This window comes from Danio aesculapii, chromosome 9 (assembly GCF_903798145.1).
Source record: "Danio aesculapii chromosome 9, fDanAes4.1, whole genome shotgun sequence".
Classification (NCBI taxonomy): Eukaryota; Metazoa; Chordata; class Actinopteri; order Cypriniformes; family Danionidae; genus Danio; species Danio aesculapii.
The window spans coordinates 799,606-871,694 of NC_079443.1; the positions used below are offsets into that span (position 1 = coordinate 799,606).

Consider the following 72,089-nt stretch of genomic DNA (forward strand, 5'->3'; position numbering starts at 1 on the left):
TTTTATATTACACTGTAATAAAATGTTGGGTTATTAAATAGCACGGACAAACCCAAATGCTAGGTCTCATAAATAGAATATTAAAAATTAACCCAGCAGTTGGTTTGTCCGTATTTTACTCGAAATTGGGTCGAAATAACCCAACATTTTCAGAGTGTAGTGAAAAAATGTTTCAACTGAAAACCAACTACAATGATAAAGAACTCACGCTCCTATCGGGGAATTAAACATGCAAATGTGCGTGTGCGTGTGTGTTATTGAACTGCATTTTGCATGCAAATCTTATGATGAGCTGCTTGCTAATATACAGATTTTATGTCACTTTTGCCAATGTAAACGAAACATCTATGAATGAAACGGAAAACATTGGCCGCTGTTTCGGTTAATCTGTGCGTGTTTGTCAAATCTCTCTCTCTCTCTCTCGGTGTGTGTGTGTGTGTGTGTGTTGGGGTGAAAGGGTGTGTAATGTTCTCTTTACAGGTTGAACGGTATGTATCTAAAAATGAAGAAAGCTGTGAGTCAGACTCATTGTGCAGGCTACACATCCCTCAGTCGTCTGAACAAAATAATAGGTAATTAGGAGTTTCAATCCTACAAGTCTTATTAAAGTTATTAATATAACCTAAATTTGCATACACTCCCCCGCCGAGAGTTAAACTTGTACTTGGACACTGCATTTTTTTCTTCTTCACCATATGCACTTTAACTATTCGGTAGTTTTACAAACACATTTTAATATAACACGTGGTGTGGGTGTGTGTGTGTGTGTGTGTGCGTGCGTGTGTGTGTGTGTGTGTGTTGTAATGTTAAAAGTTTTCTAGATATGCAGATTTTTAGATATTATAAAGTCTTTCTAAACCTTCAATGCTTCAAAATGTTATAATTTTACTGTCTAAATTTTACATGTCATATAAGGCAGTAAAACATTAAAACAAATAGCATTTTGGGACTGCCGAGAATCCTAATTTAAGTGTGTGTGTGGGTATATATATATATATATATATATATATATATATATATATATATATATATATATATATATATATATATATATATATATATATATATATATACACATTACATTTTATAAGTGTATATTATTTCAAAAACTGTTTACGTAAAATTACGCTATATAAAATAAAGGACTTTAATTGGTTGTTTGAATCAAATATTGTGAAAGCGTTTTTCCTATAATAAGTTCATTCTGTTTTATTAATAGCAACTGATATGTGCTATACTTTCGTCCATATTTACTCAAAAACGTTGGCTTGTTTTAACTCAAAGTTCGCTTAAATATGAACAAACCTATAGCTGGTTTAAAAATGCAGATTAAGTACAATTGGGGGAAAATATCCAACTTTCTTCCTATTTGGCCCATAATTGGGTTTAAACAACCCAGTGATTTTTTTTTGAGTATTTTCTGTTCGAATACACTGAAAAAAGTGTTGCATGCAAAACTGTTGCAAACTATTTATTTGTGTTGAATTTAAACAAACAAATTAAATTTAATAATGTTCAACTTAATTTGTTTGTTTAAATTCAGCCCAAATAAATTGTTTACAACCACTCAACGTAAAAAAATTGAGTAAATCCAAGGAATCATCTTTGAATAATTTTTTTCAGTGTACTATATTTTTGCCCTCATTAACTCCATATTTTCATTTTGTGTTAGACTGTTATTATCATATATCAGAGATTCAAGTTTCGATGGAAAAACATGTTAATTAAGCCTAATTTAGCCAAATCGAAAAGTTCGGTGGTTTCCTCAAATAAATTAGGCTAGTAATAGAGCAACCGCCTCATAAAACATATGTGAGAGTAATTAATTGACGGTTCATTCCGCTGTGGCGACCACTTAAAAATCAGGGACTAAGCCGAAGGGCCGTGAGTGAAAGAATAAACATGCCAGGCAATCCTACTCAAAAATATCCGTAAATTAGCAGTTTTCCGTGTTTTGTGATTATTTTTTTATGTTTTACCTGTTTATTTCTGCTTTTGAATTGTATAATAGGATCTTGATCTTTCCTCCAATAACTTGAACCTTTAAAGTTCAAATAAGTGACATTTATGAACACGTGTATTAGTGTGCAGTGCTGTATTGTGTGTGTTGGTGTTGTATACGCTACAAACACCTTGTAATAAACTGCAGCACATCTTCTGTTATTTTACACACTTATTTCTCTAGATATTATTTCTTATGCTATTTCAAACCACTAAAATGTCAATAAAAGCTGTCAATGTTAAACTGGACTTCTTTCTCCATTATTTCTTAAACATTATATTATTTTAAACTACTAAAATGTCAATAAAAGTCACTTATGTTAGACTGTAGAGTTGAATTTTCAACATCAAAGTGGACAGAGCAGAGATCAACATGAATAGATCTGTTTTCAGCTGGTAGCTATAGACGGGAACATACTATTATACTTTTATAATCACAATTTGAAGGCTCCACTTATGTGGTTTTAAGAACTTGACAAAAACAGGCCAAGATCTCAATCAAGTGTAACTCGCTTCTGAACTTGACAGTCGCTAATTCCAGCAGTCAGTCAGCCGAGCCTGCCCGGACACATTCACACACACACACACCATACCGAGATAACAGTAAAGGTGTGAGAAAACCACGGATATATGCAGCCACACACTCCTGCTGGATGTCCAATGCAGATCTGCTAAATGTTGCCCCGGGCAGAGAGCTTCAGAAAACAAACAGTGCCTGCCATCGGGATAATGTGTCTGCGATTATCTGTCTTCTTTGGTTTGATTAATCGCTTACAAAAAGCCATGACATGCTTACAACAGCCGACACATTCACTATACAGTTCCCAAACTATCAATGGCATGCTAATATGATGTGGTTTAAAATGAAAGCCGCATTTTCCCAACTAATAACACATTATTGTACATTATTATTGCTATTATAAAAAGTCTAGCCGATGACAAAAGAAATTTCCAGGCTTCAGCATTTCTACACTGTATAAAAAAAATTCTGGTTACTTTAAAATGTTAAGCTGAATTAAATTAACATTGTGAGTCCATTGAACTTATAGTATGTTAAACTGACTTAAAACAACTTGCGTAGCTTATAAAATTAAGTCAGAACTCGATTAACTTAGTTTAATAAGTTGCAATGAAGTAAAAACATATGTTGTCATCATGACTAATTGATCATATATTTTTTACAGTGCACAACACGGCATGCAATTTTTAAGGCGAATTATTCACAAACATTACGTTTGATGTAGTTTTAAACTGCTTAACATGAGCTGAAACAACACAATTATTGAGTTTTTGGGGGGGCAGAGCAGTTTTATGTTTAACCCAATTAAATTTGTAAAAACTACTAAGTTAACATATAAACAAATCGCTTGTTTTGAACCAAGCATGTTTACAGTTTATCACAAGTCGCATTTTGATATGGGCTGAAAAGTGAAATTATCACACGGAGATGTTGCATTTTCCGTTTTTATCTGCGTTATAAATGCCAAAATAAAGTCGCGGATAACCCGAATTATGTTAAAGTCACAACACTTTAATGAATTTAATGGTGAAACATGTATTATTATTGTATTATTTTTTCACATTGTGGTTGTTTCACTTATTTCTGCTTCAAGAAAAACAAATATAAGACACAATTAAAACTCGTTGTGTACAAAATGGGTTTATTTGAATACAGTATTAAATATATTATGAAGAATACTATCTGAAATCAGATCTATAGTTCCCATTATCCCAAGTATACCACCAGCAAAGGGGGGAAAATATTATGAATATACAGTTTTAAACATAGCATTAGCTGCTAACTTTATACATTTAATCTAATATCGTCATTGGCATACTGCAGTTTACAGTTTATATAAAATGTCATAGTTTAAGTAAATTATAACTAAATAACAAACCATTTAAACTTTAATCGCGTCTTTAAAATAAAGAGGCTGTCAGTTTAATTCCAGTTTTGTATACACTAAAAACACCTGTACAGTTCCTGTATTTTGTGAGCCATGTTTTCCGTTTATTTGCGGTTGTGAATTGCATTATGGGGTGTTGATCTCAGCTCTGTCGACTTGAAGTTGAAAATTCAACTTTACAGTTTAACAAGGTGATTTTATTTACATTTTAGTTGTGTAAAATAATATAATGTACAAGGAATAGTAAACAGAAAAAATAAAATCTGTAAAATAAGACAAAACGTAGCCCACTGGCTGTGTATTACAAGTTTTTATAGCGTGATATACAACACCAACCCAGACAATATAGCACCGTAAACTATTAAAAATGCTACTAAAAGCCAGCTTTTCAAACTTTTCAATAATTAAAAGTTGTTCGAAGAAAGCTCAAGCTCCCATAATGCAATTCAAAAGCAGAAATAAAGGGGAAGAATAAAAACTGAATCACGAAATACAGACAGCTGCTAATTTACGGATATTGTTTACACTGTAGTAGCTACAACAATTCTCCCGCTCATCCAGACAGGTTGTCAAGTAAACATGTAGGCTATAATATCCGTTTTATAGTCTTGTGAAGTGATTAATTTCACTCCAGGATTTGCCTCTGCTAGTTGTCCTCCTCTTCTTGGATGGTGGTGGTGGAATGGTTGTACAATCCCTGCGCCATTAGCTGCATTGCGAGCGCGTTTTTGTACCCGCTGGACTTCTTGATTTTGGCGCGCTTATTCTGGAACCATATTTTGATCTGCGACTCGTTGAGGCCGAGTTCCCGCGCTAAAGCCTGCCGCCTCTGCTCCGTGATGTAGCGGCTAGCCTGAAACTCTGCCTTCAGTCTCTGGAGCTGCTCGGCTGTGAACGCCGTTCTGGGTCGCTTGTCGTCGCTCTCGGTATTGTTATTCTTCTTTTTCAATTTCCGGGTCCTTGGGCCTTGTGTGGAGACAACAATGAAACGAATCCATGAATATCAACCATCTCATGAAGTGTCCATACCATTTTAGAATATACAAAATGGCGCTATAGTGTATTGATCATGTTCGTCACTGTCACTATAAATAAACAAACAACTTTCAACATTAATCAGTTTACAAATTAACGATAATTTCAGCATGATGTGCAAAACTAATGGTTGCTTTATAATACATTACTAGTATTGATATTCATTTCGTTGAATTATTAGTTGTTATGTTGTTAGTATTGCAAATAAAAAAGAGGCATAGTCAAGTTACTTGTTGTTTAAATAATTGTGTTTAGGGATAACTGAATAGTTTTTTATGAAGCACATAAATGCTGGTGCTAATGATAAATTATTAGGCTATATCCGAATTTACGGCCGCTCTTGAACTTGCGACAAAAGGCAAAAATCTTCATCCATTTTATTTCACCAAGTTTTTTATAGGCTATAGCGTTTAGATTATTAAAGTAATATTCTTTACATTTAATAACTGATCAATGTGCGTTTTTAGGGACGTTTATTGTTCTTTTTTGGCATTGTCTGATTACGACCTTTATAAACTGTATTTCGCCTTTTCATTATAATAATTTCCATTATCGTTAAATATAGGCCTAATTAAGAACTAAAGATGGAAAACATAAAAACTGTATTCTAAAAAAATCAATAAGCAGACGATCAAACTATTAACTAAAAATGCATTTTTATAAATCAAATGCAAAACAATATAAGCAAGAATTGGACCTGATTCAGACGTATTTAAAACATTATTATATTCCCAGATTTATTCAACAGTTATATAATTTAGTTTTGTAAATTATAATCGAAGTTTACTTGACGTTCATTATAAACTATAGCCTACGTTTAACTTGTATTAGGCTACTGTTTTCAGGATTACTATTATTATTGTTATTTGTTAGCCTACTACTACTACTACTACTACTACTACTATTATTATTATTATTATTATTATTATAGTTATTGTTGTTAATGTTTCCTAAGCTGTAGCCTATAGAAATGATTAAATCAAAATCACCACAGAAATGTACAGGCTACATAATTAATGCGTAATGACGAAAATGTAATTCGTGCACATTAGGTCTAAATAATGCATGTATTAGAGAAGTGAATATACGAAAAACACTATTATTGTAGTTTTTCAGTGTTGGACAAATTGGTAAGATTTTAGTAAGAGAAGTAAGGTATTATAATAACTTTTGCGTACTTGTGTTCTCCTCGGTTCGGGGCTGAGATAATTTCTCAAAATTAATGTAAATTTGCATCGATAGAAGTGTACCGAGATCTAAAGAAATGTAAAACAAACACTATAATTGTGTGTGTTTTTTGTTTTGTTTTGGCAAATTGGTAAAATAATCTTCTAAATGAGACCTTGTGGTTTTTTTCATGCATGTGCTCCCCTCAACTCACACTGAAATAGTTTCTTCAGACTAATGTAAAATTGCATTGATAGACTGAAGTGTAATCTAATCTCAATTTGAACTAAACTTAAATTTAAAGTGATCATTTAAAACAGTAATCAGAAAACAAGAAATAAACTATTCTCCTTTTTAACATTAAACGAGCGCATGGGCTGCACAGAATGTTATTGCCGCACTGTGAAAATATCCGTAAATTAGCAGATTTCCGGATTTTGTGATCATGTTTTTGTTTCCCCCCGTTTATTTGAGTTTTTGAGTTGCATCATGGGAACTTTAATCTTTCTACAAACAACTTTTAATCTTGAAAAGCTCGCAAAAGTGTGTTTTCTGCACATGTGTAATAGTGTGCAGTGCTGTATTGTCTGTGTTGGTGTTGTATATTACACTACAGAAACCTTGTAATAAACTGCAGCACATTTTCTGTTATTCTACACACTTATTTCTCTACATATTATTTCTGATGTTATTTCAAACCAATAAAATGTCAATAAAAGCTGTCAAACTGTTTATTTTCCAACATCAAAAGTCGACAGACCAGAGATCAACCTCCCATAATGCAAATCACATCCGTAAATAAACTGAAAACACTTGTGAATCACAAAGTGTTCATTAACAGATTTTTTTTACAGTGTTTATTTATTTCTGCACAGAAATAAATAAACAAGTACAATATTCGAAGTGTTGGTTAGCAGCTTCCTTACCAGATGAAGGCCGATCAGAGTATCTCGTGCAATACACCCAAGCGGGCCACAAAATCTGCTTCTGGCTGTCTTTACTGGGTGAAGAGGATTCACTGGATCCCTGCTCCACTTTATTAGACGGCCTGCTGGAAACTGGAGACGAAACGGTGGACGAGGCCGAAGAAGAAACGCCGTCGCTCCGGGAGTCCGGGAGAGCAGTCGGTCGGACACCCGAATCCCGCGTGACCCTCTCTCGCTCCCGTTTACAACCAAAGTCCGGTCTGAGGATGTTATCAATGAAGAAATCAGTGTTTCTGTGCGCAGGGAGCAGAGGTGGAGAGGGCAGAGATCCGCTGTCATCCTCCTCCTCACCCTGACCCCGCCGCTGATCCTCCATAACTCCCCTCTTGGATTTATCCTGTTGTTTTGTTCCAAATATAACTATAAAGATTGAATAATGTTATCTAGGTGTCCATGACAACACGCTAATTACTCGCGAGCACATTATTTTGGTAAGTCAACTTGTTGGCATGTTGTGGAGATTCTGTTATGCTAATACAGCTACGCGCGCGTCTTTGGAGAGCGCTATACAGAGCTCTCGTGCGTAAAGCTTGACACCTCTTTTTTCCCCCCTTTCTTTCTAGAAGTCTACTCGTGCACAACCACTCTTAGTGGCCTCCAGCCGGAAACACATCAGATCACTCAGATGAGTCGGGAGCCTATCCATGACAAAGAAGCTCCGTGCCACGTGTGTTCGCGTCCAATTCCGTTCCGCGCCCGCAGCGCGCACTGACAGGCTATACATCAACCTGCACAGAGATCAGTCCGGCCCTGTCTAGAGCTGAGAGTTAATAAAATCACACCGCAAACAGACCTGCAGATATCTACAGCGACGCTCATGTGGAAAAACAAAACAAAACGAGCATTCTCAGCATCAGCACAACATTCTGTAGAGGATAACAACAGCAGAAGTATGTTGGTAAATAGAAAACTACTGGAGGTACTAAAGGCGTCTTTATAAGGGAAGAAGATGTTCTGAACTGCAGCAGAAAACTGTTTAGTTTCGACAACAGTTGTTGGCTGTCGCTCCTGTGTGTCTTTAGTTAATCGGTCTTGGCCAATGCTAACAAATATTTTTGATAAGTCCATCATCCAGCAGAGCAAGAAAACACACAATCTGAAGTTAGAGCAATCTTCTTACGCTATTGTATTGTTTTGAAATAGAGAAAACATTTTACAACTATTTTACTATCCCTGCTGAAAAATCCAGCTTAAACCAGCCTAGGCTGCTGGTTTTAGCTGGTTGACCAGCCTGGTTTTAGAGGGGTTTTGGCCATTTCCAGGCTGGTTTCCAGTCATTTCCATTCTGGTCTTAGCTTGTCAGGCTGGAAAATGACCAGCAAAAACCAGCTTGACCAGCGTAGCCAGGCTGGGAGCCCAGCCAAAACCAGCTATGTCCAGCTTAAACCAGGCTGGTCAAGCTGGTTTTAGCTGGATTTAGCTGGTCATTTTCCAACCTGACCAGCTAAGACCAGGCTACAAACCAGCCTGGAAATGGCCAAAACCCCTCTAAAACCAGGCTGGTCAATCAGCTAAAACCAGCCAACCAGCCTAGGCTGGTTGAAGCTGGATTTTTTAGCAGGGATGTCTTAAACCTTATTGTTGAAGCAGAAATGACCAAAAACATGTGCTGCAATAAAAGCCACTCATATTAAAATGGATTTGAATACTATTTTGACTAAAATAGTCAATAAGCGTGGTGATGATGACCATCCGACAAGCTTATAAGCTTAATATATTCAGAATACTGCTTAAAATGTCACTAAAATGCAGTACTTAAATGTATAATTAAATAGAAAATGAGGCTTACAATTGCAAAAAGGTCCACTTTTTTAGAAAAAAAAAAGAACCAGCCCTTCCCCCAGGAAAATAGTTAAAGTACTAGGAAAGTGATCTGAATCTTCACGGGTTTGTAAAGTGTGTTTTTTTTTCTCGTAATATAACACTGTGTATTGCGGCTGGAAGGGCATCCGCTGAGTAAAACGTATGCCGGAGTAGTTGGCGGTTCTTTCCGCTGTGGCGACCCCTGAAAAATCAGCCACTAAGCTGAAGGAAAATGAACGAACGAATTAATGAATGACATGTATTATTCCTATCAGTTATGATAATATTTTATATAGATAGAGTTGGTTGAGATATTTGGCAATAAATTAAAGAGGATGCACGCTTAAAAACGTCGGGTCGTTTTTACCGCAACTTTGGGTCAAATATGGACACCCAACAAAACCTTTAAACTGACTTAAAAAAAGCTGTGTACGTTGGATTTGTCCATATTTGACCCAATGCTGGGTCAAAACAAAACAACCCAGCGTTTCTTAGAACAAAGAACTCAAAACCTGACACAAATAACAATTTTACCATTAGATATTGTTTTATAGTAGCATATTTATTAAATTGGCGGCGCGGTGGCGCAGTAGGTAGTGCTGTCACCTTACAGCAAGAAGGTCGCTGGTTCAGACCTCGGCTGGGTCAGTTGGCATTTCTGTGTGGAGTTTGCATGTTCTCCCCTTGTCCGCGTGTGGGTTTCCTCCGGGTGCTCCGGTTTCCCCCACAGTCCAAACACATGCGCTATAGGAGAATTGATGAACTAAATTGCGCTATAGGTGGATTGGGTGAGCTGAACTGTCCGTAGTGTATGAGTGCTAATGAGAGTGTATGGGTGTTTCCCAGTACTGGTTGCAGCTGGAAGGGCATCCGCTGGGTAAAACATTTGCTGGATAAGTTGGCGGTTCATTCCGTTTTGGTAACCCCTTGAATAAACGGACTAAGCTGAAAAGAGAATGAATGAATATTCAATAGATTTCCTGTGGTAAATAATGTTTATAAACCTTACTATAGTAAATATTCTGTAGTAAATTGTAATTATGTTGTAAGTTGTTGTGGTAACTGTACCACTTATGTTATAGTAAAATCAATACATGTATTAATTACTATATTATATTAATATATTATTCATGGTCATTTTAGACTTCATAAGCTTTAAAGCCATATTTGATATTTTAGTTCAAAGACAATCGGAGTGTTTGCTTAGACTGATCAATAAGAAATCATTTGACTACATTGGATATGGGAATTCACATTATAAACTGTTTTATTTTTCTAATAAGAAACAGAACTTCAGTCTAGTTAACTGTAGTATCTTGTAAAGTAGTATTTATCAATTCAAAATACTTTGCTGCAGTAAGATAGTAAATGCTAAAATATAGTACTGCTATATTCTTTCTTGTGGGATAAAATGGATCTTCATGACTGGCTCCAAGTGAAAGTGTTATTTTGGTTAAAAACATATACACGAAATATTATAAAAAGTGCGCAGGTTTTGAGAAGAAAATTAATGATTTTAACGATGGTAATTGGAATATAAGTATATGGGATGGATTCCTTGAAGAAAATGCCCTCTAAAATGCCAACATCGAGTCAAGTTTGAACGAACTCAACCGCTGCGTTAAAAAGTCTGAATTACATTGAATTAAAAATATATTGTCCATCTCTGACCCAGCAAGTTCATCCAACCTTGAGTTGCAGCATTTTAGAGAGTTCAAAACAGTTTATATTAAAATTCTGGGTCATTTAACCTCAAATTGGTTAAATATGAAAAAACCGGTTAAATTTAGTCCTATTAAATTTATGAAAATAACCCAGCTATCGGTTTAGTCAGCATTACACCGATAATTGTGTTGAAATAACCCAGCATATTTAGTGTGCTATGTTTGCTGTTAATTAATAAACGTACAAAAATATATATTAATATTATAACTAGCCTATTTCTAAAACAATACTGCATCTACGTCACATATAAAATAATGCATTTCATTTAATTTAGATCTCATTCAGGACAACTGCAAATCACAATATCGGGTGTCTGAAATCCTTATCTGTTTTCACTTAATTAATTTTTAATTACAGCAGGCTCATTAATTATAAAGAAGCGTCGCTTAAGCGCTTAATGTCTGAATAGTCCGCTATCTCTCTCGCATATAAAGCATAATTAATAGGTTTTAATTATCGTGCGTTCAGCGCGTTCATCGTTAACAAAACCTGCCACAACACACGCGAAAAGCATTCAATCAAACTGCGTGAATAAACTGAAGAGGCTGTGTATAAACGACTGAAGGCCTGTGATTAATCTACCGCTCACAGTGTTTGTGAAAATATGATAAATGTATTATTATTATTTTGTTATGAAACGAAACGTAACTCTCGAGTTTAGTCACCTGATTAGACACGCGCTCGGGGATTGATGTCAGGTTAATTATTTTAATATAGTCAATATTTTAACATGGTCATTATCGCAATGTAGCCTAATATAATTGTAATATTTCTATTTATATATTATATTATATAGGTATTTTAATATTGTCAATATTTTGGACGTTGAGCACAGTACAAACGTCGAGATATTCCAAAGCCCACACTGAAATATAACTAAACATAAATGCCATATATATATATATATATATATATATATATATATATATATATATATATATATATATATATATATATATATATATATAAACGCATTTTATATCTGTCTTTGCGTTCTGCTCAGCTCTGTTACATCAGTTATAAAGTCAGATCAGTCTGTAAAGCACTGATAGTAAAAAGACTTTCTCCAAGTGATGTCACTTCCTGTGGCGGGAAACTCTGGAATGCATTGAGACGTGTCATTATTCATTTCTTTTTAATTTGTGCTAAAATGATTCTCCAATGATGTGTCGACTCGGTTACTGTCTTATTTAAGCCAATTTCTCATTCGCTTATTAAAATAATATGATGATAGTGTATTAAACATGTGTAGTCTGGTTTGAGGTTAGCATCAGGAGCTAAAGCACAAAATGGTGGACAATGTCGACTCTGTTACTCTGTTATTGGTTTAAAATTAGTTATTGACGTAATTAAACATTCCACAGTTAAGCATTTTGCATGATTTTACATTTAATAATGTATTCAGTTTACTGTATATGATACATTTGTTGTATATCATCCCAGTCCATATGCTTGATCTGCATATAAAGAGTGATACCATCTGAAATCTTCTGAAATGAGCAGTTTTCTCAGGCTTCAGTAATTCACATTTATAGCAAATAATATGTTCTTTTTATTGCTTTATATGTGAAATAACTGAACCTAAACGAATACGGCGGAGATAAATTTAATTTAGGGCACAATTCACAGTATTAACAAACCAATAACTCACACTCCTAATAAATGACTAATTAGCTGTTTATTAATAGTTAGTAAGGTAGAAGTTGAGTTTAGGTTTTGGGTAGGATTAGCCATGCAGAATAACATACTTCATTACTAGGCCCACTGATATATAGTTAATATCTTAATAATAGGCAGACAGCATGAAATGTGACCCAAACTATAGTGTTACTGATTTCAGATGAAAATCCCGGACTTTTCCTCCTGACCTGTTAAATAATTGTTCAGTATGCTATATTTTGGTAAAGTAGCTAATAAATATCTATCTATCTATCTATCTATCTATCTATCTATCTATCTATCTATCTATCTATCTATCTATCTATCTATCTATCTATCTATCTATCTATCTATCTATCTATCTATCTATCTATCTATCTATATCTATATATATATATATATATATATACACACACTACCGGTCAAAAGTTTGGGGTCAGTCTTTTTTATTATTATTATTAATTTTATTTAATAATTTAAATAAATTTATTCTGTTCATCAAGGCGGCTTTTATTAAATGTAAAAAGAAAATGTTAAATTGTTAAATACTTATGTATTAAATATTTATTTATTACTTGTATGTAGTTTCAGATGAAATTATTACTCCAGTCATTATTGCTTTATTACTATTACTTTAATAATAATATTAATATTTTTAATAATTAATTATATTAATAATGATAATAACAATAATAATAAATAATATTAGAGTGATTTCTGAAGGAATGAATAAATTATAAAATACTTTTGAACAGTTATTTTATAGTGTAATAACATTTCCCAATTTTACAATGTGTGTTTTTGATGAAATAAATGCAGCCCTGGTGAGCAGGAGAATTTAAATATCCTACTGATATATTTAAGCACACACTCACATATGTTACTCTGAATTGCACTATGAAAGTAAAAATGCGCAGACCCAGATAAACAAGCCTGTATCTTGAAGCGCAGACCTGTTGTAACCTGAAAATGTGATGAGGCAGTGACGAGGCACGACACTCATTCGTCTTGATCAATCTTTGCCACATGAGAGTTTGCCTTCTTCAAAGAGTTTTGCCAAGCACATTTGGCTGGAGCATGTAAAGGTGTGTAAATGTAGACAGCGAGTAACAGCTCTGAGGCCCCAGTGGATCTACAGGAGCACGGAGTTTAGTTTAGTCATGCAGGAAAAATGATACCATGTGGACCAGACAGAGCTGCCCCAGACAACAGGGAACATCTCAGAACAATCTCAAACGTTCCTTAAAAGTTGTGTAAATGTTAGTACAGAACATTATCAAAGTAATGCTTGTGGGCATTAGACAAAGTACTAATAGCGGACATTTTTATAGTGTGGGGGGGGGGGGGGGGGGGGGCAGCTGTATGAGATCCAAAAGTTTACCTTCATATTATTATTAATCACCTGTTTCTAAGTGGTCTGTCTCTAAAAGTGAGGGTGACGGATCCCCCCGGTTGCTACGTCCCTCTATATAATGTTGTCTAATTTTGGAACATCTTCAGGACATAATTTGTGCTTGATAAACGTTCTTATATGTTAATGTTGATAGAAAACGTTCTTAGAACTCTGATCTGTTGTGGTAATTCTACAGTTTCTATGGTAACACAACTATAGTAATTAATCTGTTGTGGTGATTCTACAGTTTCTATGGTAACACAACAACTTTAGTAATACATCTGTTGTGGTGATTCTACAGTTGCTATGGTAACACAACAACTATAGTTATCAATCTATTGTGGTGATTCTACAGTTGCTATGGTAACAAAACAAGTATAGTTATTATTCTGTTGTGGTGATTCTACAGTTGCTATGGTATCTCAGTAACTAGTAATTAATCTGTTTTGGTGATTCTAAAGTTTCTATGGTAACAACAACAACTATAGTTAATAATCTGTTGTGGTGATTCTACAGTTGCCATGGTAGGACAACAACTATGGTTATATAAACAAATGACCCAATACTGTACTTTGGGTATATTATACTACAACACACCCCTATAATTTGCTATAATAAAAGTTTACTATAATAAAAACTAAAGTATACTACAGTATTATTACATTTTATCAGTTCACTGTAGAATGCGAAAGCATTCATAAACATAGTGTTGTAAATACTTTACAGTAAAATGCACTTTACTATAGACTACACTTTAAAAAAAAAAATCTGTTATTTTACATTTTTTTCCAGCAGCTGGGGTGCCGAAAAAAAGTAAAGTAACGGTCGTTATGACAAAAATTGCCTGTAAAATAACAGAGATTAAATAATTTTTTTTTTTTAATTTAAGAAAATTTCTGCTATTTACTGTCTGTTATTGAACTTTTTTTTCCGGCACCCCAGCTGCTTGGAAAAATGCGTAAAATTACAGATTTTGTTTTACAGTGTAGCATTCAAAAACACTATAGTTTTTCATTTAATTTTCTTTTTAGCTTAGTCCCTTTATTAATCAGTGGTTGCCACAGCTGAATGAACCGCCAACTTATCCAGTATATGTTTTACACAGTGGATGCTGCAACCCAACACTGGGAGGAAAAACACTATAGTATTTACTATAAATGTATTACTCTCTCTGCTCATGTGTTGTGCTTTTCACTTTTAATGATGTCAAAACATTTTAGATGGCCACATTAAATCAAATTGCTAATTCTCTTGAAACTCTGAGCATTAAATGCCAAAGGCAAAGATTTTAAAACATTTGGCATTATAACAATTTAAAAAACTTTAATTGAAAAATAAGTATTAGAGTATTGTGACTTGAGACTTCCATTAGCTTAAGAAATACTGCACTCATCTAGAAATCTGATCTATGTAAATATATGCTTATGACATATATTACATACAATTTCATATTCGCATTTCACATCATCACTTCTAAACATGTCATATACCTGTATGCGAAAATGTCAGTTCAAATATATTATTAAATGTATCTATGTCATACATGTCATTTGCATATATTTACATAGACGCAGTTTGTGGATATAATCATACTGTGGCTTAAGTATGTGGAGAAACTTTACCAGCATAAACATTATTTTAACAGAATGTAGCTCACAAAATAATACTAGTTAACAATACACACAAAAACAGTTGTTTTGTATTTGCCTCTAATGTGTTTAGCTGAATGAAATGCTTTCATATCATGTGTCTGAGCTGGACGAATGGGTTACATGAAGTACATTCAGAGCGTTATATTGCAGCGCCCTCTCGTGGCCGATCACAACAGTACACTCGGTTTCTTTGTAAGTTTAGACAAGGCGAAGCAAGTTTATTATAGTACAATTCAGACACAATGTTAATTCAAAGAAGAATCAAGAAGAATAAAAGAATCATAGAATATAATAGGTATAAAAAAACAACAACAATGACTAAAACAGATAATAAATGTGTAAAATAAAGACCGAAAGGGTGCGATCTGTCTGACATGGCACAGAGCTCAATTGATAAACAGAATTTAAAGAGACAGTTCATTCAAAAATAAAAATACTATCATTTACTGGTCTAGCATTTCACTGAAGGAAAAAAAAAGATTTAAAGATGATTCGTTTGATTTAAGTTATGTTTTTAATATATTTATTTGGGCTGAATTTGAACAAACAGATTAAATTGAACACGACTACATTTAATTTGTTTAAATTCAACACATAAATCGTTTGCAACAATTTTACAGACATCACTTTGTTTAGTGTTGTTCCAAGCCTGTTTGAGTTTCTGTCTTCTGTTGAACACAAATATACTGCATGGGGAAAATTCATAGTTTGGTTTTACTATAGATGCCAGTGGTTGTTTTAATCCAACACTGTTCTGAATATCTTGTTTTATGTCCAACATAGGAAAGTAACTCCACTTTACAGCCAAATTTACAACCACTTGCACTGTAAAAACTGATTAAAGGAAGTAAACAAGTTGCCTTAAAAGCAACAAGTCTTACAAAAATAGTGTAAGAAAACCTATTGGAACTGTCAAGTTGGCAGAACTCTTATAATCATGCTACTAGTACTCAATAATAATAAAAACAATCACTTTTTTCCCCAATACACCTTTATTATATTTATTTCCCCCAGCTTTTCTGTATCTCGAAAAATGTCAGTAACTAAAATAAATCTGCTCTTCCAGACTCCAGTGTGTCTTCTAAACTCAATACAGGCTATCATTGTAGATTGTATAGACTCAATCAAGCACCAAATATGTAATATTGTCATAATTACAGTAATTATTTGAAAACAGACATGCTAAAATAGTCTGTCACTGTAAAAAGGGATTAGTTAACTTTAAAAAAGTGCATACATATAGCATAATTATAAAAATTAAGTCGACTTAACAGTTGACTTAACAATGAGTTTGCTCACATTATTTTTGTAATCAGCTTGTTGCTTTTAAGGTAATTGGTTTACTTGTTTTAAGTCAGTTTTTACAGTGTGAATAAATGGTGAGGAACTGCTCATTTTTGGATGACTGTTCCTTTAATTCACCTGATGATCGCCTATAAAGCTGAAGCACCAGCAGAGGGCGGTGAAAGCTCTGATTATATTCATCTGTCCCTTATTCAGCCAGACAGTATGATGCCAACTAAACACACACACACACACACACACACACACAACAGTAAAACACACATTACTGCATAACTAAGCAGATGTGTACATGTGAGTGTTTAGTGTTTGTTGACTCGTGTTTAAAGGGATAGTTCACACTAAAATGAAAATGCACTGTCTATTTACTCCCTAAACATTCATGAGTTGAACACTAAAGAAGATCATTTGAAGAAAGCTCAAACCGGTAACCATTGACTAACATTTGTGGGAAAAACAAATACTATGGAAGTCAATGGGTTACAACATTCTTCAAAATATCTTCTTTAAAGTTCTACAGTAGAAAGAATTTTCAGCTTTGGCTGAGCATTCCCTTTAACACTGATAATAACATTTACAGATGCATCTGCTAAGCTCTTAATCCAAGACACACATTTGATCAGTTCTTGATTTCTTTGGGAATCAAACCCATAATGCTGGCATTGATTTGCACCATACAACAGAGAAAGTGTTGCAAGCAGAAAAGCCATGAAACATTTCAGCAGAGTCGGACTGGTAAGGTCGAAAAAAACCTGAATAATTAAAGCAATATAGTTTAACCCTTTATTTAAACCCTTCATTAACATTGATTACAAAATTCATTCATTCATTTTCCTTCAGATTAGTCTCTGATTTATCAGAGGTCTCCAGTAATGAACCGTGGCTCAGTGGTCTCGCACTCAGTGGTCACTGATTTGAGTCCTGTGCTGAGTTCTGTGTGGAGTTTGCATGTTCTCCCCGTGTTGGTGTGGGTTTTCTCCGGGTGCTCCGGTTTCCCCCACAGTCCAAACACATGCGCTATAGGGGAATTGATCAACTAAACTGGCCGTAGTGTATGAGTGTGTGTGTGAATGAGTGTGTATGGGTGTTTCTCAGTACTGGGTTGCAGCTGGAAGAGCATCCGCTGTGTAAAACATATGCTGGAATAGTTGGCGGTTCATTCCACTGTGGCGACCCCTGATGAACAAAGGAATAAGCTGAAGGAGAATGAATGAATGATCACTATGATGTCACACAGATTCAGGCGCTGATTATTGTTTAATGTATTGATTTGATTATTGATTGATTATGGTCAGGGCTGAAACTAATCCATCAGCGAGTGAATGATTCAGATTTTTGATGATTTATCAGTTCTGCTGTGTCAGATGAGAACAGAAACACACGTTAGCTTCGTGAGCACAGAGGCAAAATCACTATCATTTTCACTTTCAGAATAAAGCTGCGTTAGCACAAATCAGTGCTCTGCTCGTAAGATCCTCTATTCGCTTTCATAAGACTGAAAATCCCACAGATGACTCTAAACAAGAGCATTTAGGAGAAAAGCTCATCCAGAGCAGTGTAAAGTGTGTGTGTGTGTGTGAGTATGTGAGCTTTCACAAGACATGCACGTTTTGACAGAAATTCCCTTAAATGACTCCAGCGTTGCTAAATAAGAGAGCATTCAGCACCTTTACACTTTTAAAATACTTCATTCTGTGTCATTTATGAGCTGATTTTTCTTAGCGAGCATTAAATGTCTGCACTAGGTTAGAATGACTGGTATTGCTGTACTTGTGGGGACATTTGGTTCCCATAATGTAATACAAGGTAGACACAGACATAAACACACATCTAACTCCCCTTTTGGCTTTGAAGGCAAGTGTTAAAGGGCCCATAGTTGACCTCTTTTTTCTGATTTAATATTAATATTCTGGTTCTTCTGAGTGTGCCAGTTTAGCTTCAGTTTAAAACACAATTCAGATTTGTTTATTATAATGTGTTAAAAAGTGTCATGTTGGGGGCGTGTCCACAGCTCGCTGATTTAGGGGTGTGTTGCTTCACATGTAAATTAGTTTCGGCTTTCCGCCAACGTAACAAGGGGGCGGGGCCATGAGCTCACCCGCTCTCAGACTGGCAGACTGAGAGGAGCAGGAGAGGATCCGCATTCGTCGTACATGTACGACTCGGACACAGTCGTGGACCAACTGTGTGCTAGTTTCAAGCACCGAGCTTGTACACAGAAACTAATAACCACGCACACTGAATTAACTTTGACTGAGGCACCGGATGCGCCGCTCGAAGCCGCGACACGGCACACCAGACACTCTCTGTGGCGCGGCAGAAGCATGAAGTGTCCCGAATCGTCGCGCCACGCATTTTTGAATTCTAAACAGGTTTCTGCAGCGGTCCACGGCGCCCAGCCGTCGACTTGAGTGTACCCTGATAGAAACCGATGTTTAGAATTGTAAAACGCATGCTAGTTAAGATCACAGGGAGCTTCTGGGATCGCGAGAAATGCAAACGGCTGAAGTATAAGGTAGACTCAATGAGAAGTACACATGTTTGCAAACCTACCTAAAGATACAACCAATAATTCCGATTAGAGCGATAATGTGGAGAATATTGATCTTGCGTTGAGCCCAATGAGCCTTGCATCTAAAAATAGAGCTAGCGTGTTCCTTTAGTGACATCGCTTCGACTCACGCTGAAAATGGCGGACGTGAATCAACAAACTGAGGATATGATGACGCGCCTGTCAATCAATATTGGTGGGCGGGGGGACCGCTCTCCTACGTAAGGTTGCGGTCGATTTGAAAACCGCTCCAATTGGTCCACCGTTTTTATGTTGTTAAATTGAAAAAAAAGCACTGGGTGTGTTTATATCACCCCAATATGACGCTCTATACACCATACATGCACATATGTCTGTCCAAACAGCTTGAAAAGTAGATTTTTTACCATAGGTGCCCTTTAAAGCACAGGTGTCAAACTCAGTTCCTGGAGGACCGCAGCTCTGCAGGGTTTAGTTCCTTCCAACCCTAATTAAACACACCTGATCAAACTGAATTGAATAAATGATGACATGATTTACATTTTTGCGTGAACTACCCCTTTAAAACCGGAAGAGTTGAAAACAAAATGAATTTCAGCATGTGAAACTCTGTGTTTTGAAACTCTGGACACACGGGTCAGCGTATTCTCCGTTTCCCTATAAAACACACATGCGTATCAAATCCCACACATATAAACACACATCTGCAACTTTTACAGAGACCTCAGCACTTGTTCTTCCTCATTTACTCAGCAGAAAGCACACTATTAATAATGAACAAAACGCTTTCTGTTTCCTTTTGCACAAGTCTGAAAGTTCAGTGAATGATGGTTTATAGAGTGTTTTATTAACGCTCTATAAACCTTCATTCATTCAATGAATTTTGAAGCACACTAGATTATAGATATCCCTAAAACCACTGATCTTAACACTTTCACAGGATCTTTAATCAGACATGAGATTTGTCTTTAAAGAGCACAAAGCAAGAGACGCCCAGTTAAACTAATAAGAGCCTGTTTCCCAGTGGACTGGATCCTGCTTATAAATGCTGCGGTATCTCTTCCTCTCTCATTATTATTAGCGCCACTAACTGCATCATTTATTTATCATGTGGCCTCTTACCCCTCCAGAAGACCTGAGTCCCAAACCCGTCCTGCTTTAACCCAGTGTCCCGCAGCTAATGAGGGCCAGACAGACACACGGCAGATCCCTGGAGAGGAGACAAAACCAGCGACAGCCTCTGAATGATGATGGCGGATCAGAGTCTGGCACATCCAACATTCAAGACTGCGCTAAAGAGGCTTAAAGTTCCCGTGAAATTAAAATAAAGTTGTTTAGGTGTTCGTATCAGTAGTTTTAAGGACGTAATAATCTAGTGTGCTCCAAAAACAGTGACACAACTCACATTTAGAAGATGTAAACCTGATAGAAACATCTAAATGGATGAAGTATCTTTTGACGTTATGCATTAGCTAATCTCATCAAATCTTCCGACCAATCAAATGCTCTTTAGTGTCTGACATGCCCCGCCCCTTCTTCTCATTGGCTTTTCCTTTGACGTGCTTGAGCTCAACCACTCTCACAGGCAGAGCTGTGAGAAAAACAACCCGCTATTGGCTGTTGTTCACTAAATGCCCCACCTGCTCTTCACAGGACCTCTAAGACTTCTTAATGCCGAGTTCCGACTGCAGGATTTTCAAAGCAGTCGTGTCACAGATGTTTTCCCACTGCATGACTATCTTCATGACCCAAGATGGATCGGTGACAGGGGATTTCACCCTGCATGACTTTACAATAGGAAGAATCACTAACAATTATGTCTCTGTCTGCAAACTACCTCTCACAACCAAACACACGCGAGAAGTGACATGTAAACAGCGCGAGGTCATGTAGTATATCTTGTGTTATTAACTACATAATGACAAAGAGCCTTTAGTGCAGGGGTTTTCAACCTTTTTATCACCGCAGACCGGTCAGGGCTTGACAACTTTACCGGGTGGTGGTGGGATATGGTGTTTCGAAGGATGTAGGTTGCTAGATGACCGTTTTCTCAGAGGATGACAAGCTGACGAAACATTGCTGTAACTCTGATACAAGTTTTATTCATGGAGAAAATGACAAAGCACTGCAGTGTTTAGGTGTTCGGGGTTTGTCTGGGGTAATTAGTCTTACCGACATGTGTATATTCCATACAAGCTGAAGCTGATCGGTCAGTTGTTGTCATGTGACTCGCGGTGCGCTCGCTGGAGTCATTCAACTGTGTGTGTCTGGAAGGTGCGAGCGCGTTGCGTGCACCTCCATTGGAAACAACGAACTTGTGCAAACTCTAGAAAGGACGCGATATGCAAGTGACCCCTAAAAGGCCGCTATCATTTGCGATATCCATCACTTGATCTTCTTGCACAGACATGCTGGATTCAACTGATTTGTTGACAGATGGGTTGCAGATCCATTCTTTGGCAGATCGCAGGTCCTTCACTCACACAAGAAACTTTCCAAAGACGTCTGTTTCTCACTCATTTTGCTGCTTGTGGGTTAAGTTTGGGTGCTCAAGTGACCGAGATGGAAGTGAGAGAATACGGTCACTTTTCAAAATAAAAGATCCTTCAGACTAATTAATGATTTCTTGTGCGACCCGGTACCAATTGATCCACGTACCGGTATTACTCTGCAGCCCGGTGGTTGAGGACCGCTGCTTTAGTGGGGTACAATATATGCTTATTTTGCTCACTTGGCTTTTGAAGGGAATTAGCAATTTCTCTCAAACGTTTTTACTTTTCGGTTGTGGTGTTGCTCAGATGACACGTCAAACAGACACGGGTGCTCCTGCCGAATTTGCACTAGTTTTTCCTCCATTTCTTGGGTCCAAATAGCCAGAAAAGAAGCCCTTACCGTCTCCCCCAACCTTCTGCTGGCCTGCAGATACCCACACTAGTGGATGCTGCTCTCTCATTGGCTGCAGGTGATCGCTGATGTTATTGTCAATCAGAACACATTTCACACGGGATGATTTTGAATCGCAGAAAGCTCCAGATATTCAGCATGCCAAATATCTCATGAGTGTCAGCGACTCATCGGCGATTCTCTCAGATCATCTCTTTGATAGTTGTGATTGTTACTCACAGGAACGAGCACCGATTTGCCTGTGATTTCAGGCATTTGTCAGCGATTTCAAAATCAGGGCTAAAATCATGCAGTCTGAACTCAGCATAAGGTTAATAGTAGCGCTGAGGATCCTGATTCTGATTTCTAGTTCTGGAAACAATGGACTTGATTTTGAGACTCAAATCTGCCCTGTAGTTGTGATTCTTTTTTGTCTTCACCAGTAGTAAATAAGCTAAAATGAAGCTCAGTCAAGCAGATAACTTTTGATGCATGCATTTAGTGGCATATTCCAGATTCTCTATGCAGAGACAGTGTATGAGGCCCTTATTCATAATCCATGTTAGTAACAGCATCACTTCTTGTTTTGGTTGCATCCAGCTCAACACACTGAAAACGAAAAGTGGTTGCAAACAGTTTAAATGCGCTGAATTTAAACAAAAACATCAATTCAGCATTACTAAATTGAATTCATCTGTTTAAATTCAGCCCATATACTGTTAATAGTTTGCAACCACTTACCTGAAAAATGTAGTAAATCCAATGAGTCTTTTTTTTCAGTGCACTTGACTCTAACTCCTCTCCGCTGACACTCCAATTATCTTTTAGCATCATTCCTAAACAACCAATACAATCATCCAAATTTGCATTTACACTGTTCTGTGTCTACAAGAAGGCATCAATACAGACACATGGGTGTGTCGATTACTGCAAGTTAAATTTAGGCCTACAAATATAAATATAATAGCCCTGTATTGCCTTATTTACAAGATCTAAAATGCGTCTCTGCTGTCTCTAGTGTGTGAGGTGAAGTTTCAGCTCAAAACAGCACACAGATGATGTCCTCCAGCTCTCTGAAACTGATCCTTTCAAGCTTTGATCCTAACTGTGGTGTTTTGGTGACTGTCGCTTTAAATGTAAATGAGGTTGTGATCTTTTCAGAAGAGGGCGGAGCTACAGACGCCTGTGCGTCAGCATAGTGACAGCTGTAAAACAGCAGTGTGTGTGTTGTCAGTGCTGGTCAGGTGTGTGTGTGTGCTTGATGCTTCTGTCAGTCTATGTCGCTCCTGTCTCTGTTCATCTAAAACTCCACATCTATAATCCTCTTAGTCTATGCTGACATTATCTTCAGCAGCTCAAACACTCTAATGGCTAATGGACAGACGGCTGCTTCTCACTCAGGGCTGCTGTTTATGCTAATGAGGGAGAGATGGGCACTAGTGGGCGGGGCTTTCCCCCTCTGATGACATCATACAAAGGGAGAATGTCAATCAAAGTGTTTCTGCAGACTGTTTCTATCAAGTTTGATTAGAACAAACACAATTAACTCATGTTCACCATTAGAGGCTGGAGATATTCACACACAACTGGGGTTAAGCCTCTTATAGAAGTGATTTTTACACAATAGATCCCCTTTAATCAACGCTTAAATCTTTTAATTATCCATCAACTGCACTCCCTATTTAGTTGGCTTGACTGTATTTGTATGTATTTATGTGTGTGGATGTATAAAAACTGCTAGTCTTAAGACTTGTCATACATTTTTCTGCTTTCTGATGATCTGAAGTTTTTCTTTTATCCTCACTTGTAAGTCACTTTGTATGTGAATGTAAATGTGATTAATACTTGATAATTTCATATATGTGGCCCTTTTAAAGAAGAACTGAGAGAGAAATGTGGCAGAAATCTGAGTGTTAGCCCTTTATTTTGCTGTGTGTATATTCATGTGTTAGTTAAAACAGTTTTATAGTTCAATATTAAACTTATTAGGTGTGCTGTTCATACATTCATAATGTCCACAGGCCAAAAAAACAAACGTTCACTCATGTAAAAATGTGTAATTTTCACATTTCAAGCAGAGCATCTGACAAAAGCTGCTCCAACACATCTGAACACTGCAGAAATATAGCCATCTGATGAACTGCATCTGTGCATGGAGAACTGAGCGAAACATTGGTTGACTGAAATCCATGAATAGTTCATTAGTTTCATGCACAGCTAACTCCCACGTCCTCGCCGTGGCCACAGTTGTTGATTCCCATTCCTGCATGCGGACAATTAAAAATGCTGCTCTCTGTTCCAGTGCATCTCAGCTCATCCAGCCAGATGCGTCCAGATCCTGCAGGAAACACACAGCAGATCATCTTTAACGGGACAGTTTACCCCAAAATGTTAGATTTGTCACCATTTACTTATACTTAAAGGCACACTCTGTTTGAAAAAGGCTCATTTTACAGCTCTCCTACCGTTAAACAGGAGAGTTTTACTGTTTCTGAATCCATTCAGTGGATCGTTTAGCTTAGCTTAGCATAGATCAGTGAATCGGATTAGACCGTTAGCATATAGCTCAAAAATGACCAATAGGATCATTTTCCTATTTAACGCTTGACTCTTCTGTAGTTGCATCGTGTACTAAGATTGATGGAAAATTAAAAGGCTAGGAATTATACTCCCCAAAAAACTCCCCAGCTAGCTAACAGCGCTGTGTGATATATTTGTATTTTAAGCGAGATGCTAATGATCTAATCTGGTTCAATGATTTATGCTAAGCCACATTGTAAAAAAAAATCGACGGTAAAGAATGCCAGAGTTTAACCAAGATTCCACACAACTTAACATTGTTATGCAGATTAAAACAACCATGTGGTGATGAGAAAGACAAATAATACACCAAAGCTTATAACAAACGTTTCCCACGAGTGTAGAAACACACTAATATATAGAAGATGCTCACACGACTATTAAACACCAACATGATACACACATAATACTAAAGCAATGCAATAAACATTATTGATCAACATTAGATGCTATATAAAACACGAATGCGCATCACTGATGACCAAAAACACTCTCAAGAGTTCACACATAAGCAAGTTTGGCATGCTGTCCCGGGAGAGAGCCCTGAGCTCAAAAGGTCCTTGAGTCCTGGGCTCCCTCCCGTTACTTTTACAGTTTGTACCGTATTTTTAACGGTAAAATACTGGCAACCACAGCTGTCGTTTTTTTTTACCGTAAATTTTCTGGATTTATTTTTTACTGTGTATTTTTAACCCCCAAACCACGAACTGAACTCATAGACAGAGACATCACCTGAACCGTCAGTGTAGACCTGCGTGGATCTCTGGAAGCCCAGCATTTTACACACCACCAGCGCGTCCAAATTATCGAAGCTGTCGTCACACACCGTCCCCCAGACGTTCTGATATAACACCTCCACTCTTCCACGGGTGGAGCTTCCCACCAGACGGACCACTGATGATGAAAAACACACGCACATGAGGATAAACCGATGCTCAAGTACAGGTCAGCAGCTGTGTTTCAGATCAAAGATGTGAAATAGACTGATGTGCAAAACTGGAATATCATCGTTATTCCATTGTTAATTAATCCATCGCCATCGTTAATTAATTAACAGTTAATTAATATGCATCATGGGTGACATGGTGGCTTAGTGGTGTCGCACTGTGGCCTCACAGCAACAAGGTCTCTGGTTTGAATCCTGGCCAGGGCAGTTGGCATTTCTGTGTGGAGTTTGCATGTTCTCCCCGTGTTGGTGTGGGTTTCCTCCGGGTGCTCCGGTTTCTCCCACAGTCCAAACACATGCGCTATATTTGAATGAGTGTGTATGGGTGTTTCCCAGTACTAGGTTGCGGCTGGAAGAGCATCCACAGCGTAAAACATATGCTGGAATAGTTGGCGGTTCATTCCCCTGTGGTGACCTCAGAAGAATAAAGGGACTGAGCCAAAGGAAATTGAATATTGAATAATACGCATCATTTGTGTGCATGATAAATTTTTGAGGTTTGAAAAAATTATATGAAAATTTCTGACTCAGGATAAAGTTTTTATGTAAATTACCTTGCGATCCTCCACTCGCACCCTTGGGTCCTGCATCACCCTTCTCCCCCTTTGAGCCTGTTTAAAACCATCATACATATATATACAATCAGTTTACTCTCAAAAGGGCTTAATAAACACACTCTACATAGACATTGTTGAAATGCTAATAATGTGCTAAATCATACCTTGGTCTCCCTTTTGCCCTACGAGATTTCAAATAAAATGAAAGAAAGAAAGAAAGTTAAGAAACAGACAGAGATGGTCGTCTCTTTCTTAGAAGAGTTTCATCAGCCTGATCTCACGAGAAAACGTAAGTATTTTACGTTTTGTCAGTTTAGTGGCTAATTCGTAGTCGTACGAGTTCAGTCATACGAAATTAAAAAGGAGATTTTAAAATGGAGGCGTGGCACCTAACCCCACCCCTAAGCCCAACCGTCATTGGGGGATGAGCAAATCGTATGAAAACGTACGAATTAGATCATACAAATTCATACGAATTAGCCACTAAATCAAAAAGTTACGAATTGGCATGAGATTGTGTTGGTTTCACTAGTGGTTCATAAGTCCACATCAGAACTAAGATGAAGTGTCATTTGTAGTCTGTTGTCATTAATAAACGTCTTGAATAAACTCACCTGAAAGACCTCGATCACCCTTTTCTCCATTCGCACCTCGAGCTCCTGGAACACCTGCATACAGCATTGAATTATGGTTGCGTTATATACAAACCCAGTGTGTTTATCATCTGTTTACTGCTTTCTTTTTACCTGACAATCCTTGACTTCCCTTTTGCCCCTGTTGTCCTGTGGGCCCTGAAAACAATTATTTGCCCCAGATTATTAACACAACAACACAGATCACTTGTGCGGTCAACTATTTTTAACACTCATCCAATACCTCGAAGGCCAAGTCCAGTGTCTCCCTTCGGTCCAGGTGAGCCTTTTTCTCCAGGTACTCCTTGCAATCCACGAGCCCCCGATGAACCTTGAGGTCCTAAAAGACCAACAACCCCCAGTTAAAGGGATAGTTCACTAAAAAATTAATAATGACTAACCATTTACTCTCCCTCAAGTGCTCCCAAGTTTCTTTTTTCTGTTGAACACCAAAGATATTAAGTTAGAAGCATGGAAGTCACCGTGTTACATGATGCGCCAATGTATGACGTCATACCAAGAAGATTTATACAGCCTGGGCCTGTCAAACTTCAACTTTGTTGAAGCAAGCATGCAGGGAGAATGACAAGATGCAGGGTCTCGTTCCCCTTTTGGAACCATGGTTACAGTTGTAACCTGAGATGATCCCCTTCAGGGAACGCTGCGTCAGATATCGATGTTATGGGAACGCAGTCTTAACAACACCATATTGATAAGTGGCCGGGTGACATGTCCACTTCAAGGCACTAAAGTGTTAGACCTTGGACAAGGATCTATAACCAGAAGGTGTGAGGGGTAGACTTTCCCACTGAGTTGCATACATCGGCAAGGATATTTCAGATATTAAGGCTTTGCAAGCCGCCATAACCATGTTGACTGGGTCCGGACAGCCAAGGAGAGGGATGAAACTGGGCTTTGTATGCAAGTGAGAGAACATCTACTATCTACCTGCTCAGAGTTTGCTTGGATGCAGAGGAACCACAAGGGTTTTTGCAACTGTTCTGATCTACGCCACAGTGCAGCTCCAAAACTAGGGCCTGCTCAGGTTTCGTTATGGTATAAAATATGGCACTGAAATGAGGTGGACAAGATTCAAACTGAATTCTGTGCCCTGTCTCTTAATTGAACAGATCCCATTGTGAGACGTTCTGCAGACATTCCAAGCTATCAGACAATTCTCAAAAGGAACCAATCACTCGAGACTGGCCTCTGGATTTTACAGAGTAGCTAATTCAGGGATCTGAAACAGGTGATCGACAGAAAACCACCGAATTAACTGCAACTGGACCCTCCGTAGACGGGGTGTGCCCTCCAGTGCCACAGCCCTGGAAGCGGACAGTGGTTGAATTGCCAGGGGCGCTGTGCCGTACAGCACCAGAGGTGGCAGGGTTGGAATTATGGCCCTCTGTGAGCACTGGGAAGTGGCAGGTGCTACACATCATAGTTGAAACTGCCCTTTACTAGAGAAGTGGAAGAGGGGACCCAGTTGCTCGAGACTGGCCCCTGGATATTCCTGAGTAGCTAATTCAGGGTCATGAAGCTGATGATCGACAGGAAACCACCGATTAACTGCTCTTGAACTCTCTGTAGAGGGGGCGAACTCTCCAGCACCACAGGGTTGGCAGTATGGCCCTCTGAGGGCACTGGGGAGGGGCAGGTGTCACACATCGTTGTTGACGCTGCCCATCTAGTCTCTTTGAGATCTTCTTGGTGAACACAATGGTCTTTGGACAACTGTAGGTCATCGGCTGAGAGCGCAGTTTCTCAGGAACCCACTAAATTTTATGGGTAAGGCAGATGGCAGTGCTTTCTTTCTGCACCGCTGGCTCCTGCCTAACAGCCCCAGATAACCTAGACAGAGGGGGGAAGGAGTGACTGCTTAAATGAATCAGTGACTGAGTAGCAAAAAAAGCTTGGCCGCCGAAATCAGAGCATCAACAAAAGTTTTGCTTAATGTTTGGTGATTTTGGCACAACTGTATCTCCATAATCACACTAGCTGCAACCAATTTTTCAAATTGGAGATAATGCATAATTCGACATAACGTCTGGGCTGAATGGGGCTTATTTCATGCCCTACCAATTTCCCATTTAATGTGATTATATTACTTGCAGCAACAAGAGCAATAAACCCTCCTCAGCTCCCCATATTCGGGAGATTAAGGTGGCAGATCCCCATCTCCAAACAGATGCTCATTTTATTCTCTCTCTTCAGAGGAGGATAAATGAACCTTCTGCCCTCTCTCACAGACAGAAGCGCAGGAGAAAGATGCAGATATAGCGGATAACGGAAAGAGCCCTCGGACCCATCTCTGACCCCTCTGCTGAATCCATTCACAATCCTCACAACACGTGCTGACGCTCCACCTCAGAGTGAGTGCGACGTGAGCTGTAAGGAACACAAGCCGCAGAGTTTTGTTTTTTTTTTAAATGGAGAGAAAGAGTGTCACCCAAATGATTGTAAAGACAAAAGAAGTTGAAGCTATATGGCATGCCCAGGCTATTTAAGTCACCCTGGTATGACGTCACGCGTCGCCACTCCCACGTCAAGTACTTCAGGACTTCAACTTACACAAAGTGCTTGCGATATCTGATGCAGCATTGAAGTTCTCTAAAGGGCAATGGAGGCTTTTGAAATCGATGAGGCACTTTAGTCAAACGACACAGTCATGTGACCAATTCAGCTAACATGGTGGACCACATTGTGAAACAGATGTTTTGGATACTGTCTGCTTTCCAACCCAGGCTCATTCTGAAAACGTAGTCCCGAGGACGTTTCTGGAGACCGCAAATTATGTAGCTGGAGGTACGTATGGCTGCATTTCGTTTTTTAAGCAAACGCTGCAGGGCGGTATGACGCCGTTCCTTTTAGCGCTCGCCGGCTGACCGCTTACCTTCGTGTGGAGGGCTTTCCCTCCACAACCAGTTTGTCCGGTTAGCTCGTCCTGTGCGTCGGCGGACTCGAGACGCAGAGAGGAGCTGACGACGAAAACCGGGTTCGAGTCCGGGGAAGAGCGGTTCCAGAAATCAGGTAAGACTAAAACAGAATCCAACAAGTAAAGCAAAGAGGTTCATAACAGGGTGAGAGTGTGGTAAAATCTGAAAACGTGGTTAAAAAAAAATCGGACGAGCTTTTCTTTTTCTGGACGGCTTTTGTAAATCGTTGGTTGGGTTTAGGGCGGGCGGGTCGATCGGTAAAATCGGTTGGGTTTGGGGGGGGAGGAGGGTGGGTCGGCCGGCCGGTCAATCATTCAGCCAGTCGGACAGACAGACGTTCGTTCGACAGCGGCCTCTGGTGGGTTCACGCGAGAACAGCACGGGTGCGAACGGCACTCACGGGAGACATCCGAGAAGCCAATAAGCGCACACAGCTGCCTCTCGCTGATTCGCGAAAACCAAAAACTGCAAAAATACGGACCTCCCGGGACATATTTCACGGTCTCCAGAAACGTCCTCAGGACTACGTTTTCAGAATGAGCCTGGGTTGCCGCTTTCAGTTGTTTTAGGGTTGATGATGGAAAGAATTGAAAACAGTAGCATAGATATAACGAATTTATAGATGAAACACACATTTTCAAATGTATTCAGATTACTGTAGACGTAGACTTAGATAAACCAAGCAAACCAGATTTTATGTCAGCTGTGTGTTTGGTTATGCTCATAGTCTTATGATAATTGTGTCACATTGGCAGATAAAAAATGATCAGGTTCATGTTGGGAAGTATCTGATGTTGTGTTGTTTCTGTATTATTGGCTTTCTTACCTGTAGGACCTGGTGGTCCCTGCCCTCCACGCTCACCTTTGAGACCTGGGTCTCCTTTTACCCCTGATTAAAGACACATTTAAATATAATTATGTATAAAGGAAGAAAATCAATTCACATCATCAAATGTAAAATAACCAGCATTCATGTGGCTATAAATGTACTCTGATCTGCTCCTTTAATGAATAAACAGTGCACTGGTACAAACAACACATGAGACTAAACTGTTGTCCAATAATAAGCATGTTTTGTCTAAGCATTCTTGTGTTTTCAATTGCTGTTCATGTGGGACTAGAGATTGCTCCACCAGCGAGGAACAGAGAAGTAAACGGTTCTGGAAATTGATTTTGAGCCTCGTGTAATTGACGGTACCAAAGGGTTCTGGGGGAATGTAGATTAGAAGATGCAGGTAGAGGTAAGAGTGTACAGAGCAAGTAGTTATTCTGTAGGCAAGCATTGATGATTTGGACTTATATGGCAGCTATTTGAGCCATTCTTCAAGATTTTAGATCAGTCTAATGTGTCTCTTTAATGTATTTGTTTTGGAGTTAATTCAAGCCTTTCTGCAAGGATGAGCCACACAAATGTCGTGCACTGTTTTTGCATGGCAAATGTGACAGGATACAGGTTAATATCCACTGCTGTATGGATATCCGCTATGGTAATATACAAAATAAACCTGATTTAACGTCCACAAACCGGGATTGAATCGTCTTCTTTTATAATTGTTCTGACACGCAGCTGTGGTGATGAAGACGGTAAAATCACTGTAATTCATTACAAACATGCACTGTTTTAGACACGTGGTAAACTTGTGAAACTCATTCTTGATGATGATTGATGATCACAGAGCGCTGAACAGATCTTTTTATCCCGGTTGCTTTGCGCACGTCCTGTCTTGTTGATATGATTATACGTGTTACTACGGAGACAGGTCAATATGCAACTGTCGATCAATCAATTCGGCGTTTGGGCAAACAGCACTCCTCACGTTGTGGTGGGCCTCAAAATGGGAGGGATTTGGATCTTATTTTAACGTCAGGAAGTTTTAAATAAGAGACTTATTGTCTTTACATCACCCCAATATGACTGTGGACACACTAAACTGCACACAGTCCTGTCGTTTGATTGTTACACAATGCAGAGAGATAAAGAGAGGTCTGACACAGGCTCTTTTGGGTTAATTGAAGACCAGACGAGCTGCGCGGATCATTAAGTTTTGCATCAAGTTGTCTAACACATCAATGCACCAAGTAGAAAAAGGCTACGTGATGTAAACCACTGCTGAACTAGATGTTTGGATTAGTTACAAGACAAGACAGGTAAACATATTAATGGTTTATAAATGAATTCTTCTTACATCAAAACTAAGATGAAGTGTCATTTGTAGTCTGTTGTCGTTAATAAACGTCTTGAATAAACTCACCTGAAAGACCTCGATCACCCTTTTCTCCATTCGCACCTCGAGCTCCTGGGACACCTGCATACAGCATTGAATTATGGTTGCGTTATATACAAACCCAGTGTGTTTATCATCTGTTTACTGCTTTCTTTTTACCTGGCAATCCTTGACTTCCCTTTTGCCCCTGTTGTCCTGTGAGCCCTGAAAACATTTGCCCCAGATTATTAACATAACAGCACAGATCACTTGTGTGGTCATCTATTTTTAACACTCATCCAATACCTCGAAGGCCAAGTCCAGTGTCTCCCTTCGGTCCAGGTGAGCCTTTTTCTCCAGGTACTCCTTGCAATCCACGAGCCCCCGATGAACCTTGAGGTCCTAAAAGACCAAAAACCACCAGTTAAAGGGATAGTTCACAAAAAAAAACAATAATTTACTCTTCCTCAAGTGCTTCCAAGTTTATTTTTTCTGTTGAACGCTGAAGATATTTATGTTAGAAGCGTGTAACAATTGATTTCCAATGTAGGAATAACAAATACTATGGAAGGCAGTGGTTACAGGCTTTCAGCCATTTTCAAAATATCTTCTTTGTTTTCAGAACAGACGAAGGAAACTCATAAAGGTTTTGATCAAGTGAGAGTGAATGATGACTGAATTTTTCAGTTTGAGTAGTTGTGAAACTTAATGGATCCTGTTTAATGGTTTCACGTTTACAAGGTGCAGATGTTCCAGCATTTTATCCTTTAGCCATCAGATTATGCTAATAAGGCTGTATTTGATTGGTTCTGAGGTTGAGCGTAGGGATTGGGGTTGGATCCACATCAAAATTTATGCTGGTAGCACAATCAGATAACTCGTCATCATAATGGAGGTAGGAAGATCTGACGGGGTCGGATAAATCGACAGAGAACAATAAACATTTTGAAATTTGACTACGCTGCTGTGCAGAAATATCTGAATAACAGATCGTTGTGGTTAAATAAATGAGATATCAACTGGTTTAGACGAAAAAAAAAAGACCATTTTCACATTTATCCAGATTAGATGAAGACTTAAGGCTGATTTATACTTTTGCGTCAAGCGATCGGCGTGACCCACGGCGCCTGTCTTGTGTGTGGTCATGCATTTATACTTCTGCATGTTTGTGTTGCTCTGCAATAACACTTCTGAAACACTAGGTGGCAGTGAGGTTTGTATGTTGCTCTGTGTCGAGTTTCTTCGCTGATGTTTTGTTTTTTCTGAACGCTATCTTAATGTACACGTAGCTAAAACACTCATTAATCAGAGGTGGGAACCGGCGAACGTGCAACAACTTTAATCATAAGGTAAACACAAAACAACAGTTTCCATCTGGAGCTCCTTCACTGGACTAAACATTCGCTCCAACAGGTTTGCGCATCTCTTGGTCCCGCCCACACTTGTCACAGCTACCAAGCCGACCAATCACGGTGCTTGCGCTGCGCATCATTCCATTTGTAGTTATATTTTTTTGAGAGGTCAGCGTCAGCCTCTGAGAGGGCTGTCCGACCACACGAAAGCTGCTCCAGAGCATACGCATGTGTTTAATGCAGAAGTATAAATCAGCCTTTAGATAAACCAAAGCAAACCAGATTTTATGTCAGCTGTGCGTTTGGTTATGCTCATAGTCTAATGATGGTTGTGTCACATTGGCAGATAAAAAAGGATCAGGTTCATGTTGGGAAGTGTCTGATGTTGTGTTGTTTCTGTATTTTTGGCTTTCTTACCTGTAGGACCTGGTGGTCCCTGCTCTCCACGCTCCCCTTTGAGACCCGGGTCTCCTTTTACTCCTGATGAAGACAAATTTTAATTAAAAAAATGTTCTTTAACAAATAAAAGCTTCACATGTCCTCTGCAGTAGCAACATGACTGAAAAAGATAAACGTGTGCACCCTGATCTGCTCATTTAATCAAGAAATGGTGCACTGTTACCAAAACAAATACATAAAATAGATGAGACCCAAACTGTAGTCATTTTTCTAAGCATTCTTACAGTTGTGTTTTCAATTGCTGTTCATGTGGGACTGGAGACCACTGTTCCACCAGTCAGGAACAGAGAAGGAAAAAGTTCTGGAAACTGCTTTTGAGCATCTCATGATGATGGAGATCAGGGGTGTCCAATCTCGGTCCTGTAGAGCCAGTGTCCTGCAAAGTTTAGTTCCAACCCCAATTAGACACACCTGGGCTAGCTAATCAAGTTCTTACTAGCCTGTCTAGAAACATTCTTGTAGGTGTGTTGAGACAATTTGGAAGTAAAATCTGTAGGACACTGAGCCTCCATGACCGAGTTTGGACACCCCTGGTATAGGTGGTACTGAAGGCTTCTGGGGACTGTAGACTTGAAGATGCAGTAATTAATAAAACTAATGTTTTTATTAGTGTTGTTTGTAGGTGAGTGAATGTTACGTTTTACTGATAAGGAATCTCTTGAGATTATAATGTCATAAACATTCGGGATTGCTCATTTGACTTGTGTCAGTAAATCGCTACCATGCATTTACTTGTAAAACCCTAACAACAACAGACTAATGCCCTCGAAATCATCCTACAGTCTATTAGTTCTTATTTCCTGATATTCTTCTTAGTACCAAGTATTAGATCCTGTGAACAAGCAGCTTTTAAAGAAAAGTACCTTGAGTTCCACTGGGCCCTGGTATTCCCTGAGGACCAGTCCTTCCATCTTGACCTGGACTACCATCATTGCCTGGTAAACCTGTGTGCACAGAGAAAATCCCACACCATCTTAACACTCTTACAGCATGGAAACAAATGCACAACATAAATTTAGCTTGTTTCATTTTGGTGTGAATTATTAAGATGACATTTGACAATAATAAACAAGTACCTTGTAATCCTCTCTCTCCTATATCTCCCTTCATCCCAGGAACACCTGGAGACCAAAAAACCCCAGTCAGGATGAGTTATAGATAATGTTCTGATGGGTTGAGGGTTGTGTAAAAGTGAAAATGTGATTACCAGGTATACCCGGGAAGCCAACCGACCCTCTTTCCCCTTTTACACCAGGACCTCCTGTCTGTCCTTTTTGACCCGGAGCTCCAGGGTCACCTACCCTACCTGACAGCAGGAGACACATATTATTATTTAAAGGCACAGTGTGTAGTTGTCTCCACTAGAGGGTGCGTATTCACAACTAACAAAGACATATTTTGATGACTGTGGAATCATGGGAGATGTAGTCTTCATCATCCTCCTGTAAAACTCATGTTGATGATGAGTAAAGTCTTCAACACTTATTATCATGGTAGTATGAACAGAGTAAGGCTGAAAGAAGAGAAAAGAGGGAAAAGAAGCAGAGCTTTTATTATGCCACAGTTCAGCGCTTCCGGTTCTTCAGCTATTAATCAGAAGAAGCAGCGCTGTTTTATCAGACTGAAAACATTATAGGCTTCTGTTATAATGCAGTAAAACACACAACATAGAAACACATGACACATCTAGAAAACCACACTGATTCTTCCAAACATTTAATCTTTAAGCATACTCTAACCTGGTGAGCCAGCAACTCCTTTCTGTCCCGGCAACCCTGGAGTTCCATTAGAACCTGATACACAACACACCAGGAGTATAAACACACTGATATTTACAACACGTTATTAATGAACACACCAGCATACTGTAGGGTTAACCATAGATAAACTGCAATGGATACTGTAGTATACTTTAGTTTTTACTGCAGTAAAACTGTGGTGTATTGTAGTATAACTTTTTAATTGTAGAAAACTACAATATTTGGTCAGTTGTTTACGTTACTGTAGTAATTGTGTTACCATTGAAACTACAATCTCCACAATGTTAATTACAATAGTTGTGTTACCATAGCAACTGTAGAATCACCACAACAGATTAATTACTACAGTTTTGTGTTACTATAGCAACTGTAGAATATTCACAACAGATCAGTTACTACAGTTGTTGTGTTACCATAGCAACTATAGAATCAGCAAAACATAATAATTACAATAGTTGTTGTATTACCATAGCAACTATAGAATCACCACAACAGATTAATTACAAAAGTTGTTGTGTTACCATAGCAACTATAAAATCACCACAACAGATTAATTACAAAAGTTGTGTTACCATAGCAACTGTAGAATCACCACAACATATTTATTACTATAGTTGTTGTGTTACCATAGCAACTATAGAATCACCACAACAGATTAATTACAAAAGTTGTGTTACCATAGCAACTGTAGAATCACCACAACATATTTATTACTATAGTTGTTGTGTTACCATAGCAACTATAGAATCACCACAACAGATTAATTACAAAAGTTGTGTTACCATAGCAACTGTAGAATCACCACAACATATTTATTACTATAGTTGTTGTGTTACCATAGCAACTATAGAATCACCACAACAGATTAATTACAAAAGTTGTGTTACCATAGCAACTGTAGAATCACCACAACATATTTATTATTATAGTTGTTGTGTTACCATAGCAACTATAGAATCACCACAATCAATTATTGCAATATTTCTGACCATAGCAACTGTAGAATCACCACAACAGATAAATTACTACAGTTTTTGTGTTACCATAGCAACTGTAGAATCACCACAACAGATTAGTTATTATAGTTGTAGTGTTACCATAGAAACTGTAGAATCGCCACAACAGATTAATTACTATCGTTGTTGTGTTTCCATAGCAACTGTAGAATCGCCATGTGTTTCTTTCATCTGCTAAACACAATCTAACATTTGAAAAAGCTTAAACCTAACCACTTCCTTAGTAGGAAAAACAAATACTGTGGAACTCGATGGTTTCCAGCATTTTTCAAAGTATTTCCTTTCTTTGTTCCACTCAAGAAAGAAAGTAGCAAGTGGATGATGATTAATAGGGGCAGCACGGTGGCTCAGTGGTTAACACTGTGACCTCACAGCAAGAAGGTTGCAAGTTCAAGTCCCGGCTGGGTCAGTTGGTGTTTCTGAGTTTGCATGTTCTCCCCGTGTTGGCGTGGGTTTCCTCCGGGTGCTCCGGTTTCCCCCACAGTCCAAACACATGCGCTATAGAATAATTGATGAACTCAATTGGCCATAGTGTATGAGTGTGTGAGTGTGTATGGGTGTTTCCTAGTGTTGGAAGGGCATCCGCTGCGTAAAACATATGCTGGAATAGTTAACGGTTCATTCCACTGTGGTGACCCCTGATAAATAAGGGACTAAGCTGAAGGAAAAGGAATGAATGAATGAACTTGAAAATCTCATGGTGAATATCTTACAGGATTAAGCAAGTTTTTTCCAGGATTTGATATTTAGCATTAGTTTAAAAAGCCCCCCTCCCTGCTGTCAGAAAGTGGATTTGCATTTTCATTCAGGCTGTCTGCTGTTTTCGTTCAGACCATCGACTGGATCACTCAAAAGCCAAATTTAGACTTAACTTTCATGCACTATTGCAAATATTAAACAGAAATATTGTGCATTGCATCCGCCGCATAAAAAATACAAGCCAGAGTAATTGAGTGTTCATTCAGCTGTGGCGACCCCTAATAAATCAGCAGCTAAGCTGAAGTGAGTGATTGAGTGAATATTGTGCAATTTAAGCAATTGTCAAAAAAACTATCAACATTTTAATTCAACATCTGAGATGTGAAGCTTAGTAGAATAACATTTGTTTCTGCTCATTTATAATCCGTCCAGCATTGCCAATATTAAAAACCCAACCACAGATTTTTACATTCTTATCAACTATGATTTTTATTTATTATTTTTTTTTTCTTAATGTTGTGTTTTAAAACGGGGGTCTCCTGGAACAAATATGTTGGCATCCACTGGATTGGATTATAATTGTTTGCATCATCTCATTCACAGAGGTGTTAGGAGAACCACTGAGAGCGAGGTTTGACAATGTTCACTCAAGGCATGAATCTTCATATAGTGCAGACTGAAAGTTACCTTGTGGTCCAGGTGGTCCAGGTGGACCAGGCGGGCAAACAATGGCTGTAAATAAAATGAAAATGGTTGGAAGTCAACATGGGTGACTAAAAACGAAATGTTTTTAAGAGATCCTGATATTTGCTTATATAAATAACACTCACAGTAACACAGTAAAGCTTTATAATATGGTTCCATTAGTTCATGTAGTTGCTAACATAAACAAACAATGAATAATACATGTATGACAGTATTTATTCATGATGATAACATGAGTTAATGAAAATAAAGTTGTTCATGATTAGTTTAGTTAACGCACGAAGCATTAACTAATGTTAACAAGCATGGATTTGAATGTTAATAATGCATTAAATGTTGAACTGTGATTAATAAATGCAGTGCAAGTATTGTTCATTATTAGTTCATGTTAGTAAATACATTAACTAATGAAACCTTATTGTAAAGTGTGACCGAAGTTACTCCACAATAATAAATACCACAAGTTTTATACAGAAAAGCTAAGTAAATCATGTTATAAAAGTAAAATAGAAGCATCCTTTAATGTATGATTTGCTGCATCGTGATTTTGCTCCACACATCCTATATTAGAACATGCAAATCTAATGTAGCCTGTAAACTGTACACAACCTTCCAAAACATCAATGCATGGCTGAAGTTTATTTTTAATGATGCACATCAGTGATTGAATGTTTTCTTCATAACATAATGCTCTAGTTAATGTCTGACAAATATTAATAATAATAATAATAGTAATAATATTAATATTAATAGTAATAATAATATTAATATCAATAATAATAGTAATAATACTAATATTAATAATAACAATGATAATAATAATAATAACAATATTAATAATAACAATAGTAATAATAATAATAATAATAATAATAATAGTAACAATAATAATAATAATAGTAATAATAATAATAATAATAATAATAATAATAATAATAATAATAATAGTAATAATAATAACAATAATAATAATAATAATAATAATAATAATAATAATAGTAATAATATTAATAATATTAATATTATTAATAATAATAGTAATAATAATAATAATAATAATAATAATAGTATTCATATTAATATTTATATTAATATTATTATTATTATTATTATTATTATTATTATTATTATTATTATTATTATTAATAATAATAATAATAATAGTGATAATAATAATAGTAATAATATCAATAATAATAATAATAGTAATAATATTAATAATAATAATAATAGCAATAATAATACTACTACTAATAATAATAATATTAATAATAATACTAATAATAATACTAATAATAATAATGATAATGATAATAATAATAATAATAATAACAACCTTTTTCCGCAGTAGCATTGAGTTGGTTAATTTGAGTTCTTAGATTATCTAATGTTCCATCAGTCCCACACAGATCAGAAAAGCATTCCTGTAAAACAAACAAACAAACAAACACACACACACACACACACACACACACACACACACACGTTTGAGTGTGTGAAATGCCTTATTGCATGCTCAAAATGTGATTTTGTCACAAATCTAACCCCATACTTATCTGCTTTTATGTGAGTCAGATATATTGTGTGTTGTGTTGTGTGTGTGTGTGTGTGTGTGTGTGAGTGTGTCCATGTACCGTTTGTTGTTTGGAGCTGCCCAACTGGAAGCTGGAAGCAGACGCCAGTTCATGGTTTTGGGCATCAGCTGATGTACAGTGTGTGTGAACCCAAGCCTCCAGTGTGAAGACTACAGACAGAACACACCAGACACACACACACACACACATACATAATCATCAATAGACTTCAGGGGTTCGTTCTTCGTAAGTGGATTTGTTTGTTGATGATTTGACAGATCCAGGATCGCTTCATTCTTCAAATCTCATCCGAGAGTTGTTGTCATAGCAACGGGTCTGGTAGCTCAAACCTGCTCAGGAGCAGGCTTATTTCAGTATTACCTTTCCTTGAAATGAGCCGATCTAATCCTGTTTATATGAAAGTATGTACCAAACGCTGGTATTTTCTTACACCAGTAGTTATATATACTTATATAACTACTGGTGAAAAATAGTAAAATAGTAAAAAAAAAAAAAAATATATATATATATATATATATATATATATATATATAGTTACAGTTTAAGTTTAAATTAAAACAAAATCTATAAACAAAACTTATGTAATCTGCGCTGTGAAATAAAAGTACAAATACTGTCACAGGGTGGTTCACCCCAAGGGGATCAAACAGAACATTTATCAATATGGACTTTTTAGATACAAACACACACTATTTTAAGCTACCGTTCCAGCTTTAGTACGATTTGTGTTCAACCAGCCTGATCTCACGAGAAAACGTAAGTATTTTACGTTTTGTTAGTCTAGTTGCTATTTCGTACAGTCAGTTCAGTTGTACGAAATTGTACGATTTTAAAAAGGAGGCGTGGCACCTAACCCCACCCCTAAACCCAACCGTCATTGGGGGATGAGCAAATCGTACTATATTGTACGAATTAGATCGTACGAATTCATACGAATTAGCCACTTAATCAAAACGTTACGAATTGCCGTGAGATTGTGTTGGTTCAACAGTTTTTTTTTCTAAAGGATTAATAATTAATGCAGTCGTGCACATGTTTTGACAGCTAATATGCCGGTGGTTTGATGCTTTGCAAAAGTTGCAGACATGCACCTTTACTGATATCTAATAGCTTATTTGATGCAAAATGAGTTTATACAGCCACTTATTCCTCACGCTGATTAAGAGACTTGAATAGGGCCAGGCTGATAATAAAGAAAATCTGCTCTAAATGTAAAACTACATAACAAATAATCTTGACACATTAAAGTATAAAGCCTGTTGCCCACAACAAATGTGGAAAGTTTTCATCTTTAACAGAGCGTTTACTTTGGGTTTTATGTACATTTTCTGACATGGATAATTGAATATTAATCAGATGATGTCATTACGCTGCTGTTGCATTGCTGATCATGAGTTCGAGGATCGACAGATCTGTGCTTCACAACACACGCAGCGATCTCAGATCAGTTCATCCTGATATTTTAATCTGATTCGTGAACTTGTTTGAAGAACCAAATCAGCCTGAGATCAGTTATCAAGATTAACAGATCCAGGATCATCTGAATCATCTCAGATCATTTAAGCGACGTATAAATAACGGACCCCAGGTATGGTCACATGACCAAATTTTTGTGGAAAAAAAGGCAACTGTGTTCACACATGAAGCAATACTATGGCTAATTATAATAAATCCTTTAGTGTTTTTAAATCAAGAAGAATTTAAAGGCGAATATAAAATATTGTCTTGTTTTCAGGAATCAAAATGAAGGTAGTTTTGCCTTAAACCAATCAAAATAATCTGCCAATGCGGTAAGCAGAATCATGTCACTTCACAGCGAAAACAAGAATATTTCTTACCTCATTGGCAGATTATTTCACTTGTTTTAAAGGAAAAACTACATTCATTTTGATTCCTGAAAACAAGACAATATTTTATGGTCTAAAAATGCTTCTTGATTTAAGAAACTTTAGATATTTGGACTAGAAACAAGACAAAAGTCCAGCTTTTTTATGTTGCCTTTCACCTTTATAAGCCAGAAATGAATTGAGTCCAATCAGCAACAGGACAAGCAGAATGAGGACAGGAATACAGTGACGTTTGCTTGCTGATTTTGTAGTTCTGAGCTCTGTAAAACACACACACACACACACACACACACACACACACACACACACACACACACACAAATATTACAATGCAAAACTTCGGCTTATAAAAACCGAGGCTCATAAGCCATTATTGCATGGGTCTCAAACTGGATTCCTGGAGGGCCGCAGCTCTGCACAGTTTTGATCCAACCCTAATCAAACACAGCTGATGCCATGAATCAAGGTGTTCGAGACTCTTTTGAACCCCTCGATTGTTTACTGTGCAGAGGAATCAAGTTTGAGACCCATGCATTAAAGGGAACCTATTATACCCCCCTTTTTACAAGATGTGACATTTTATAACTAAATAAATAAACTTTAAAACCATGAAACTTCATGAAATAAGTTAAAGCAACACAAACACATGTTATCATGACTATTGGATCATATTTGTTTTGTAAACATTTAGATGTAACTCTGGTAAATGAAATATAATGTGTGTGTGTGTGTGTGTGTGTGTGTGTGTCCTGCACTCACCGCTGTGCTGGAAGTCGTAGCGTTCGGCCTCACAGAGCTTCATGTTGTTGTTATACAGAGGGTTGACCTGGCTGAATATCGAAGCCTTCCCTGTGAAATCGTCCACCTCTGTCTCCATCGGTCAGTCCAGCACTCACACTGACCAGTACACAAGCAGGAGCAGCTCTTAAAAACACAACCGCAGAAAAAAAAAACGGGAAAAAAGCATACGCTGGCTCATCAAAACATCGGTCATCTGACGAGAGCGAGGCTTTCCCAAGAAAAAGGAACAGATCTGCAGGTGGAAGAATCAAAGGCTTTTAACAATAACTTTCATTTCTCTGATTGCGAAAAAACGCCTCTCTTATTTACATCTTTTGTCTTGTTTCTAACCCAAATATCTACAATTTCTTAAATCAAGAAGCTTTTTCTAGACAAGCCAAAAATATGCTCCTGTTTTCAGAAATAATGACCCATGAATGAGTGAATTTTTCCTTAAAACAAGCAAAATAATATTACAAAGGGAAAATACGATGACTTTGCTTACTCCATTGGCAGATTATGTTGTACCCCTTATTTTTCAGCTCACGGTGTGTCCAAAAAGTGTGCGGATTAAGAACATTACAGTCTAATTAAGACAAAAAGATAATACATGAGGCAAACAAGAAAAAAAATACCTACAGTAATTCATTCATTCATTTTCCTTCAGCTTATTTATCAGAGGTCGCCACAGTGGAATGAACCGCCAATATTCCAGCATATGTTTTATGCAGTGGATGCCCTTCCAACTGCAACCCCAGTACTAGAAACACCCATACACACTCATTGACAGACACACTCATACACTGCTGGCCAGTTTCGTTCATCAGTTCTCCTATAGCGCATGTGTTTGGACTGTGTTCAGCTACTGTAGTGTGGTTAGAAAATCTGTAATGTTCACAATAAATGACTACATTTTCATGTGGGAATATTCATTTTCACAGTGTGTCCAGAAAGACCGATCATTCACAAAATGTATTTATCATTTATTTGTTTCCTGACGGGAAATGTTGTATATTTTGTCATCACACTGGGGAAACACTGAACTAAAGTGTGTGTAAAGTCAGTGAGAGGTGAAGGAGGAGGAGTGTCTTCATTTGCGGGATGTTGTTGGTTTGCAATACTAGAAACTCGGTTTTCACTGTAAATTTCCCACAAAGATATTTCTAGGGTTTTCAAAACAGTTCTGAACACTTAAATGAAATCAATAATAGATTTAAAAAGCAAAAAGTGTTTTATTCTAAGAATTATACTATACACACTCCCACCGGCCACTTTATTAGGTACACTTTACTAATTACTGGGTTCAACTACTTTTGCCTTCAGAACTGCCTTAATCCTTGGTGGCAGAGATTCAACAAGCTACTGGAAATATTCCTCAGAGATTTTGCTCCATATTGACATGATAGCACCACGCAGTTGCTGCAGATTTGTCGGCTGCACATCCATGATGCCAATCCACCACATGCCAAAGGTGCTCTGTTGGATTGAGCTCTGGTGACTGTGGAGGCCATTTGAGTACAGTGAACTCATTGTCATGTTCAGTAAACCAGTCTGAGATGATTCACGCTTTATGACATGGAGCGTTATCCTGCTGGAAGTAGCCATCAGAAGATGGAGACACTGTGCTCATAAAGGGATGGACATGGTCATCAACAATACTCAGGTAGGCTGTGGTGTTGACACCATGCTCAATTGGTACTAATGGACCCAAAGAAAATCTCCCCCACACCATTACATCACCACCACCTGCCTGAACCGCTGATACAAGGCAGGATGGATCCATGCTTTCATGTTGTTGAGGGCCAAATTGTGAGCCGAGCATCTGAATGTGTCAGCAGAAATGGAGACTCATCAGACCAGGCAACGTTTCTCCAATCTTCTATTGTCCAGTTTTGGTGAGCCTGTGTGAATTGTAGCCTCAGTTTCCTGTTCTTAGCTGACAGGAGCGGCACCCGGTGTGGTCTTCTGCTGTGTAGCCCATCCGCCTCAAGGTTGGACGTGTTGTGTGTTCAGAGATGCTCTTCTGCAGACCTCGGTTGTAACGAGTGCTTATTTGAGTTACTGTTGCCTTTCTATCAGCTGGAACCAGTCTGGCCATTCTCCTCTGCTGCCATGTGATTGGCTGATTAGACATTTGCGTTAGTGAGCAGTTGGACAGGTATACCTAATAAAGTGGCCGGTGAATGTAAATGCAAACAGCAGACATCTGTCCTCATCATTGAAATGAAAACTAATGGAATTGTGTGTGTGTGTGTGTGTGTGTGTGTGTGTGTGTGTGTGTGTGTAAAAGAGAGAGAGAGTCTGTGTGCATGCTTATGTGTGTGATTGCGTACATGTGTGTTTCTACACATATTTGTGTGCTTTTGTTTTTGTATGTTTATGTGTGTGCGGTTGTGTGCGTGGGCATGTGTTTGTGCGAGTGAGTGAGTGTCTGTGTATGTGCGGCATGTAAGTGTGTGTTTGTGCATGCATGCATGAGTGTGTACATGTGTGTTCGTGTTTGTATGTGTGTGAGTGTGAGTGTGTGTGTTTGTGTTGAAGCAGTCAGTGATCAGGCAATCTGTTGAACTGAAGCCTCTGACCTCAGATCAGCCTGAACCTGCACTGCCAGAATGACCTTGTTTACTGTACTCACTGTTTGTTTATTTGTTTGTTTGTTTGTTGGTTTGATGGCTGCACACTCAGTTGCTGATGTGTGTGTTTTCGCTGATTGATGACCTTGTTTGACCCTGTCAGTACCTATCAGACTGCAGTGTGTGTGAATATAACACTCTCTCCACACACACACACACACACACACACACACCACACCACACACACTCTCACTGTAATATACTGTAGGATTTATCAGCAGTTTGCAGTGTGGTTTTAAAGGATAATTTATTTATTCATTCATTCATTTTCCTTCAGCTTAGTCCTCTTGTTCATCAGGAACCGCCACAGCGGAATGAACCGCCAACTATTCCAGAATATGTTTTACGCAGCGGATGCCCTTCCAGCCACAACCCAATACTGGGAAACACCCATACACACTCATTCACACACACACTCATACACTACGACCAATGTAGTTCATCAATTCCCCTATAGCGCATGTGTTTGGACTGTGGGGGAAACCGGAGCACCCGGAGGACTCGAACCAGCGACCTTCTTGCTAACCACTGCACCCCCGTGTCTCCCCTATGTTTATAAATCATAAATACATTTTATTCAAGCCATCGAGTCTATAAATTCTGTCAAAGACTAGATCATTTTCACTCAGGCCATCAAAACACCTCATTTATTTTTCATACTTCGGGCATTTGAGCAATTGTTAATAATAAATTAATCTAATAAATTATTTCAGAAATAGTTTTTTGTTTGCTTGTTTTAGTGATTTGTACACATACCAGTAGAAAATGAAGCTTTAGATAAATTCAACATCATTTATGAGGCCCGTGACCATCATAGAAAAAACATTAACCAGCACAAAACTAAGCATCATGCATTAACTAAATATGAGCTACACAGGCCTCATTTCTTCATTATTTGCTCCAGATTAGTCAGTAAATATGCATTTATTAGGTAAATAAGCAGCAGACACCTGGAGAAAATAATGATTGCCCAGAAGATTAAAGCTCAGTCGTGTTTAGATACACGTTCATCTTCTGTTCTCTCACAGAAGCCCTTCAGCACTGTCCTTCAGTCCGAGTCTCGTTTAATTAAACAAAGTGTTGTGCAAAGAACAGGACGTTCAATTCCTCAATGACATGCAAAAATACTATAGTAACTTATAGCACATTATTAAGTGTTTTGAGCTGTGTTAAAGTGGTATACGCTTAAGTATTTACAACACTTCGTTAATGAATGCTCAAGCACACTGTAGTGAACTGATATAAACACTGTAGAGTACTTTAACTACAGTAACTGTGGTGCATTGGAGTATAATTTACCCTATAGTTGTAGGGTCGCTTGTTTATATTATTATAGTTGTTGAGTTACCATAGCAACTATAAAAAAGACCACAGCAGAGTCAGATCAATTGCTGTACTGTAGTTTTTGTGTTACCATAGCAACTGTAGAATCACCAAAACAGAATCAGATCAATTACTGTGCTGTAGTTTTTGTGTTACCATAGCAACTGTAGAATTACCAAAACAGAATCAGATCAATTACTGTGCTGTACTTGTTTTTACCATAGCAACTATAGAATCACCACAACAGAATCAGATCAATTACTGTGCTGTAGCTGGTGTTACCATAGCAACTATAGAATCACCCCAACAGAATCAGATCAGTTACTGTACTGTAGCTGGTGTTACCATAGCAACTATAGAATCACCACAACAGAATCAGATCAATTACTGTACTGTAGTAGTTGTTACTGTAGCAACTGTAGAATCACCAAAAAAGAATCAGATCAATTACTGTGCTGTAGTTGTTGTGTTACCATAGCAACTATATAATCACCCCAGCAGAATCAGATCAATTACTTTACTGTAGTTGGTGTTACCATAGCAACTGTATAATCACCCCAACAGAATCAGAACAATTACTGTGCTGTAGTAGTTGTTACCATAGCAACTGTAGAATCACCAAAACAGAATCAGACCAATTACTGTGCTGTAGTAGTTGTTACCATAGCAACTATAGAATCACCATAACAGAATCAGATCAATTACTGTAATGCAGTTTTTAAGTTACCATGGCAACTATAGAATCACCACAACCGAATCAGATCAATAACTGTGCTGTAGTTGTTGTTACCTTAGCAACTATAGAATCACCAAAAGAGAATCAGATCTATTACTGTACTTTAGTTGTTTTTACCATAGCAACTATTCAATCACCACATCAGAATTAGATCAATTATTGTGCTGTAGTTGTTGTGTGACCATAGCAACTGTAGAATCACCACAACTGATTAATTCAGGTACTTTACTATTGACCGTATTCTTCAATGCGGAAGTGCGCTCGTTTTTGCGATTGTTTTAGAACTTCCGGTTCAGCTCACTATGGGAGAAATGACTAGGAATAATAAACGGCAGAAAACGGTCAAACTACTTGCTCTACTAACAAGAGTGTCCATGATTATACAGACAAAATAGAATAATATAATAAGAAAATATCAGTTTGCAAAACGAGCTGTTTTAAAGTCTAAAAATGAATGGAAGTGAACGAGACCGGAAGTCTCCAGCCAAAAAGATTCACATGGCTGCGCCCGCTCATCCGCCTAGAATAAGGTGAATAGTATGGCTCAAAAACACGGCAGTATTTTCTGTGATTTACTATAGTATTATTTTAATGTTACCCGTGACTGAGTAAAATAGACAGAAGTCAAGTGAATAGCACACATATTAAAAGTGCTGCTGATTTGACAGAATCCTCCAGGAAGTGTGCAACTGGTTTTGTTTAATGTGGTGAAACAGTGAATTTCTCTTCCTCGTTGAGCACAGAGGAGGTAAAGTGAGGATGACTTGAGGATGTTTTCAGTGATGACCCCTATTGGTCCATCCATCTGTAATTCTGCTTTCTCAGCACGAACACACTCGCTGAAACACACAAGCATGCTCATTCATATGCGGACATTTTCAGGGTTACTGTAAGTGAAATTTGAGTTCTCACACTGTGAAACACACTGATCAGCGCAACATTAAAACCACTGACCAGTAAAGGATTTGATTTAATAACTACAGTGGTACCTGCGAAATAACTGGCCACTTTATTAGGTACACTTTGCAGGTTCTGCACCACAATACCAGTCATAAGTGATTTTTTTATGTGTATGCATTAAATAAAAGCTAAATAAATATGTTTGCGCTAATATCTGGTTTATTATGACAGAGCAATATTGGCAGAGATGCAACTGTTGATGTCAAAAAATATAAATATTAAATAAACAACAAACAAATTATTTCAATATTTGGACTCTCAGTAGTGATTATTAAACCACACTGAACTGAGCTAAACTGAACTGAACTTAAACACTACAAACTTAACTACACTGTTCCTATTTACTGTGACCTTTTATGTGAAGCTGCTTTGACACAATCTACATTGTAATAAGCGCTATACAAATAAAGGTGAATTGAATTGAATTGAATTTCTTAACAGTGCATGTTGCCAATCAGAAATGACGGTAACACTTTATAATAACTAACACACTATGAATCATCCATTAAGCATTAACAAATAGTGGATTCAATATTAGTTTAGCATAACTCTACATTTATAGACGTTAGTAAGCAGTTTATAACGCTCTGTTCTTTACATTTAAAATATGCTGCTTAATTGTATTTTTATATATAATTATATAAAATATAAGTATTATTATATATTTTTATACTTTGTTACTGATTCATTTTTCAAGACTGAATTAAGCATTGCATTATTTACAAATCATTTGTGTTTAATAGTTGGGTTTTTAAGACAATATGGAAGGAGTTAGTTAGTAAATGATTATAAACTAGTTAAATCAACATTTATATATTATTATTATGGCATATACTAATAATTGTTAATTGTTAAATCCTTTATTAACTCAACTTCATACAGTTTTGTGACCTAATCTAAAACGAGGGCTATTCATGCATTATAAATCCCTTATAAATGACAATAAGGCTCAGTATCATATGAACAATACAGCTTTGGCATTTCTTATCTAAACAGGTAAAATGACTGTAAAGTTTTAGACATTGCTGAATAACAGGAGTGTCAGAATATAACATACAATTGGCTAAAACAACAACAATATATTAATTTAACAATAGATTATGATGCAAACACTTCAGTGTTATTTAGCCATGTTTAAACTGTACAGTAGTTTTATGTTAGTTAAGATTGCAAAGGTTTATTTTCACTTTGATACAGTCGTCTATTTTCTTTATTCCTGCTTAGAATAGAACTGAGCCTTACTTGTCATTTTATAGGGGTTTTATAAAGCATAATAGTCCTCACGAAAACTGCATGAAGTTGAGTTAATTAAGCATTCATTAACATGCAGAAAAACATATTATATGCCTGAATAATAATGTTAATTTGAATAATACTATTTATTATAGTAAATAACTGGTTTGTAAATGATGCAATATTTAATTTAGTAATACAAAAATGTATTATAATATATATATATTTTAAATGTGCTTTTAATTCGAGAATGCGGTTGTAAATTGCTTACATCTGTTAATGTAGAGTTAATGCTTGACAGATAATACATTCACTATTTGCTAATGCTTAATAAATAATTCATAGTGTGTAGTTATTATAAAGTGTTACCAAAAAATGACTTTTTAAACCATATTTATCCCTAGCCGTATGCAGCTAGAGCATTTCAGATCATGAGATAACTCCAGCAGTCAGGAACAGTGAAGGAGAAAGTTCTGGAAAGGGATTTTGTGCCTTTCTGTAATGATAAAATCATGCAGGTTTGTTATAGTTCAGCATTTTTAAATAAGTTTTTATTCCAATACTACTGATAAACTTGCTATACATTTCAGTTTAGTTTTTATTTTTATTAATGTTTTTGCTAGTTTAAGTTTATGAACACACTTCTATTTAGCTTGTAGTTCTAGTTTCAGAGTTAACAGAACACGTCCAGTGTTGACTAGAGTTTAGTGCTTACACAGTGTACATTCATTTCTTTTCATTCATGTTCCTTTGGCTTAGTCTCTGATTTATCAGAGGTCGCTACAGCGGAATGACCCGCCAACTATTCTGGCATATGTTTTACACAGCGGATGCCCTTCCAGCTGCACACACACATACACTCATACACTATGGCCAATTTAGTTCATCAGTTCCCTTTTAGTGCATGTGTTTGGACTGTGGGGGAAACCGGAGCACCCGGAGGAAACCCACACCAACACGAGGAGAACATGCAAACTCCAGAAACGCCAACTGACCCAGGCAGGACTCGAACCTGTGAACTTCTTGCTGTGAGGCCACATTGCTAACCACTGAGCCACCACGCCGCCCACACAGCTTACATACAAATTAGTGAATGAAAATTGAAATGGTTTAACAAACATTGACTCTAAAACCATACAAATTATTATTTAACTTGGGTAAAAGTCCAAATTATGAGTAATCCAGACATTTTAACGACCCTTTGTGTAGTTAATCATGTATAGTTTATGTTTTTGCCAGATGATAAATAGATGAAAGGTTATGATGGGATGTTTTTGTGTATAATGACGCTCTGGACTGATGTGTTTGTCAGTAAAAGCGCCCTCTGCAGGTCATTCTGCACTCTCAGAAAAAAGGTACACAGTGGTACAAATAATGTTCCTTTATAAAGTTGCACGTTATATAGTACAGAAAAGACCTCTTATGATACTGTTCTGTTCCTTTTATGGTCCAATTGAATGAAATTAAGGAACACAATTGTTCTTATAAAAAAAGGTGCATGAGTGTTGGACAACTCCTTCAATATTACATCTATGAAAATAAATATGACTGATGATTTTATGAATAATTTCTATATTAAAACATGAATCATCATTTAAAAGCATGTTTAAAAAACTCATAACCATTCATTATTAAGTTCTGTAATACAAAAGAACATCTTAAAACATAATTAAAGGTATTGTAAACTAAATATTTAAGGCATTTTGGTGAGCATTTTCTGATCAATACAGTTTCATTATTGATATCTGCACATTCTGGCGTCTGCTTTCCACTACGCACGTGAGCTGGCAAAAGTCCTGCATATGCAAAGTGTTCACGCAGACATTGTAGTATTGTAAAACTAATCAAGCATTGTGCATATCTCCCTTCAATACTTTTGCATAATTCTATTTGTATTTTAAAATGAAGTCAATTAAATTAAGGGATTATATAGGTATTGTGTGAAAATGGGAGAAAATGAGATGTTTTATACTGTAGATGGGAGACCGTGTGATTTCACATGTGTGTTAAAAGTGTTGTGAAACGTTTAGCAAAAAATAGATCTTTGATTTATGTTAAAGTGTTTTTTATTCTTTATTGTAAATGGAAAAGGCACATTTACACACAAGAACACTTTTTAAAAACATTGATTAATGTATTTGATGTTTGATATTTACGAAAATAAATTGATGCAGTTGGGATAAAGCAAAGTGCCTTTGAGTAGGTCTTGAAGGAACACGTCTGACACTGTTAAGGTATAAAGTGTCTTGTCACTGTAGTGGTACCTTCATGGATCAGATTTGTACCTCTGATGAAGGTGCAATAAAAACTAAAGGTACATTTCTGTTTACCATGGTACAAATCATGCCTTAAAGGTACAAACTGCAATGGTACAAATTAGTTTCTTTGTCTTAAAGTATAATTCTGTTCCATAAAAATACACTGATGAGGGTTTGTATCTTCTGTGGTACAACATTGAACCTTTTTTCTACGAGTGTGTAAACAGCAGATTTTACAGTGATTATTGATTCTGAAAGCGATTGTTATTCTTGCTGTTTATTATTTCATCTTAGTTTTCAGTCATTTATTTTGTAGGTTTTATTCAGTTGATTAAAATGTTTTTGACCAGTACTTCTTGCTTTAATTACTTTGTTTTCATTTAAAATAACCTTGACACCACAAGATGACACTCTTTCGCTGACCAAAGGCTTCTGGAGTGTGAGTGTGTGTATATGTGTGTGTGTGTGTCCTGTAGTCAAGCATATGTTGGAGCTGATAGCTGGGGCAGAGAGATAAAGTTCAGCGTTCAGTCCGGCTGTTCTCAGTCATCTGTGGAGCTCTGACTGCAGATGATGGACGTTCAGCCAGAAGAGCTCTGTGATAGAACAGAAAAGATGAGCGTCTTGATGGAGAATCTAGCTGATTAAAAAGCTGAGCTCTTACAACGATTCCCTAATGTTCCTGCTAGTGTTGTTATTATATGAACGTTTAGTGAACATCCTACTTTATTGCATAATTCATAATGCCCTCTGAATAATATCAACAACAGTTGTTAACTGGAGACTGACTCTCAATAGATGGTTTGATTTTGTTTGTTTATTGGAGACTCATACTGAATGAATCATTTGAATCAGTGAGTTCTTTATTGGAGACTCATACTGAATGAATCATTTGAATCAATGAGTTCTTTATTGGAGACTCATTCTGAATGAATCATTTGAATCAGCGAGTTCTTTATTGGAGACTCATACTGAATGAATCATTTGAATCAATGAGTTCTTTATTGGAGCCTCATACTGAATGAATCATTTGAATCAGTGAGTTCTTTATTGGAGACTCATTCTGAATGAATCATTTGAAACAGTGAGTTCTTATAATAATGAAGTGTGGTCAAAAAGGTGAGTTATATCCGAACACATGTTCTGTTCTTATGGCCCAAAACCTGACCGGTGGACAAATCTAAGCTTGTTTTTAATAAAACAAATATAAATCTGCAGATAATCAATAATACTGCTAATATTAATAACATTATACTAATGCAAATTATCATGAATAAACTGAAAAAGCGAGGTGAAGAAGGCATGGAAGCAGTGCTGTTTATATGTAGAAAATAATCATATTTGTAATGTCTTAATCCTTTAATTCTTTTTCATTTGTAAAGATATTTGTGTATTGCTGTACATTCTGTGTGTATTCAGCAGTGTGTAAGTGAGGAGCATCACTGACGCGCTCTGTGCTGGACTTTAGACCTGTTTCAGCTGGTCTATTGCTGTCTATTTTAGTTCCTCAAAATAGCAACACGCCAACAAAGCGCCTTAACACACCTCCTTTCTAGACTGAAACACCCATGAGTCCACAAGTGGCGCAAATGGATTTACTATTTAAAACAACGTGGCGGAAAACCAACCCAGGCTCATTCTGAGAACGTAGTCCCGGGGACGTTTTTGGAGACAGCGAAAAACGTCCCGGGAGGTATGTATTTTTGCAGTTTTTGTTTTCGCAAATCCGTGAGAGGGGCGTTGTGCGCGCTTTTTCCCGCGCCGTTCTCGCGTAAACCCGCTAGAGGCCGCTGTTGAACGGCCTTCCGCCTGTCTGCCTGGATGACAGGATGATTGACCGTGCGACCGGCCAATCGGCTGACCCACCCTCCTCCGTCCCTAAACCCAACCAACGACGATTCACAAAAGCCGTCCAGAAAAAGAAAAGCCCTCGTCTGATTTTTACCACGTTTTCGGATTTTACCACATTCTCACCCTGTGATGAACTTGTTCGCTTCAGTTTTTGGATTTTGTTTTTGTTTTCTTACCTGATTTCTGGAACCGCTCTTCCCCGGACTCGAACCGGTGGTCGTCGTGGTCAGCCCCTCTCTGCGCCTCGAGTCCGCCAAAGTACACGAAGAGCTAACCGGACAACTGGTTGCGGCGGGAAAGCCCTCCACACGGAGGCGAGCGGCCGGCCGGCAAGCACGACATCACACCGCCCCGCAGCGTTCGCTTAAAAAAATGAAATGCAGCCGTACGTACCCCCGGCTACGTATTTCGCGGTCTCCAGAAACGTCCACGGGACTACGTTTTCAGAATGAGCCTGGGTTGCGGAAAACAGTAAAACTAAGGTTGCGCTGGTCTGAAAATAGCAACACGTCGGGGCAAAGATGTCTTGCGCCTTATTGCGCCGGGTGTATGATAGTGCTTATAGGTTGTTTCAATCACTCGAACTAGCAACCTTTTTGCTGTGAGACCACAATGCTATTCACGGATCCACCACTGAGCCACCCTCAAAAATATTCATTCAGAGCGTTTTCGCTGTACAGTAGTGAAATAAAACAATACAAAGCATTGACTTTGAGAGAACCTTGGCTGAAAGTTTGTCACGATAATAAGAGTGACCCGCGTCCCGGCTGGACAGCAAATCAAACACCATCAGTGGAGAGTGGCTGAAAATCTGAAAAGCAGAAGCAAGAGAAAAGCAGGAGCGTGTTTCTCTCTCCCTTTTGTGTTTGGCCGTTTAAGTGAACAGACGAGGCGTCTAGCGGAGCATTTTACCGTGTCTCTTCAGATCAGGTTGTTCAGGTGTCAGGCTGCCGGTTTCTGTGGCATTGTTTTATTGGCCGTGACAGCAGCCGAATGTAGCGTCGCTCCCAGACAGCAGCCAGACCTCAATCAAAGCTATAAAACACACCTCGCTCTGTCTCACACACACATGCGCACACCTCTCAGCGTTTATTGCATGTGATTTAATGGTTAAGGAGGGATCTGGAGAAGAGACCAAACGTAGGACAAAGAGAAGAGAGGAGTGTATTATAATATTGTCCATCTCCGTCTGTTTTAAAGGCACAGATATTATTTAAATATCCTAAAACTATTAGAACAGTGATGTATATGTTGCTGAATTATGCGCTTACATTATTGCAATTGTTTTGAAGTACAGTTTGAAGTACATACAGCACTCTCTGGTTTCTCAGTATATTCAGCACTTGTTGTGTGTATTGCCTCTTCTTGTTGAATCGCTGAACGCGTATCGTGAGTCGCTTTGGCCGAAAGCATCTGCTAAATGACCGAATGTAAATGTGCGTGTTCAAGTCTGATTGCATGGCGTCTCTTTACATTCTGCTGAGCTGTGAATGGTTTCTCTTTCTGACCTTGTCCTCTGTCAGGATCTGCTCCTGCTGGTCATCTTAAACACAGCGACACACCAGCCATGATTAATAATGAAGACAAAGACGAGAGAGAGAGAGAGAGAGAGAGAGAAAAGTCCCAGAGGAACACTCCGGGAGGACACTTGGAAATAGTTTCCAACACTAAAATGATAAGAGGAGAAACTTTCAGGTTGTGCTGTGTTTGTGCAGGGAGGATAGCTCTCGTCTTTCAAGAGTAAAAGCACAGGGGTCTTCAGGAGAAAATGCTGCTGTTCTTAAGTTAGTTTCATGAACTATTCTCATCAATGCTTTAAAATACATTTGTTTTTTCTTCTTTAAGCATTTGCATAAACTTAAATATTTTGTGTATTTGTCTTTAATGCAGAATACTTTACATCGTAACTGAATCCTTCATTCGATTTAATGTGACATTTTAATACCCTGTTGAAATGATACACTCTTCAAGTACAGAGTTCATGCACAGCCATGTCTTGTTTGCCTAAATATGCATAGTTCAACCACGAAATTTCACCATTACTCATCCTCAAGTGGTTGCAAATATTTCAATTTCAATTTTATTAGTCACATACACCATGAGATATGCACTGAAATGCTTATAGAACCACCCGTGACCATAAACAAATCTATAAGAATCTAAGTGAAGTTATTTATAAACTAATTTCAGGAGGATCACGTGCTTATGATTGATCACAGCTGGTGCTGTATTCACATGATTCACCAATCAGACGACCTCAGTTACCTTCATCTTGAATAATCCCCCCTTCCACCCCTACTCATCAAGAACATCACTGGTTCAAGTCTTTACCAGGCTAGTTGACGTTTCTGTGCGGAGCTGACATGTTCTCCCTGGGCTCGCGTGGGTTTCCCAAGTGTGAACTCTTGAAATTATGGATTACGATAATAAGTTAAAACACAGAACAGGGCAATATGGTGGCTCAGTGGTTAGCACTGTGGGCCTCACAGCAAGAATGTCACTGGTTCGAGTCACAACTGGGTCAGTGCTCATTTCTGTGTGGAGTTTGCATGTTGCGTGTTCGTGTGGGTTTTCCTCCAGGTGCTCTGGTTTTCAGTCCAAACACATGCACTATAGGAGAACTGATCAACTAATTGGCTGTAGTGTATGAGTGTGTGTGTGAATGAGTGTGTAAGGGTGTTCCCCAGTACTGGGTTGCAGCTGGAAGGACATCTACTTCGGAAAACATGCTGGAATAGTTGGCGGTTCATTCCGCTGTGGCGACCCCTGATGAATTAAGGATTAAGCTGAAGGAGAATGAATGAATGAATGATTAAACCACCTATTTGTTTGTTTTCTAGACTATGAAACACTCGCACTGGGTCTGTCTGGTGCTTTGGTTTCTCTGGTCAGAACAGGATCTCTCAGTAAATTGGACTGGTGTAGGCGTAGAAACCCATATGCTCCAGTAAAATGAATAAAGCAATAGCTCTGGATGCCGCTAATACACTGGTGATTTGTTATCTCCAACTGACATAATAATCTGTGAACATAATTTGCCAGACATTGAAGCAGAGCAGCTGCATAGTTACTGCTTTAATGTCCACAAGGTGCTACACACACACACACACACACACACACACACAGAGTCACGCTCAGGTCTTGTGTGTATAATTACCATAATGAAACTCTTATTGAGCTTAAGAGAGGTCAGCTGTAAGTGGCCTTTAGCTAATGAGAGAGACGGAGGCATTATGGGACAGACAGATCAGTGACACACACACAAATATATATGTGTGTGTGTGAGAGAGTGTTTTGGAGAGGAGGGTCTGTAAGGTTCAACTCTAAGTGCATGTATAATTCATATAGCTCTTCTTCATCTTGATGGACAGCATGAACCCAAAACCCCTTTTCCTCAAACTCACACACACACGCACACATGCACACACACACACTCAAATCTTTATCATTAACACACACGTTGACTGCGACGACAGGGTTTGATTATTCCAGTGAAGAAAGCTTCCAGAAAGCAGGTAGGCGGGTCAATCTGTGCTTTTGAAAAGACTATTGGTTGGGTTTAGGGAAGTGGGTAGGCGGGGTCAATCTGTGCTTTTTAAAACACTATTGGTTGGGTTTAGGGAAGGGTGGGTGGGTCAATCGGTGCTTTTTGAAAACACTGTTGGTTTGGTTTAGGGAACGGGGGTGGGCGGGTCAATCTGTGCTTTTAAAACTGGGTTAGGTTTTGGGGGGGGGGGGGGGTAGGGGGGGGGGGGGTTGGGGGGGCAAATCGGTGCTTTTGAAAACACTATCGTTGGGTTTAGGGAGTGGATGGGTGGTCAGTCTGCTTTTAAAAGACTATTGGTTGGATGTTAGGAAGTGGGTGGGCGGGTCAATCTGTGCTTTTTAAAACACTATTGGTTGGGTTTAGGGAAGGGGGGTGGGCGGGTCAATCGGTGCTTTCAAAACACTATTGGTTGGGTTTATGAAAGGGGGTGGGCGGGTCAATCGGTGCTTGTGAAAACACTATGGGTTGGGTTTTAGGGAAGGGGGTGGGCGGGTCAATCTGTGCTTTTAAAACTGGGTTGGGTTTAGGGAAGGGGGTGGGCGGGTCAATTGGTGCTTTTAAAAACACTATGGGTTGGGTTTAGGGAAGGGGGTGGGGCGGGTCAGTCGGTGGCTTTTAAACACTATGGGTTGGGTTAGGGAAGGGGGTGGGCGGGTCAGTCTGTGCTTTTTAAAACACTATTGGTTGGGTTTAGGGAAGGGGACGGTGGGAGGTGGGGTCCGGTGAGTCAGTAAATCAGTCATTCAACAGCAGCCTCTGTGGATGTTATGAGAACAGCAGGCACTCGTGAGAGAAAATTTGAGATCTGTAAAAAGCGTTCACAGCACCCTCTCGTGGATTTACGTAAACAAAAACTGCAAAAAAAAACGTAGCTCCTGAAATGCATATAGGGATACAAAATCAGAATGAGCCTGGGTTGGATGATCAGTACATCCCAACATATCAACCTCACATTGTACAGGCTAGAATTCTCACTGAACATGAAACAATTGTGAATGAATGAATGAAAATTAACTAAGTTGACGCAATTAAACAAAACACAAACAACGCATGAATATGAATGCTGATATTGTGATGCTGGTCTTGAAATACTTTAACTACTTTTGGTGTAAAATTGATTGAAAGGAGGGGGGGGGGCTGAACTGTAGTACAAAACTGAACTAGTCTGACGAGTTTAATGTGGCCAGCCTCTTGGAAAATTAATTGTCCACCCCTGCCTTAAACACAACCCATAGAGTTTTTAAAAGCAAACTAGAAGAGAAAAGCCCTCCGGCCACATGCTTCTACCGTGACCTCACGCTGCTGTTTTAGGGTTTTGTTTTTCCTGGTTTCTGTCCTTCATCGACTCGAAACCCGCTCTGCTTCACTCCACCTCACAAGTCTGGCAAACCTTTTTCGGTGAGCAGCGAAATGCAGCAACATGTACCCGTCAGCACATGTTTCTCAGTTCTCAAAGTTTACACCAGGGCACATGTTCCCAACTGAGTCTGTGTTGGTATTATCAGTGTGCTGCATCTGAAGTCACCAGTAAATGCGAACATGCCTCTGCTCCTCTTCATGCATACATAATGTAAGCGCTCACAGGTTCAACAGTGGACAGAGAGGTCTGCAATAACCTGAACCACACACATCAGGTCATTGAAAAGCACCTGTGTATTCCTGGAAACTGCTCAAGCAAGTCATGTTAATTCCGGGGTTGTGGATGTTATTGGAAGCTTGCACAAGGAGAAAATGGGTTTATATCTGCTGTCTTTGACGTCATGTACACATCAGGGTTTGTGTTTTTTCTCTCAGCGCCATCAGCCAATCAGCACGTCATGATGTCATCGCACTATTACTGCAGGGTTTATTAGTCAAACGGCCTTTACGGCTCAAGTGATCGGCTCTAATTCAGATTAATCATGAGGAAAAACACACACAGTTTTGCTTATTGCACATTTTCCACTTCACTGTATTTAATCTTTATGTTGTTTTTTTTGGTCTTTAAGTGTCTTGCATGAAAAAAATAAATACAGTGGACTTACTTCTTGAGTTGGGATAGGGGTCGGGTTATGGACAGGTTTGGTGGTATGGGTAGGTTTAAGGGTGGGTTAAGGTGTAAGGGATGGTCAACAGTTTATTTACAAATGTAATTACAGAAATTACTAACAGATGTAATTACACACAGGTATTTAATCAAGCATAAGTACACAGTAAACCCTACTGAAAAAAACAGCTTAAACCAGCCTAGGCTGGTTGGCTGGTTTTAGCTGGTCGACCAGGCTGGTTTTAGAGGGGTTTTGGCCACATCCAGGCTGGTTTCCAGCCATTTCCAGCCTGGTCTTAGCTGGTCAGGCTGGGAGACGACCAGCTAAAACCAGCTTGACCAGCCTAGTCAGACTGGGAGACCAGCCTAAACCAGCTATGTCCAGCTTAAACCAGGCTGGTCAGGCTGGTTTTGGCTGGATTTAGCTGGTCATTTTCCAGCCTGACCAGCTAAGACCAGGCTGGAAATAGCTGGAAACCAGCCTTGAAATGGCCAAAACCCCTCTAAAACCAGCCTGGTCAACCAGCTAAAACCAGCCAACCAGCCTAGGCTGGTTTAAGCTGGATTTTTCAGCAGGGAATAGATTTACGTGATAAGTACATTGTGAGGAATTATTAATTTTGGTGTAAGTACATAGCAGTTAAGGACACTTAATATAAAGTGGGACTCTTTTTTGACTAACATCTCAAGGACAAAAAGTGGCAAGTTTTAAATACCAATTCTCACTATTAATTAATATTAACGAGTCTATTCTTAAGATATAGTCTGTTTATTAATACATATAAAGCACATGTTCTGCATGATCTTGCTCTACATCTCTTATTACTACTTTAATAACTACTAATAAGCAGGTATTTATGAGTTTGTTGAGCTAAAAGGCATAGTTATTAGTTTGTTTATAGTGAGAATTGTACTAAAGTATGAAACAAATAGTTATTCTTTTATTAAATAAAAGCCACAAATGCCATCCAGGGATGACAGAATTTGTAGTTTGGTATGAATTAATCCTATAAGGTGTTCACTTCATCACTGCTAATTTTATTTACAGCATTACAGTCATGTACACAAAAATATATCACTCGCTAATCTGAACTGATCTATATCTGTGGTGACAGTGTTGCATTATAAATAGACAAGAGTAGATTTAGCTAAACTGAAGTTTGTAAGTCAAAGTGAGAGGACAGTGTGTGTGTGTGTGTGTGTGTGTGTGTGTGTGTCAGACAGACGTGCTCAGGGAAATGCAGCTGGTACCAGAGTCAGTGTCTGTGGGTCTGCAGGCAACATTTATTTTTAACTCTCATTCTCTCTCTCTCACATACCACACACACACACACACACACACACACACACACACACACACACTCATAATGCTGGCCACAATTCACTCGCAATATATCTCATTACTACATTTGCATTCACTAGCGCAAAAGAAGTGTACATTAGCATTAGTGCTGGGCTAAAATTAACCGCATCCAAAATAAAAGTTCGTTTTGACATATTTTATATATGTATGTGTGTGTGTGTGTATGTGTGTGTGTGTGTGTGTGTGTGTGTGTGCTTTGTATATTTATTATGTATATATATATTCATTCATTCATTTTCTTTTTCGGCTTAGTCTCTTTATTAATCTGGGGTTGCCACAGCGGAATGAACCGCCAATTTATCCAGCATATTCAGATGCCCTTCCAGCCACAACCCAGTACTGGGAAACACCCATACACACACACACTCTCATACACTACGGCCAATGTAGTTCATCAATTCCCCTATAGCGCATGTGTTTGGGCTGTGAGGGAAACCGGAGCACCCGGAGGAAACCCACACCAACACAGGGAGAACATGCAAACTCCACACAGAAACACCAACTGGCTTAGCCGGGGCTCGAACCAGCGACCTTCTTGCTGTGAGGCAACAGCGCTACCCACTGGGCCACCGTGCTGCCCCATATATATATATACTGTATATGCAACAAAAAATGAATTCACACACACACACACACATACACACACACACACACACACACATACACACACACACACACACACACACACACAGACATGACTTGAGTGAGAGTGAAGAAATGAATTCTTAAGGATGACAAGGTGTTTCTGAATTACACACACACACACACACGTAAACACACATGCACAGACACGCATGCACACACTTACTTACACGTGCACACAGATACACACACACACGCGCACACACTTACTGCCTACATGAAGTGTGAAGTAAGGAGTCTGATGGTATGTTCCTGAGTTTACACACGGATGCGCGCGCACACACACACACACACAAACACACACACAGTGTAAAATAAGGAATCGTACACACACATGCATGTACTCACACACATACTCTCACACTCACTCACACACACACACACTTACACAATTACTGCTGGCGTGGTGTAAAGTAAGGAGTCTTTAAGGATGATGGGATGTTCCTGAGGACACACACACACACACACACACACACACACACACACACACACACACACACACACACACACACACACACACACACCTAAACTCTGGAATAGCCTTCCTGATAACGTCCGAGGCTCAGACACACTCTCCCAATTCAAAACTAGATTAAAGACCTATCTGTTCAGTAAAGCATACACTTAGTGCACCACTTAGGGGGCTTCCACACAGGTTATGCATCTTGCTGATATACACTGTGAACATCAGCTACGCTAATTATTTTCTTTATTCTCCATTTCCACCTGGGGATACTCTTCCCGAGGCCCTCAGACTATGCAGAGTCACTGATTCGATCCAAGACCAACGACGAGATGATCCCAAGGTTTCCATATCCTGGACCTGGCCGAATCCTGAACAACTACTGCGATGGTCATGGAAGAGTGGAGAACATGAGACTGTTTCCTATGACGCTCCAGAGACAGACGAGTCTTCGCTGAGGCCAGCTTCCAGCCCCCCGCCACTGAGACTGCAGCTCTGCACAAGACGTTTGGCCAGCGGAGAAATTAAAATGGTCGTGCCCAACTGAGTCTGGTTTCTCATCAAGGTTTTTTTTCTTCACTTCCGCCTTTTGTGAAGTTTTTTTCCCTCTCCGCTGTCGCCACTGGCTTGCATAGTTCGGGATCTGTAGAGCTGCGCATCGATGGATTTGCTCTTCAGTATTTGGACTCTCAGTAGTGATTATTAAACCACACTGAACTGAGCTCAAACTGAACTGAACTTAAACACTACAAACTGAACTACACTGTTCCTATTTACTGTGACCTTTTTATGTGAAGCTGCTTTGACACAATCTACATTGTATAAGCGCTATACAAATAAAGGTGAATTGAAAAAAAATTGAATTGAACACACACACACACACACATACACACACACACACACACACACTAACTGCCTACATGAAGTGTGAAGTAAGGAGTCTTTAAGGATGATGGGATGTTCCTGAGGTCACACACACACACACACACACACACACACACACACAACACACACACTCACACACACACACGCACACACACACACACACACACAACACACACACACACACACACACACACACACACACACACACACACACACACACACACACACACACACACACACACACACACGCGCGCGTTATCTGCCGCGGGCTCTCAGCTCTTGATGACGGATCGCCCAGCTCTCCAGAACAGCTCATTATGTAAAGCCTCATGAATAGAGATGTGACGGCAGAAGATCCAGCCAGAAGACTTTATTTCAGATTTATTTCTGCATTATTTCAGCTTCACCCGCCGTATTTTCAGTGGCCGTGATGAGCCGCCTCGGGCCGAACCGCCTCGCGCTGGACAGCAGATCCAGAAGAAATGCACACAAATCACATGATGCCATGATTAGAACAGAGCAAAGCAGAGCATTCTGGGAGTTCAATACCCAGAGAGAGTGACAGAAGTGAGCTGGATTTTCTGGCTAGTCCTGTAAGTTGCTCTTGAGATCGTCTCATTGATGTTTAGATTAGCGCTCCATAAACATATGCTAATGAAAAACAATGAAGCACAAATAATGCCACACTTAAATTAATATAGAGGATAATTACCAACTGCCGAGAGTTACTGCAAACAAAGAAATGTATTACTAATTACATCATTAAAGGGGCCGCTGAGTGTGTATGTATAATTATTTATATATTTATTATATATATATATTTATTTATATATATTAATTTTATATATTTATTTATATTTATTATTTATATATATATTTATTTATATATATATTTATTTATATATATATTTATATATTTATTTATATATATTTTTAGATATATATTTATTATATATATATATTTATATATAATATATATTATATTTTTATATATTTATTTATATATATTTATTTATATATATTTAATTATATATATTTATTTATATATATATTTATTTATATATTTTTTATATATATTTTATATATTTATTTATATATATATTTATATATTTTTTTTATATTAATTTAGATATATATTTATTTATATATATATTTATATATTTTATTTATATTATAATTTAGATATATATTTATTTATATATATATTTATATATTTTTTTATATATTTATTTATATATATTTTATTTATTTATATATATTTATTTATTATATTTATTTATATATATTTATTTATATAATTTATTTATATATTATTTATTTATATATAATTATTTATATATATATATATTTATTTATATATTTATTTATATATATTTTTTATATATTTATTTTTATTTATTATATATTTATATATTTTTATTTATATTATATTTATTTATATATATATTATTATTTTTATTTTATATTTATATATATGTATATTATATTATTTATATATTTATTTATTTATATATTTATTTTATATATATTATTATATTATTTTATATTATATATATTTATTTATATATTTATTTATATATATTTAGATTTCCTTGTAAGATCGGGTTGAAATTAGTCAGTTCATGTAGCCTACTATGATTTAAGAGTACTATCTTATCTCTCTGGTTTTTAACCTTTCTTTAAAAATATTGAGCATTGATGTGCTCTGGCGTGGACCCCCTGAAATAGCAGTGACCCCTCATGCACAGAGCTCCAGCTCCGCCACCTGTGGATAATCTCCTTTACTGTTAATTAGTGCACATCTGTGCTGTTTCTCCTAATTATGATCAAGTGTTGCATGCAAAACTGCTGCAAACTATTTATTGTGTTGAATTTAAACAACAAATTAAATGTAATAATGTTTCAACTTAATTTGTTTGTTTAAATTCAGCCCAAATAAATTGTTTACAACCACTTAACGTAAAAAAAATTGAGTAAATCCAAGGAATCATCTTTGAATATTTTTTTCAGTGTAGTTATTAATGTCCTTTATGTTTCCTCTGCTCTGCTGTCCAGTACTGGTCTTTATATTTGTGCCACGTTTACTCTAATATGCTTTCTGCTTATAGATTTATTATTAAAATATCTATTTTTTTTAACCCTATAGTCCTTTGATTTGATTTCTCTCAAGGTTTTTTTCTTCACTTCCGCCATTTAGTGAAGTTTTCCCCTCTCCGCTGTCGCCACTGGCTTGCATGGTTCAGGATCTGTAGAGCTGCGCATCGATGGATTTGCTCTTCAATATTTGGACTCTCAGTAGTGATTATTAAACCACACTGAACTGAGCTCAACTGAACTGAACCTAAACACTACAAACTGAACTGACACTGTTTACATTTACTATGATCTTCTGTGTGAAGCTGCTTTGACACAGTCTACATTGTAGAAGCGCTATACAAATAAAGGGGAAATGAATTGAATATGTGCTTATATAAAATATAAACTTTACACCTGGATAATCATTTAATATTTTTTAAATATGTAATTGAATAATTTAATTTAATTAATTGAATTAATTAATTTAATTTGTTTATTAATTCATGTATTTTTTAAAGCAAATATTCTCATATATATATATATATGTATATGTTTCACTAGCTTTATCAATTCTTTCACTGCTTCTTATACATTTTTACTAAACTGTACCTTAAAAAATATTTAATTTCTACAAACTTTTTATTATTTAGTCATAGTTTTTTTCATAGTTTTAGTGTGAGTCATTTTTTGTGGTTAACTTGTTAATAAATGTATAGATTTTTGGCCATAAAATATATATTTTTACAGTTTCAATTGAATATTTCCTATTTAGGTCATGTTTAATTCATTTAAATTCTAAATTAGCTTAGAAACTATTAAAAACTTAATTAACTATATTAATAAATATTATTATTAACGTTAGACGAATATAAAACTCTGAAGTACATCACTGGCGGGAAAAACACACTAAAAATACCCTAGTAATGTCAACAAACAGCATAAAAACTTGTGCAGAGTTAGTATTATTATTATTTACGGTTAATTACTGTATAGGACTAATTACTGATTTTTACCACTGAAATCACGGCTGTTTATAGTGTAGTGCTGATGAAATCACTGTCATAAAGTACATGTTCAGACACTCATAAAACACACTGACACAACTACATCTTCAGTAAAGCATGCCGACACACACACACACACACACACACACACACACACAGCTAAAGAGAGCTCAAATACTGCGCAGACACGGCTCATAAAAATTACATGAGGCCAGTTAAGAAGGTAAATGTCAGCAGGAACTAAAGAAACACTCAGAAAACTCTCTCACACACACACACACACACACACACACACGCACACACACTGAGATTCAGATAAGCTTAAATGGCAGCGAGTCTCTACCGGACTATGGTCTTTTGTTGTGTGTTTTGCTTGTTGACAGCTCTGCAGATGCGATCGTGTTGATTGACAGCTGTCATTCACAGCAGATAAAAGACCCCTGAACGGCTGCACGTGTCACACTGCACATAATTAGCTCATTTAGAGTGTGTGTGTGTTCTGTCTGTCTGTCTGTCTGTGTGTGTCTCTTTAGCATGCGTTAGATACTAGTATTTGCCCTTTAACCTGTGATTGGCTGAGGCATGTGGTGCATTAGAGAGGCAGCTATAATGAGTGATGGACAGAGTGTGTGTGTGTGTGTGTGTGTTCAACTGCTTTAAAATGCTTTAAAATTATACTTAACAGAGTTGTTTCATATTTAAATGTTGCCACATGTTTACAGTAAGCAGTTTTTACAGTATAAACACAGTACGTCTATGGAGAGTCCTCATAAACCACCAAATCCAGCTTGTGTGTGTGTTTTAAAGAGTGAGAGAAATGAGCAGGAGAGAGAGAAGTGATGTTTATTAATTAGTCACTCATAGCCTAACACACTATAACAGAACATATAAAATAACGTATATGAAAGTGTTTAATATGTTATAAACATGTACACTGAAATAAGAAACGCATCACTAATTAATAACACTATTATAAATTAAGCTGTAAACATCGTTATAATACAGTAAACATTCTGTTCTGTGTTTATTCATACGTTTATAGAATTATTATGATCAATTATAAATATTGCTGAGACTTTAGTTTAAGTAACAAGTCACAGTATTAACTGCGGTCTTATTACCTGCCTATTATAATGATATTAACTGTTTATTCGCACTTATAAAGTATGATCTTATTCTACATCCCTAACACCTAACCCCAACTACTACCTTAGTAACTATTAACAAGCAGCTAATTAGTCGTTTATTGAGCTAAAAGTCACGGTTAATGGTTATGTCAATAGCATGAATTGTGCAACAAAAGTGTCAACACACTCTCTGTGGATTTGTACCCCTGTCTACATTTCTGGAGAGCGCCAAATACGTCACAGGAGCTACGGTTCTTTGCAGTTTTTGTTTTCGCAAATCCACCACAGGCCACTGTGTATGCTTTTCCAGATCTCTAATTTCTCTCACGAGTGCCATTCGTGCCTGCTGCTATCACGTAAATCCACCAGAGGCTACTGTGTACGCTTTTTCACATCTCACATTTCTCTCGCGAGTGACATTTATGCCTGCTGTTCTCGCTTAAATCCACCAGAGGCCGCTGTCGACTGACTGACTGACTCACCCACCATCCTCCTTCCCCAAACCCAACCAATATTGTTTTCAAAAGCAGTGACTGACCCGACAACCCACTTCCCTAAACCCAACCAACAGTGTTTTCAAAAACCCAGATTGACCCGCCCACCCATTCCCTAAACCCAACCGACAGTGTTTTCAAAAACCCCAATTGACCTGCCCACCCATTTTCCTAAACCCAACCAATAGTGTTTTCAATAGCACCGATTGGCACGCCCACCCCTTTCCCCAAACCCAACCAATAGTGTTTTCAAAAGCACCGATTGGCCCGCCCACCCCCTTCCCCAAACCCAACCAATAGTGTTTTCAAAAGCACCGATTGGCCCGCCCACCCCCTTCCCTAGACCTAACCGACAGTGTTTTAAAAACCACAGATTGACCCGCCCACCCACTTCCCTAAACTCAACCAACAGTGTTTTCAAAAACTCTGATTGACCCGCCCACCCCTTTCCCCAAACTGAACCAATAGTGTTTTCAAAAGCACCGATTGACCCACCCACCCACTTCCCTAAACCCAACCAATAGTGTTTTTAAAAACCCAGATTGACCCACCCACCCACCCACCCACCCACTTCCCCAAGTGTTTCCAAAGCACTGATTGACCCGCCCACCCACTTCCCTAAACCCAACCAATAGTGTTTTTAAAAACCCAGATTGACCCACCCACCCACCCACCCACCCACTTCCCCAAGTGTTTCCAAAGCACTGATTGACCCGCCCACCCACTTCCCTAGACCCTACCGACAGTGTTTTCAAAAAACCCAGATTGACCCGCCCACCCCCTTCCCTAAACCCAACCAATAGTGTTTCCAAAGTACCGATTGGCCCGCCCACCCCCTTCCCTAGACCCAACCGATAGTTTTTATAAGGGATCAGGAAAGAGAAAAGCCCCGCCTGATTTTCCTACATTTTCATATTTTACCACACTCTCACCCTGTTATTTACTTGTTTATTTAATTTCTTGCCTTCTGTTTTTGTCTTACCGGCCTTCTGGAACCGTGGTTAAGCCGTTTAAGTTGAGGTAAGCGGTCAGCTGGTCACGCGAAAAGAAATGGCGTCATACCGCCCCGTAGCGTTAATTTTATAGACGAAATGCAGTCATATGTACTTCTGGCTACATAATTCGTGATCTCCAGAAAGGTATATAGGTTTATTGTATATTGTTTTAAATTCATTCTATGGTGTGGTATGACTCCGCTGATGGCTTCTGTTTCTTTTCGCGTTACCAGCTGACCGCTTAACTCCATGTGGACGTTTTTTCCGCTGTACCCAGTTAGACCAGTAGCTCACCGTGTACGTCAGTGGACTTGAGACACACAGCGGAGTTGACCGCGATGACAGGGTTCGAGTCCAGTGAATAACGGTTCCAGAAAGCAGGTAAGACTAATAAAGAAGGCAAAAATAAAAGAAACAAGTAAATAACAGGGTGAGAATGTGGTAAAATCTGAAAACGTGGTAAAAGTCAGGCGAGGGGTTTACCTTTTCTGGATTGCTTTTGAAAACACCATCGGTTGGGTTTAGGGAAGGAGGAGAGTGGGTCAGTCAGTCGATCGGTCAGTCAGTCAGTCAGTCGACAGCGGCCTCTGGTGGATTTACGTGAGAGCAGCAGGCACGAATGGCACTCGCGAGAGAAATGTGAGGTCTGGAAAAGCGTACACAGCGGCCTCTGGTGGATTTGCGAAAACAAAAACTGAAAAGAAACGTAGCTCCTGGGACGTATTTGGCACTCTCCAGAAATGTAGACAGGGGAACGTAATCAGAATGGGCCTGGGTTGAAAAATAAAGTACTTAAAATAATTATAAGCGGAGTTATAACTAATTATGAGTGTGAGCTTGATGGAAAGTGTCAGCATGTGTGTTTATTTACACTTAACATCAGTGTATAATGTAAACAGAAGAGGAGAAGAGTGTTTGGCTTCTGGCGCAGTTTAACAGAGATGTGTGAGGACGTGTGTCAGCAGTGTGTGTGTGTGTGTGGTTGTGTGTGTGTGTGTGTGTGTGTGTGTGTGTGTGTGTGTGTGACTGTGAGATCTAATGATGAAGTAAAGCTGCTGTGACGGAGATGCTGTGAATGATGTCATATAATTGCTGGCGTGTGTGTGTGTGTGTGTGTGTGTTTGCAGCTCCTGTGGAGTCCTGAAAGCTTCACAGTGGAGGAGTGTATGACAGGTCTGTTGGCCAGCTGCTCCAGTGTGAGTGTGTTTGAGTGCTTGTGTGTGTGTGTGTATGGTGTGTGTGTGTCTGTGGTTTGTGTGTATTTGTCTTTCACTTGTTCTGTGTGTGTCCATGTGTCTGTGTGTGTTTGTCTGTCTTTACCCTGTGTGTGTGTGTGTGTGTGTGTGTGTGTGTGTGTGTCTCGCTGTCTGTGTGTGTGTGTGTGTGTGTTTGTCTGTCTGTCTTTTAGTCTGTGTGTACATGTGCGTGTGTGTGTGTGTGTGTGTCTGTGCGTATGTGTGTGTGTCTGTGTGTGTGCGAGTGTGTCTGTCTGTGTGTGTGTGTGTGTCTGTGTTTGTGTGTGTCTTTGTTTGTGTCTGCGTGTCTTTGTGTGTGTCTGCTTGTGTTTGTCTGTCTTTACTCTGTGCGTGCGTGTGCATGTGTGTGTGTGTGCGTGTCTGTCTGTGTTTGTGTGTGTATATGTGTGTCTGGCTGTCTGCGAGTGTGTGTGTGTGTGTCTCTGTGTGTGTTTGGGTCTGCGTGTCTGTGTGTGTGTCTGTTTGTGTGTGTTTGTTTGTCTGTCTTTTAGTCTTTGTGTGTGTGTTTGTGTGTGTGTGTGTATATATGTGTGTCTTTGTGTCTGCGTGTGTGTGTGTCTCTGTGTGTGTGTTTGTGTCTTTGTGTCTGTTTGTGTTTGTCTGACTGTCTTTTACTCTGTGTGTGTATGTGTGTGTATATGTGTGTCTGGCTGTCTGCGTGTGTGTGCAAGTGTGTGTGTGTGTGTGTGTGTGTGTGTGCGTGCGTGTGTGTCTCTGTGTTTGTGTGTGTCTTTGTTTGTGTCTGCGTGTCTGTGTGTGTGTCTGTTTGTGTTTGTCTGTCTGTCTTTTACTCTGTGTGTGCGTGTGCATGTGTGTGTGTGCGTGTCTGTCTGTGTCTGTCTGTGTTTGTGTGTGTATGTGTGTGTCTGGCTGTCTGCGAGTGTGTGCGTGTGTGTCTCTGTGTGTGTTTGTGTCTGCGTGTCTGTGTGTGTTTGTGTGTGTGTGTATATATGTGTGTCAGGCTGTCTGCGAGTGTGTGCGTGTGTCTGTGTGTGTTTGTGTCTTTGTGTCTGTGTGTGTGTGTTTGTCTGTCTGTCTTTTAGTCTGTGTGTGTGTTTGTGTGTGTGTGTGTATATATATATGTGTGTCTGGCTGTCTGCGAGTGTGTGCGTGTGTGTCTCTGTGTGTGTTTGTGTCTTTGTGTCTATGTGTGTGTGTGTTTGTCTGTCTGTCTTTTACTATGTGTGTGTGTGTGCGTGCGTGCGTGCGTGTGTGCGTGCGTGTGTGTCTGTGTGTGTGTTTGTACTTGTTTTGGTGTTTTATGAGGACACTCATTAGTTTAATGACATTAGCATGACTCAGGCATTTCACCATTGCACAGTATGTATTATATGTGTGTGTGTATTATGTGTGTGCGTTATGAGCGCATGTATGATCATATTCTGCCTTAGATATATTTATAATTAATTGTAATTTTATATATGTTTATAGACTAAATGATTGTTGCATTAATTGGAGAACACTTTCAAAATTTCCGTTGTACGTTGTGACAATGATAAATAAGATTGTGTTGTGTTCATTAAGGTGGCTTATGAGGACATCCCTTGTGTCATAACTCAAATTCCTCTAAAATCACACTTACGTTTATTTCATAGTCTAATTTAACCCTATGAGGGTTGGTTTTAGTGATAGGGCTATAAAATAAACAGTTTTTACTGTATAACATACAATATGCATGTAAAGTGTCCTCATAAACCCCCAAAACAGACGTGTGTGTGTGTGTCTATGTGTGTGTGAGATATTTTAAAGAGTGAGAGAAATGAGCAAGGGCAGAGTGAGGAGAGAGAAAGTGATGTGAGGCCTCTGGCTTTTTTATTTGTCTCTCTCTGTAACCACCAGCTGTGCCTCCTCACACCATCACGAGGATCAGACGACACACACGCGACTAATAAAAGCTTATCGGGGCGCGTGTTCATACACGACACTTCTCCACACTCAAACACTCCACATGCATAATCCAAGAAGAACCCACCGTAGTTCAGGCGTCTCTCCCGTTCATCTGAATCGTGGATTGTGTGAACAGTCATAAAATGTGGCTCTTTGTCAAAGCCAGTAAATCTTGAGGGTTTAATGGGCTTGGCGGAGTGAGAATCAGAACCGGCAAACAAATCAGGGCAGATTAGCGGCGTGCTGAAAGACGAGCACCAGGGCGTTTCATTGCTGTAAGTGTGTGTGTGTGTGTGTGTGTGCTCAGTAAACATGAAAGATTCATCTCCAAATCAAACCTGTGGCTGTTTACAAACTAAATGACATGCTTGTGGAGGGCAAAACCCATGTTTCACGACTCGTGTTGTGTGTTTTTGAAGTGTATTGTGCTGTATATATTATAGTATTTACAGCACTTTGTTAAAGAGCATACACTGCGAAAAAAGTTTAAAGTATTAAAATATGCTTAAATCACGACGGGCGACGCAGTGGCACAGTAGGTAGTGCTGTCGCCTCATAGCAAGAAGGTCGCTGGTTCGAGCCTCGGCTGAGTTGGCGTTTCTGTATGGAGTTTGCATGTTCTCCCCGTGTTGGTGTGGGTTTCCTCCGGGTGCTCCGGTTTCCCCCACAGTCCAAAAACATGCGGTACAGGTGAATTGGGTAGGCTAAATTGTCCGTGGTGTATGGGTGTTTCCCAGTGATGGGTTGCAGCTGGAACGGCATCCGCTGCGTAAATATGTGGTGGATAAGTTGGTGGTTCATTCCGCTGTGGCGACCCCAGGGTAATAATGGGACTAAGACAAAAAGAAAATGAATGAATGAATCACGACGCATTTTCTAGACAAGCACAACATATAGTCTTGTTTTCAGAAATAATGAGTCATAATTAAGGGAGTCGTTCCTGAAAACAAGCAAAATAATCTGCCAATGGGGAAAGCAAACATTAATTCAGAGCAAAAACAAGATTATTTTGGTTGTTTTAAGGAAAAACTCACTTAATTTTGGCTTGGATTTTGCTTGTCGATAGAAATTGCTTCTTGATTTAGGAAGTTTTAGACTAAGAACAAGACAAAAGCTCTGTAAAAAAGCATTTTTTGCTGTGTTTAGTAGTATACAGTGAACTGATATATGTTGTATAGTGTATACTTTAGTAATATGTAGTATACTTTAGTTTTTACTA

At 38.3% G+C, this 72,089-nt stretch overlaps 2 protein-coding genes across 3 annotated transcripts; both read right to left on the bottom strand.

The window, feature by feature from the left end:
• Nucleotides 1-3,639: 3,639 nt before the first annotated feature.
• Nucleotides 3,640-7,778, bottom strand: en1a (engrailed homeobox 1a). Its single transcript, XM_056465010.1, has 2 exons — nt 7,037-7,778; nt 3,640-4,874 (listed from the first exon to the last, which is right to left on the bottom strand). Exons 1-2 carry the CDS (start codon nt 7,410-7,412, stop codon nt 4,555-4,557), a joined length of 696 nt encoding a protein of 231 aa, XP_056320985.1. The 5' UTR covers nt 7,413-7,778; the 3' UTR covers nt 3,640-4,554.
• A 16,172-nt stretch (nt 7,779-23,950) lies between these two features.
• marco (macrophage receptor with collagenous structure) lies at nt 23,951-42,273 on the bottom strand. Of its 2 annotated transcripts, XM_056464797.1 has the most exons (21): nt 42,091-42,273; nt 41,490-41,591; nt 39,524-39,633; nt 39,226-39,313; nt 37,872-37,916; nt 35,449-35,502; nt 34,917-35,015; nt 34,786-34,830; nt 34,573-34,653; nt 33,668-33,730; nt 32,205-32,300; nt 32,079-32,123; nt 31,947-32,000; nt 30,521-30,583; nt 27,003-27,098; nt 26,873-26,917; nt 26,741-26,794; nt 26,291-26,308; nt 26,124-26,180; nt 25,356-25,517; nt 23,951-24,381 (listed from the first exon to the last, which is right to left on the bottom strand). In XM_056464797.1, exons 1-21 carry the CDS (start codon nt 42,206-42,208, stop codon nt 24,251-24,253), a joined length of 1,626 nt encoding a protein of 541 aa, XP_056320772.1. In that variant the 5' UTR covers nt 42,209-42,273; the 3' UTR covers nt 23,951-24,250. The 2 variants fall into 2 exon arrangements, with proteins under 2 accessions (XP_056320772.1, XP_056320773.1); XM_056464798.1 differs by lacking the exons at nt 26,873-26,917; nt 27,003-27,098; nt 30,521-30,583; nt 31,947-32,000.
• Between the last annotated feature and the right edge of the window lie 29,816 nt (nt 42,274-72,089).

Coding starts and splice junctions, on each gene's coding strand:
- en1a (XM_056465010.1), bottom strand. CDS start 7,412: ATGGAGGATCAGCGGCGGGGTCAGGGTGAGGAGGAGGATGACAGCGGA. Junction 4,875..7,036: donor CTCTGATCGGCCTTCATCTG/GTAAGGAAGCTG, acceptor TCTCCACACAAG/GCCCAAGGACCCGGAAATTG.
- marco (XM_056464797.1), bottom strand. CDS start 42,208: ATGGAGACAGAGGTGGACGATTTCACAGGGAAGGCTTCGATATTCAGC. Junction 32,301..33,667: donor GGGACCACCAGGTCCTACAG/GTAAGAAAGCCA, acceptor TTGGTCTTTTAG/GACCTCAAGGTTCATCGGGG. Junction 30,584..31,946: donor GGGTGATCGAGGTCTTTCAG/GTGAGTTTATTC, acceptor GTCTTTAATCAG/GGGTAAAAGGAGACCCAGGT.